The 60,948-nt window shown below is 41.2% G+C and overlaps 3 protein-coding genes and 1 long non-coding RNA gene across 7 annotated transcripts; 3 read left to right on the top strand and 1 right to left on the bottom strand.

Annotated features, from left to right (window-relative positions):
* Positions 1-253: 253 nt before the first annotated feature.
* Positions 254-1,456, top strand: GJA8 (gap junction protein alpha 8). Its single transcript, XM_013950046.2, has one exon. It carries the CDS (start codon positions 254-256, stop codon positions 1,454-1,456), a length of 1,203 nt encoding a protein of 400 aa, XP_013805500.1.
* Positions 1,457-10,568: 9,112 nt separating this feature from the next.
* GPR89B (G protein-coupled receptor 89B) lies at positions 10,569-28,972 on the top strand. 4 transcript variants are annotated; one of them, XM_067299924.1, is made up of 14 exons: positions 10,569-10,645; positions 13,839-13,898; positions 14,766-14,869; positions 16,396-16,502; positions 17,340-17,441; positions 20,605-20,725; positions 21,040-21,120; positions 24,432-24,541; positions 25,832-25,920; positions 26,300-26,392; positions 26,746-26,841; positions 27,424-27,513; positions 28,090-28,155; positions 28,314-28,972. In XM_067299924.1, the coding sequence occupies exons 1-14, from the start codon at positions 10,604-10,606 to the stop codon at positions 28,518-28,520; spliced, it is 1,368 nt and encodes a 455-aa protein (XP_067156025.1). In that variant the 5' UTR covers positions 10,569-10,603; the 3' UTR covers positions 28,521-28,972. The 4 variants fall into 4 exon arrangements, with proteins under 4 accessions (XP_067156025.1, XP_067156033.1, XP_067156040.1 ...); XM_067299932.1 differs by lacking the exon at positions 10,569-10,645 and adding an exon at positions 10,884-11,030; XM_067299939.1 differs by lacking the exon at positions 10,569-10,645 and adding an exon at positions 10,884-11,034.
* Positions 28,973-29,057: 85 nt separating this feature from the next.
* On the bottom strand, positions 29,058-40,749 carry PDZK1 (PDZ domain containing 1). The gene is made up of 9 exons (XM_013950169.2): positions 40,674-40,749; positions 36,791-37,002; positions 36,214-36,469; positions 35,130-35,266; positions 33,665-33,860; positions 33,209-33,405; positions 32,494-32,685; positions 31,330-31,629; positions 29,058-30,326 (listed from the first exon to the last, which is right to left on the bottom strand). The coding sequence occupies exons 2-9, from the start codon at positions 36,998-37,000 to the stop codon at positions 30,249-30,251; spliced, it is 1,566 nt and encodes a 521-aa protein (XP_013805623.2). The 5' UTR covers positions 37,001-37,002; positions 40,674-40,749; the 3' UTR covers positions 29,058-30,248.
* A 9,726-nt stretch (positions 40,750-50,475) lies between these two features.
* On the top strand, positions 50,476-52,379 carry LOC136991134 (uncharacterized). The gene is made up of 3 exons (XR_010883171.1): positions 50,476-50,492; positions 51,584-51,674; positions 52,362-52,379. It is a non-coding gene; the product is annotated as an uncharacterized lncRNA (long non-coding RNA).
* The last annotated feature ends 8,569 nt before the right edge of the window (positions 52,380-60,948 follow it).

The following is a 60,948-nucleotide window of genomic DNA, read 5'->3' as shown; positions in this document are numbered from 1 at the left end:
TTGCCCATTTTGAGCCAGGGAAGAAAGAATTTAGCAAGCAGTTTGTTCTGGCTTCCCAGCACTTCTCCTGCTAATAAATCACAGTGATCAGGTAAACAAGCAAGCAAACAACTTTCTGTTTTCAAAGCATATTAGGGAAATACTTATTAGTTGAAAGCAACAACAGATATCAATGAGATAACCCCAAATCTTTTTTAATTTAGCATAATTTGTGGTCATTCTCTTTCTTTTCTCTTCCCTTAGACAGTAAGAAATGGGTGACTGGAGTTTCTTGGGGAACATTTTAGAGCAGGTGAATGAGCAATCCACAGTCATCGGGAGAGTTTGGCTCACAGTGCTCTTCATTTTCCGCATCCTGATCCTGGGAACAGCTGCCGAACTAGTGTGGGGAGACGAACAGTCAGACTTTGTGTGTAACACCCAGCAACCTGGTTGTGAGAACGTCTGCTATGATGAGGCCTTCCCCATCTCCCACATCCGGCTCTGGGTCCTGCAGATCATTTTTGTATCCACACCTTCCCTAGTGTACTTTGGGCATGCGGTGCACCATGTGCGCATGGAGGAGAAGAGAAAAGAAAGAGAGGAAGCTGAGAGGCGTCAGCAAGCTGAGGTAGATGAAGAGAAGTTGCCCCTGGCTCCGAATCAAAACAAAGGCAACAACCCCGATGGGACCAAGAAGTTTCGCCTGGAAGGGACCCTCCTGAGAACCTACATCTTCCACATCATTTTCAAAACTCTCTTTGAGGTGGGGTTCATAGTAGGCCAGTACTTTCTGTATGGCTTCCGAATTCTTCCCCTCTACCGCTGTGGGCGGTGGCCCTGCCCCAATCTTGTGGACTGCTTTGTCTCCAGGCCTACAGAGAAGACCATCTTTATTATGTTCATGCTGGTGGTGGCTGCTGTGTCCCTTTTCCTCAACCTGGTGGAGATAAGTCACTTGATCCTGAAAAGGATTCGGAGAGCTCTGAGAAGGCCAGCGGAGGAGCAGCTCGGGGAGGTCCCAGAGAAGCCCCTCCATGCCATTACAGTTCCCTCCATCCCGAAGACCAAAGGCTACAAGCTGTTGGAGGAGGAGAAGCCAGTGTCCCACTACTTCCCTCTCACAGAAGTGGGAGTAGAGCCCAGTCCCCTTCCATCGGCCTTCAATGAGTTTGAGGAGAAGATCAGGATGGAGCCACTGGAAGATCTCTCCAGGGTGTTTGATGAAAGGTTACCATCATACGCACAAGCAAAGGAACTGGAAGAGGAGAAGGTAAGAGCAGAGGAGGAGGAAGAACAGGAAGAGGAGCAGCCGACACCTCAGGAAGAGCCAGGGGTGAAGAAAGCAGAGGAGGAGGTGGTAGGCGATGAAGTGGAAGGGTCTTCAGCACCTGCTGAACTTGCCACTGACATGAGACCTCTCAGCAGGCTAAGTAAAGCCAGCAGCCGGGCCAGGTCAGACGATTTGACTGTATGAGGCTGCAGGATATGGGGAGCACATGAAAAGGAAAAGGAGGAAAAGAAAAGGAGAGGTAGAGAAAGAATCAAAAGATGTTTTTAAGCAAAGTGCTAAAATGATCATTTGAATATTATTTCCTCTTGAGATTCTCAGCTGAAAAGGTACTGTCATGGTAATTGTGCCCTATTTGCCCTGTACGTCCACTTGAAAAGGAATGTTTTCCCTGTTTCCACATGCCAGCTCACTCCTCACAGTAATATCTACATTGTACATGTAACTGATGTCTTTTAAAAACTAAAGCAGCAGTGAAACCCAAATGTCACCACTGTGAACGTACTTCCTGGAAGTTTTATGTTCCATGTTTCTCTAGGGATGGGGGGAGGATTTGACTCTTGAGCCAGCTAGGGGAAGGCTAATAGACAACTGTGTCTGGTATTTCTTTTTCTGTTTTCACCTATGAGATGTTGAGCAGATCTTCCCTTCATGCTGGCATGGAATTGCAGTTATTTAATTCACAAAGCGAATTCTGTGTTTAGCATTACCACACTAAAATAATAAGCACTTTTTGCCCTCTGTATTCAGAAAATAAAGGGCAAAAATGTCCCCAGTTTGGGTCAGGTATCTTCCCTTTGTCAAAAATACTTCTGATCTTCAAGTGACATTGACAGTGGGCAAGGTTAACACTAGCTCTCTCCCAGGATTTAGCAGATGCCCACAGATGGATTATTTGTCCCAGGAGGGTCATCCAGCCCCGTGCCTGTTTCACAGCACTGGAAAGAATAAATCCAAGTGATATTTTTTACTTACAGTCATGTGACTTAAAGATCTGGAACTTGATTTACCAAAGGAAGCCTGGGAAGACTTCTCTGAGAGGAGGAACAGCCCCAGTCTCCTGAGCATGAAAGCGAATATAAGCCTTCAGGGCATGAACCTGACAGGTGCTCAGTTCCTGGCACTCCCAGAGTTGCAGGCACTCAGCAAATCTCAGGTACAGAGTCCTGAAGGCACCTGTGAACCTAAACCACAGGTCTGGATAACTATGTGACTGTTTAAACCTCTAAATAAAAACCAGGTTTTCCAAGTTTGAAAAGCCTAATATGATAATAGTCTTTTCACATCCTTTGTTTTTAATCTGACAGGCAGGAGCCATCCAGTGGTCCACTTTGCTGTTGAATGCCAAAAGTCTCTAATGCATAAAACAAGGCCTTTTAAAAGATCATTTAGATCTTTTGTACCAACAGGTCTGTACAGAAGTCTCAGAGCCTCAGCAAAGTCATTTTGGTTAAAAAAAAAGGGGGGGGGGCAGAAAAATGAGCAACCATTTTTTAAAGCATGTCTTGCAAATGTTTAAACATCTGTGAATTTCTAATTTTAGGGCTACAGCAGCATAAAAGCTTCAAATTAGCAGCTATGTCCCCTCAAAAATGAGCCTCATGCCAGAAAAGTGCAGGTATGCACTCTCATCTGCTCTGCTTTGCAGACCTCAGACCCTACCAGCTCAGCAAATTCCTTCTGCAGGGCTGCAGCCCATTCCATTGTTCCCAGGGCAGGCTCTAATCCAGGTCAGAAAAAAAATATCTTTAGCATAAGGCATAAAACTCATCCTGCCATTAGCTAGAAAAGACTCCCTGCAGTCTTCCGTTATAGCAGGGCTGACTCGAAATCCATTGAAGTCAATGGGCACCTGAGACTCTCTTCAGTAGGCTTGGACTCAACCCCTAGGTCCAGCTGTCCTAACTAAGTTCCAGCCTAGACAAACCTGAGTACAAGCAGTTCTGTCACTTATTGATCCAACCTGTTTGGTGGACCCATTTTCTGTGCCTTGTAACACAGCTACCTGTTCTAGCACAGAGGTGGCTGCACTTCACTGATGAGTTAAGTAACCTGTACATATGTAGAAAGTTTGTAGGGTGCATTGGGATTCTTCAGCACCATAGCAGTGCCATATATTTTTACACTATTAATCCTTTTGCTCCTCTTGGGTCTGTGTATTTTCCCAAGGCTGGCAACCTGAGCTAATAATCTTTGCTCCCTTAACAAAAGTAGTTAAGTTGTTAGGAGAGACATCCTCATGAAGGAAGACTGAAAGTACGTGCTCAGTTTTGAGAGGGAATGTGACAGACAACATACGCAAAGGATCATGCAGAGAGAGAATTTGGAGGCTATCAGTTATACATTCTCATAATATAGCAATGGGACAACAGCAAGCACAAATGGAAGGTGGGAAAACAACACACAAATGGACTGGCAAAACAAAACCGAGGAAAGAGAATATTTTTCAGCAGGAAGAGAATCTGCTGTGGCCAAGACTCTACTAGAATTCAAGAAAGGGCAAAGATTTAAATAAATAGCAAAATTCCCACATTTACACTAGATAGGATGCATTACTTTTTATTTTCTTCACAGAAAAGATGTAAGAAAGTTTTAATGGTCCTAAGTATAAAACAGCCCACTAGTTGAAGGGGATAAGAAACCTTTCCCTGTAGGTAAAAGATTCTGTAACTGTTCAATATCAGGTATCTTCCATCTTCTTCAGAGGATCTAACCCTGCCAGCTGTTAATACACTGGACTAGATGAATTGCTCCTCCACTTTATTTACTTGTAATTACTTGACAGGTGCTTTCACATATAAAGTGTTTAATAACCATCCATGTTCCTGACCTCTGACATGCATACCTTCATGAGGTCATCAGACCACTTAACAATGACTGCTTGTTCATCAGAGGTATGTGTTCAGAATGTGGCAGTCAGGCAATTCAGTCTTAATCATGAGAAATTTCATTCTCTTCCACTGGAGTGCCGCAGTGAAATACACTTTATGCAATCTACTTGAGGGACACTGTGTGGTTCTTTCACAGCTGCCACAGGAAAGATCATTTCTTCCTCCAGGTCATGACAGCACAATGAAATAGGCCAATGTTTTCCTCCTGCATCCAGTCAACTGCTTGTTGTTTTTTACTTTTTCCAAGCCAGTTTTCAAGTGCCCTGCCAGGTTGCTAATGACCCTAAGCCACCAAGTACGAGCCATTGAATCAGGGCAGTGCTTCTTGGTAAACCAAGCAGGGGACTAATAGTCAGGTCTTCTGTCATGTAGCCTCATCTCTGCAATGAATTCACTGTGGGCAAGTCACTCTTCCTTCTTCTTAAATTGGGAATAATTTTCTACCTCACAAAGATGATGTGAGGCTCAATATATTGTGTTAGTAGTAGAATGGGAGGTCCTTGGATGGAAGGCCCTATAGATGAGCAAAGGATTATTGTTATTTCTGGATGTGAAAGCGTGTAAATGTGTTTTCTTTCCCCCGCAGTGAGATGAATTTAATCATTTATTGGAGAAATTGCTAGTGAAGTTGTAAAACAACCTCAGAGCTGTGGATTCAGTGTATGATTCTAATTAACAAATGGTTAAGCAAAACCTGGAAATATATGTAAAGAGCAGGGAAAATTAACTTCTTGGGAAGGGGGAAGTCACTGAACAATTAAAGCCATGCCTGGATCGTGTAAAGATGTGCATACCCCTTGGCTTCCCTCTACAAATTGTTAACTGACTCTGGCTCTGCAAAGAGTATAAGATGCAAGTGTCAACCTCACCAACGGAGGTGAGAGTAGAAGAAAAAGGTAGTGTCTTAGCTTACAATAGCATGGGGGAGCTGGTGTTCTCTAGTGTCTAGAGCAGTGGACCTAGAATAATAACCTTAGATTTATTTCCAGCTCTGTTACTGACTTGCTGTGATAATCACTTTATCTCTCAGTGCCTGTTTTCTCCACCTGTACAATGGGTGTAAGAATTTCCACCTACCTCACAGGGATGTTGTGAGGCTTTATTAATTCTGTTTGTAAAGTAAGTAGGAATGATCTAATGAAAAGCACTACTGAAATGCATGGTATCCTTGTTATTTCCTGGCAGAACTTCTAACTTGGTTAATATATGACTCCTTGACCAGAAGGGCAGTAGTCTCAAAATGCAAACACTGCATTGCACAGACAACATTAACACAGAAGTGGACTTGCCTTGCATGAAGAAGTCTTTAGCCTTCCCCTGTCCTTCCTCCCACTTTAGCCTTTGCCTGGTCACATGAAGCAGAGGTGACAATGCAGTTACATGCCCCCTCGTGCCCATTCCCAGCACCCATCTGGCAGCTGCATTTGTGCTTGAGTGAGCCAGTTCATGGAGGGTGGGGAGGATAAGGTGGTGGAGCTCTAGCAATTTTAAGGACCTTGCAGGCATCTGAGGGAGGGTTGTATAAGGCCTGATATTGCTGATCGTCAGTTTTAAACCACTTGATGCAAACTCCAAGTGCATTTTTCAGAGTCCATGGAAGAAAGAGTTTACAATTGCTTATAGCACATAGAAAAAAACGCACCGTCCATGAATCCACAAACAAAAATGATCTTGTTATACTGAGTATTTCCAGTAAGTGATATAGAAACTAACAATCTCTTAGTGCTGAAATGCAATGATGTACAGATTTGTACTCCCATAGCAGGGGAGAGGTTTGAGGGACCTCTGGTCTCCAGGTTTGTGTGGGCATGAAATCTACTTGCTGAGGGAGGAAAGTCCAGTCTCTCCTGCCACTGAGTAACTCACTGACTGAGCAGTTTTGTATTTAAAGAGCAGCCGGTGTCACACAATGCTGAAAAAAGTGGTAGTTTGCTGTTCTGTATAGAAAGTGGCTTTTCAGTCTGACAACTGAGAGTAATCCCAGCCTAGGCGTGGTTTTGTTTAGCAAAGACAAGAGCATCCATGAGAAATAGACCATAAGCCTGAGGCAGTTCTGATAAAACAATATATGGTGCCAGATTTCCTGAGGGCAAGGGTCAGATAAGCAGACCAAAATCAGGGGAGTTGTCCAAGTACTGGAATCAATTTTCTTCCCAAATAGGAGGACAGTACCATTTCTTAGGCTCTGTGTGTGCTACACCTTTTAACATGGTTCAGGAAAGGCTTTTTGCCAACACCAAATGTGATTATACAGTTGAGTAGTAACCATAGCAAATAAATGTGTGTTGACTTGCCAAGATATAGCCTGGCACACAGTTCTTCCCCTGCAACCAGTTTGGCATACTCCTATTTGAGTATAGCATGCAAGGCTCATGCCTGTGTCAACAATTCAAGCTATTCTCCCGGCAGTTTGATGTGCAAAGAAAAACCTGACTAGGAGTTCCAGGGAAGATGGAAACTTTACAGAGGTACGTAGCAAAGGATGAGAGGCAATGATCATATTGAGCAGCATGGGAAATTCTGACTAGATATAAGGAAAAAAAGTTCACAGGGAGAGTGGTTCACAGTGAAGCAGCTGCCTAGAGGCATGGTGGGATCTCCATCATTGGAGGTCCTTGAAGCCTGATTGGGCAAGGCCCTGGTCTGACTTTGAAATTCACCCTGCATTGAGCTGGGCTTGGACCAGATGGTCCCTTTAAGCCCCAACTGTCCTATGGGAGGTTGAACGCTCAGTGCAGCCACTGCATTGTGAAATAACTGGTGTGGGGCACTTTCTGCTTCTCTGGGGTGCTCTGGTAAAGCTTATTTAGACTGTCTCAGCAGGACACACCACCAACTAACCAGGCATCGCAGTACAGGCCAATATACAAACACAGTTAACCTATGTTTGATAGCTAGAAAAGCTGTTTGTGGCAAGAACTGTGTGTTGTGCAAATGGTTTAGAAAGAGCATTACAAATTAAAAAATATGGTCATGGTTGTTAATAGAGGATATCAGAGCAATGTAAGGGCTTAAGCCTTTACAGCTCCTATTAATTTTTGTGTCAAGTGTGCTTTTAAATCCATCTGAAAGTGCAGAGGACTGCATTTTAATGTTCTCTCTCAAAAAAAATACCCCTATATTTTAAAGCTTGCTGATCTGTACTGAAACAGAACTGGAAAGAAACGGTGATCACAGAGCTCCTGACAGAATGTTTTGAGAAGACAAAGACTGTGTTGGCTTTCACCTTGCTAGATCCAGTCTGGTACAATCAAAGCAAAACAAATCATTTATTGGTTTCTCTAGGGGAACGGTTATATTGCTTGGAAAAATCATGGAGCAGGTTACCAAATCTTTTAAGTCAGCCCAGCATAGAATTTATGGAGACACATGAAACGGACAAGTTGGCTGTGAACTCTTTTCCTATAGTGTTTCTCCAAAGTTCAGTGGATAGCTGGATTGAAGGGTCACCAGATTAATGAGAGCCAGTTACAAATGAGCATACAGGAGAATACTGGATTACAGGTGGCTGCTGAGCAGGTTCCCTGCAGGAAGACATCAGGAAAATGCAGGTAACATCTCAGGACACCAGCTGATGGCAGGCTGCAGTCAAAGGCTGAAGCTAAGAAGTCCGTGAGCTCATCAGTTGAGTACCTGATTACAAGGGTAAGGCAAGCTAACCTGAGCCATGGATTAAACCTTGACTTTTACCAAATTCAGTATTTCTGGGTTTTAAGAAGGTCAGCAACTTTAAAATAATTTAAATTTAATTTTTATGCACTGGATCATGGGTTTAATTGGCAGAATCGAGGAGCAGAACTAGCATGAGCAAGGCTTTTTTTTTTTTTTCAAATCCTCCAGCCTAAGTATATGAAGAGTTACCCAGACAAAGATGTTCAGGTACGTTTGCACAATACACATATTTATATGCTAGTCCAAAGCAAAGCCATAAACAACCCCATAAAGGAATTCATCTATTGCTACTGACAGCCATGCTCCAGAATTCACACCAAATAAATTCAAAGGAAATTCAGAAATCAGAATGATGTCAAGTTACTCCCAGCTTCAGAGCTCCTGTTTATGAAAAGCTTTGGAGAAAAAAGCAAAGAAAATGGGTGGCCAGCTGCCAGCTAAACCTATTTGTCATGAATATGCCCTGTAGCACCTTCTGGTAACCTACACTATCTCTAAATATTCTCTTGGCTGACTCACTGTTTTAATTCAATATGCTCCACCTTTCCGTTTTACTTGGAAGACTTTAATTTAGCTTAATTTTACAAAAAATAGCCACATTTGCCCTTTAATATGTGGAAGAATAAAATATGTAACTAAGAGGAAACCTGCTAAGATACTGAACAGCCTTTCTTCCTCCTGTGCTCTGCCTCTCTGTTCCGGTCACCTTCATCTATATTCTGTTTAGTGAAACTATAAGCCTTTCAAAACTGAAAAGTTGCCTTTATATCTTTGAAGTGCCATGCACCCTTGTCCCTACACACACTGGCGACTCTCTAAGGAGTAACAACATGGAATAAATTTCCCATATTCTTTTTAAACTTTTTATCTTCCCTGAAGGAGAAGTCGGGCGTAGGGGGGTAGGTGGAGGATTGAATCTGAGTTCTTTCCATAAGAATTGTCTTCGTCCCTGTGTGTTTCTCCCAAGGCTCAGGGATTAGTCATTTACAGCTAATCATAGGCATGTTTCAAGCCTATTAATAAACAGATGCAAGGCAGAAAGTTTAAAGAGCTGTGACCAAACTCTGCCCTGTTTTTGCCCCTTGTGTTGAAGTGAGCAGAGTTGCCAAGGTGTAAACAAGAGCAGAATTTGGCTTTGTATAGTTCAACTTTTAAACAATTTCCTGGTAATTTCTGCTGTAAAAATACAAGCAATCAACCAATCTCACCCTGCAAACTACCTAAACAGAACCCCCCCACACAAAATCCCTCCAAACTCAACCATCTCCTCACTTTAGGAAAAATCAGTTTCTAAGTAGAAGTAGATAACAGAAAGAACAGGGAAGCTCTGATCTCAACTCTACATTAATAGACAGCAATAGCAAAAGTTGTAAAAAAGGCCTCAGATCAGATAAAGTAATTTGCTCCCTCAGTTCATTTCCCCATGAGAGCTGAATGTTTTTTTTTTCTCTTTGCAATGCTATAGACAAGGAAACAAATGTCAAAACAAGAAGATTGACAACAAGACTGAAAGCCAAACAATCAAAGAGACTGTGGGACTAATCTGGTGACTTCACACAACCAAACATAGAATCATTTTCCTAGTGAAATGAATTGTAATGAATAAAGGTTCCTGATTTTCAATCAGCAAGTGCTTTGTGCTTTGTTAACACCCTGACTAACCCCACTTTATTCATTCTCTTCCCATGTTATTATTCCAAATATAGACAGTCTTGAGAGGCAAAGATTAGGAGTGTTTTCAAGAGAAAAACCAAATACAGACACTATTAAGTTCAAATGAGTGCATGATCGTGACATGAAGAATTGGATCTTACTCTGATAAGCATCAGGAAATTCCCTGTTTGAACTTTTACTTCCCTTTTGGCCCTGTTCCTTGACACGTTATTGTTGCCCAGCCGCAGGGCCTCCCCAGCCTGGCTCTGTGACGCAGAGGGAGGCTGGAAAGGGCCCCATGTGGCAGGTCGCTCGTGGCAGCTGCACAGACCCTTCTGCCCTATGTGGCAAAGCGTGTCCGGGGCAGTTGCAGTGTGCCTGACCCTGACTCCTCTGCTGTGTGACTTTTGCAGAGGCGTCAAAGCACTGGAAAAATGGCCAAACGCTGTTTGCACCTTCAGCTGGTCAGCTCCTTCCCCCCCGGCTGGTAGTGGCTCCCTTTCCCTTGGCCTCTTTCTTGTTTACACACTTTCTATGATCAGATATGCACCATCTGTCATGAGTTTTGACAGTGGTCAGGAAAATGATTCAGGTTTTCTCCAGTGCCCCCAACGCAGCACACTGCCCACAGCAATAAATCCCAGTGATGGGGCCTTCCCCTGTATTTTGCCTTTGGCATTTAACCCCTTCTCTACAATCTACTGCGAGACAGTGGGAAGAGAGTAGAGCAAATCCGCAACAGCCTCCTGATCAGCAGAGTTCACTCCTCTGAGGAAAAACATGGGTGCAACAGAACAAAACGCCACTCTGTGTTTTCACCACAAAGGTTAAATATGACATGGAGAGGGAAAGCGAAGAGGTGCACGGGGGCGGGGGGCACCTGCTGCCCTTTGGGGAAACCACGCTGCTCGGCCCCTTTTGCGACAGAGCTCTTCGCGACCACGATCCCCTCCGCCGGCCCCAAGGCGGTTATTGCCAACGGCCGCAAGGCGGTTACACGCCCCGCCCCCGCCCCGGGCAGCGGGCCGCGCGACTGCCCCGCCCCCCACCGCGTGCCGCCCCCCGTGGGCGCCTGCGCCGCGCAGAGCCGGAAGTGGTGCGGGTTAGCGGCACCGCCATGAGCTTCCTCATCGACTCCAGCATCATGGTCACCTCCCAGGTACCCTCCCCCTCCCCCCCCGTGCCGAGCCTGCGTGGGTCTGTCGGGGGGGAGGACAGGCGGGTCTCGCCCCGGGCCCGGGCCCGGCCCGGTGCGCCGCGCCGCGCCGCCCGGAGCTGGCCGGCAGGGCCGCGGGGCAGGCCGCGCAGCTCTGCGGCGCCGGGCGGGGCCCGCGGGCGCGCATGCGCACAAGGCGGCGGGGCAGGGCCGGCGCCCACTCGCGGTCCCCTGCGCCGCGCTGCTCCGGCGTTGCGGCCCGGCTTGGCCCGCTGAGCGGGGGGAACGGCTCCACGCCCGGACGAGTTCCCCCTTCCCTGCCCAGCAGGACGGCGGGAAAAAGCTCACCGCTGAGGAAGGGGGTGCAGCGTCGCTGCCGTTGAGGAGTGTTGGTATTGCCCATCCTTTTCTGTCACATGAGCCCATGTTCCGAGAGGAGATAAACTGTGTGCTCCTTTGGACCGCTCTCTTAGGCGTCACACTGCCCGTTGCCCTCATGCACGGCTCAAGCTAGCATACAATGTTTAAACAGGTTCAGATCAATCACTATGCTTGTAGGGAGTATTTTGGGGTTTTTTTTGGTGATAGTGCATCATTTCTATAAACTTAAATTATCTTTGTAGGAAGGGGCAGGAAAATTGATCTTGTTATTCTTTTGTTTCTTGGGGGGTTTTTTTTGTTTGTTTCTGGTGCTTGTTAAGAAGGCTAATCATTTATGGCTTCTACTTCTGGCATGCTACTCAGGAGTTTGCTTCTTTTACAAGTTTGGAAGACTTTCACAATCTGCTCTAGGGAATCTTAGAAGAAAAACACTGCTATTTGATCTTAAATGCATCTTCTCTGATCCCTCTGTGGTTCAGAAAATCCTTCACCTCCTTTCTGCTGCCATCAAAGTCATCTTTCAACTAGTCTTTGTTTTAGGCACACAATTCAATTAAGATTCCATTAAACCCTTTTGTATCATCCTGCCCTTATTGTAGACAAAGTAGGTTGTGGTCTTACCATACTTGAAACTGTCTTATTCTTTTGTGGGTGGAAACACCCCCTCCTTCTTCATTAACATCCTTTGCTCATAATTTATCCTGTCATTATGTTTTCTTTGACCTTCCCCACCTCCTTGCTACCCCACTCAGTAAGCATCTGGATACCCTTCCTTCCTGTCTGCCTCTTGGGCAACTGAGGTGGTCTGGCTGTTTGCTACTGCCAAGAGTGGAAGGTCCGCTCTCTCTTCACTTGTGCTTTACTGCATAGTCACACTCCCTCCTTTGTGCCATCTTCAGTATTTATTTTTTTGCCAGTTAAGTGAGTTGAACTGGATCACAAAGGGATCTGATAAGCTTCAGAGCTGGTGTGAAATCTGTGCTGTGTAACCAGGAGGAATGAGCTGAGGAAATGGGACTTTTCCCCTGGTAACAGCATTTTCTTGTCTTGCACAGACTTTGGCTTGCACAAACGTATAGTTTCCCTGGTGGTTTTCAGGACATCTTTTGGATGTTTCTTAGAGGTGCAATTTCCTTCTACTTGTTAATGATTTGGTTTTTGCTTCTAACATGAGATTTTTCCCTCAGCTGCTTGATTTGAGTGTAGCTTTGATACTGGTAGTGATTCTTCTGGAACAAAAGCTTTCCCATTGTTTCCTTTGCATTACAGGATCTAATTTCTCTAATTGCTTTTCTTTCATTCATGGTGACAGCTTTGCATCTTCCAGTTATCTTCAAAAGTATCAAGTTGGATCTATAAATTGCTGTATATAATTGTCAAACACGCAGGGTTTTTTTAGCTTAACATATCACATTCACCTGCTGTGTCTTAGGGAATGAACTCTTAAGATAATGTTTTTCCATGCTTTTGTACAGTGCCTAATAGAAGGGAGCTCTAATATTCATATATAATTTCCTCTCTTATTGTACTTGGGTGTCTCATAGTGTCTTTCTTTACTTTTTTCTTTATTTCTTTTGAAAAGTTTGTCTCTCCTTTTTCCTCCTTCCCACTCCACTGTTAGATCTGAATTTACTTTGTGTAAATATCACTTGCTTATTGTACTACTTTGACTTATGGCCAGTAGATAGGATAATGTCTTACTTTTTTCTCTTCTTTTTGCTGTTGATTACTCTGAAGTCTGAAGTCCTCCCTGAACAAGTTTTTCCAGCTGTAATCTATCACTAGCCTTCATTTAGATTTCAGTTCTGCTTTCAAGGCAAACATATTTGATCTTGCTTCCCCAGCCTTCCAGATATTCCTAGTCTGTAAATCATCTTCTGTTACCTCTGCCACTGCTGAGATCCACAGTTCCTGGTCATGCACAGTGGAATCACCCACAATGATTCTCTTATTGCCAGATGCTCTGGCATTTTCCATGTGCTCTGAAAGAAATACTGTCCCATGCTTTTTGAAATACAATAAATTGTCTTGTGCTTTTTGACATATAGTGATTTTTTTTCTTTGCTTTTATCAAAGAGACCTTTAAAGTCTTTTTTTTAAGATATCTTCTAAATTCTCTTTTTCCTGGGGTTCTTTTAAATCATTACACCTCTTTTTCAGTCTTCTGAGGAATAGTCATGGCTATCTGTGGAAGGCTTGACAGTCAAATGTCCTTTTCCTAGCTGCAGATGGGTAACTACAGTTTTGATCACACTTCTTAATTTGTGTTTGTTTTGTTTAAATCACTGATGAAATGGATATGTTATGTCACAGTGTAACCAGGTTCAGTGTTAAGACCTCTCTGGAAAAATCAAATGCTCCTTCAGTCTTAAAGAAATAGCAGATATTTTTTAACATCTGCTCATCCCTAGAAGATTTGTACATTGGGGGCATTCAGGTATTTACTCTGCGTATTTTACTGTGTTTCCCATAAAATGGTAAGCTTTGGCTCCCTATATTTGAGGAGGGAACAAGAAATAACAGTGCAAAGGATTCCAGCAGGCCAGGAACCTAAATTCTGAGAAGTTGAGAATACAGAAATAGGATCTCTTGATTGGATCTTTGATAAGGCCAGAGGCTTCCATGCCCAGTACACTTGAATATTTTAAATATTCTTCTCTCAATGGTATTACGGCAAGTTTGAACTCCTGTGGAGGTTGGGTACTTTGGCCCAGCTCTGTTCCTTCTGTTTCTTTCATCTACAGTCAGTAGTAAAGCAGCTTCATATTTTGCAAATTGCTGGGTGCATATGCTAACTGCTTCACCTCTTCTGCAGGTGCTCTTCTTTGGATTTGGGTGGCTGTTCTTCATGCGCCAGCTCTTCAAGGATTATGAGGTGAGAAGGGGCCTTTCATTACAATTCCTTATCTTAAAGATTACTCCGATTATTGCAGTATTTTTAAAATTGCTTCTGGACATTTTCCTTTCCTTAAGTTCCCTTATCTTATTTCTAATTGTCTTTATAGTTACTTACTTTTTCATTTCCTCTCGTGCTTCCATTTAAGACTCCTAGTTATCTGGGAGAATTGAGTCTTCTGGGGCCACAATGAAAGTTTCTCTGTAGGCTACTGTTAAATAAAAATCGAGTGGAGGAGGAGAGGGGTAATAGGAAACTGTTCTTTCCTTTTGCTTGAATAAGCTTGCTGTATATAACTATAAAATTTCTTAGACAAAGTTTAATGGTTGAGTTTAAACTTGGAGAGCTGTGTTTATTCTGGCTGAATTGCTTGTGGGGATCAGATGGAATAAAAGTGCCATGTTCCCTTACCTCAAAAGGGATGTGAGAGAAGATAGTCTAGGCCAGAGATGATTTAAGTGCAAATCAAATTCAGACCCAAAGTTTTCTGACACAGACCTTGTTTTTAATTCTGTGGCTAAGATCATAGAGCTTTGTTAGCAGCGGTCCATCGTTAGTCAGGTTGCTGTACTGCGTTGCATGCTTGACATATCTGTGTAAGACATGTGTTAAATATGATGATAGCTGCAATCAGTGTAATGCTGAGCAACTTCTGAGTTTGCCCTCTGTTTTCTAACAGGCTGTTGATTTACTTCCCATTTTGATAAAGGACAAGGTGCCTTGAAGCAAGAGACCCAACTGTGTGCCAGTGTACCTTGTGATTTGTTGTCTTTACCTGGGGGTTATCTGGGCACTGTTCTGTGAATGGAAGTGACTGCTGTCTCTGGTTTGTCTGCTTCACTGCAGGTGCGACAGTATGTTGTGCAGGTGATCTTCTCTGTGACTTTTGCCTTCTCTTGTACCATGTTTGAACTCATAATCTTCGAGATTTTGGGGGTGCTGAATAGCAGGTGAGTGTGAGAACTCAGTAAAGGATTAGCCTGCCTTGTGTTCTGCAACAGCTTCAGCCCAACTTCCAAATGAATAGGTTAATCTTTGGGCATGGAAATCATGTGGGAAAACTGTCAATGGCTCAGTGATGATGTTCGAGCAGCAGGATTCGTTTATTTAACAGAACATGAGACTGGAAGCTGTAAGCTTCTGATTTTCCATGCAGTTGCTGTTAATGTGGTCTAGGTCCTTAGGCCAAGGCTTTAGCCTTTGACTTTCTCCATTCATGAAATCAAAAGGTGATTTCCCTTATTGGAGTATGGTGAAGCTTTTGATCATGCTGAAGAGCACTTTTCAGATGTTGAGGACTATAAGCACTAGTTTTTCTGTAGTGGTCAAAGCAGAGAATAAGATGTGAAGGTAATTGTGGAGTAAAAACTGTACTTCTGTAATAATACAGTATTTGTGAATCAAAGGCATATTCTCCCTTGACATGGGGTGAGGGTTTCTGCATAAAGAGGATGTTAAAAGCTGTCTACTTCAGAGATCAGTAGGAAAGAGAAGATAGAACAGAACCATGCAGAGGTTAGCTGGATTTCCTATTTATCTTCTCTCATCATACTGGAATAAGAGAGCAGTCAAAGGAATTGAAAGGCAAGAAGTTGAAAACTGATAAAAGGTAATGTTAGTTCTGACAGTATGTTACTAATCTGTAGAGCTTGCAGCCAGAGAGATCACTGAGGAGAATGTCTTTGTATGATTCGCTAAAGGACTGGACATCAATGTAAATTAAAATGTCTACCTCTGACTTACCTAGGAAGACGTGATAGGGATCTTCAGAAGTTTTTTTGCCCCAAGGCATAAACAGATTACAAATTGGTATTGTGAACAGGACTTTTTTTTTTTTTTTTTCCCCCCATTAAAGCCAGCTGAAAAGTCAATTCAGCCATGATGAATCTGTTCTGAATTTGATCAGTCTCTTCTGGTCAGAGGAGTGTTGACCAGTATTTCAAAAATTTGGAATGTTTTGATAAATATATATATATTTTTTAAACTCTTGCTCTTCAATGTCTTACACTGATATAATTCACTTTGAAGTGAAACATGTTGAGTTGGGAATGCTTAAATTCTTTCTGTCTTTTCAATTTGAGTTAACCTTTTTTGACTCAGCCACTGAATTACAAAATTAATTATTGTTGATCGCTAATTTTGATTTACTGTTCAACTAGATGAATAGTACATCGAATGAATCATCTGTTGCAGCCAGCATTAGTTACTAGAAAATATAGTATTTTATAAAATAGCCTACTATGACTTTTTTGGGTAGTCATTACTTTTGAAATACACATTCTTGAGCTCTGTGGTTTTTTTTTTTTTTTTTTTTTTTAAACAAAACAAAAACCCAGAATATTTTATATGCTGGTGTGAGGCCAGTATTATCCAATGCTTGATGTAATTGAAAGTGTTGCACTGAGATGTGATCACATTTAAGAGAAATTTGTTGTATTATGATTGTATGCTGAGCAGTATTTTGACTTTGTTTTAGCTCTCGATATTTTCACTGGAAGCTGAATCTCTGTGTCATTTTGCTCATCCTGGTCTTCATGGTACCTTTCTACATTGGCTACTTTGTTGTGAGCAATATCAGATTACGTGAGTACTTGCTTTATTGCAGGGGGGCTGCTAACTTAAGACTATACGTAAAAGTGAAAAGTAACTTTTTTAAGAGATGTTTTTCACCATCCCCTTATCTACCTCCTGTCTCTGGCTTTGTTCTGACTGGACAACTCCTCTTTGGAACTTAATGCTTTAACTGGTTATTGAGCAGTTAGGAGATACTCTACCTGATGTCAACATATGTCACTTCTCTGGGTTTGAACAAATATGGGTGCTTTTGAGTAATGTTACTGGAATTTGTTCCTTGCATTCTTAAGCTTGTAGCCAAACCTTGGAACCCTTGGCAAGGCTGTGTCGTTCTGCTAGGGGACAGAACAAATGAGGCAGAGAAGCTCAATAAACTACCCGTGCTCTTTTGCTGACTACTGTCTGGATGAGGCCTCCTGTATGTGCTAATGCATGCTCACCTTTGAGCTACTGATATTCATTTCTCCTTTGTATTAAGCTTAGGTGTTGAGGTTGGGCATATTAAACATTTAGTTTTGACAAGAAGATGAAATTTCCAATGTTATGTCCGGGATCACACAAGAAGGATGCAGCTAAGCAACTCCCTCTTCATAGTGCAGCCCTCTTCATACTGTCTTGTCATACTTTTGTTTATCAAGGTGATGTAGCACTGCATTATCTCTTAAAAAGGTGGTGTCTATCAAATAGTGGGTTCCATAAGAAGTGAGGTGGTACCTGTAGCTCTGTCAGTTGACACCTGTTTTGACCACCTGTACTCAAAGCAGCCTTGGGACCAATGTAGTGATTTTGCACCCTCAAGAAAACTCTGAAGGAAGAACTTTAAAATACTTTTCTTCTCTCCATTAGTGCACAGACAGAAACTGCTTTTTGCTTGTCTTCTGTGGCTGACATTCATGTATTTCTTCTGGAAGTTGGGGGATCCATTTCCTATACTCAGCCCAAAACATGGTGAGTTTCATTCCCTCCTGAAAGTACACTTGTTAGCTTGCTGTTTTCTTGGAGTTGTTGTCTCAGGCCTACAGTTGGGACTGTGGAAAGTAGTTGTTTGCTTGCAACTGAGAGTCTGCTCTGAAATCTGGAAACTGAAAGTCGTAAGGCAAACAGAAATGGCTGGATATACCCAAATTATTTGCGTTAGCTCTCTTCCCATACCACAGGAAAACTTTAAGGAACTGAATCTAGGATATGTAAGAGTGCAACGTACTTCTTGTGGAGGTGAAGGGAAGTCATCAAAATGTATGATGTTTTGTGATTAAAAGTTGTCCACAATTTTTATTCACTAAGCATTGCTTCTGTTCTTGTGAAGACTAAAGCAAACTTGCATAAGAAGAGAATTGACAACCAATCCTTTATCTGATTTTTGTCTATCAGATTCTTACCTTCTTTTGTGACCAAAATTATATCAGCTAACCATAGATTGTTGTCCAGTTGACAAAACATGCCAGGGGGCCAAACACCAGAGCTATTTAGCCTGTGGCCAGCATTGTGCCTGGCAGTGCATATTAACTTGGGTACAGTTTCAGGCACTGCCAGAGTCCAGAGGCAATACAATTGCTTGGCACTAGAATGTAGTTGATAAGTACTGCTGGACCCAAGCCATTTATAAGCAGAATTAGCTTGGGCATCTCTGCATCACACTCTTGGACCCAAGAATATTTATAATGTAAAGATACTTGTGTGGTCCTGGATTAGTTTGGATCAAACAGAGCTTGGTAGCATGTGCATAACTGTACTGAGTCCTTTGGGACTTAAGTATGTCTTATAACACTGTAGAATTGAACTATGTGTCACCTGCGTTTCCTATGTAACTTATGTTGCCATTATCTCCTGCACTGGAGAATTGTTTGTGTATTGTTCTCAGCTGGGGAAATTCAGTTTTTCAACTCGGTTTTTACTCAAATTGGTGAAAATGTCTGTCTGTGCTGATAACTAACTGAAGCTTTCTGAGAGGCTACTTTGTTCTGTACTCATATATATGAGAAAAATTGAAGCATACCAAGTGCTGTAGGATCTGCTCGCACTCTCATCTGTGATCCTGAAACTTTTCTGAGAGACCAGAGTGTGTGTGTGTTTTGTAATTGTCACTTGCCAGTGAAATACAGTAGCTAGTAAATAGTGCAAATCCCTCTGCTCAGTGTTTCATTGCCAAGAAGCTGCAAAAGGAGCTTGAGTTGGCAGAATATAATACCCCAATTGGAATTTAGCCATGGAGCTTAGGTAATCCTCTTCAGATCTCTGAAAAAGTATTGTAGAAACTGAGTAATGACTGCAAATTTCCAGGACTTCTGACAGTGATTTATTGTGTTTTTTTGGTTTTTAACTTCTGCTTTGCAAGATGGTATCTCCATTTGTAGTCATACAGTGCCTTATCATACCAGATTTAGACATTGTTAGAGCAAAATACTCTCAGCTTTTTTTCCCCCTGGTGTACTGGGTTACTGCTGTCCTACATGTACTGACAAGGCTAGTGCAGGGCTTTGCCACATAGTGGTGGCCTGATTCGGTAGTGTAGGATCCTGTTGTGGAGGGAGACGCTACAGGAAGCCGTGCTTAATGAGCCCTTCATACTGCAGTACGTTACCTGTGATTCTGTGGTGTCTCTCCCGGTGTGTCCCATCCTGCTGATCTCGATGTACAGTGCTGTGCTGCAGCTGGGGCATGTGCTGACTAGTTGGACTGCTTTTAGTATGTGCCCTGGGTGTCTGTCGCCCTGTGTCAGGAGGGTGCTTTGCTTGCGGATGGTGGTGGCACTGTGCTGCAGCTGGGGAATGCAACTTCTATCAAGGCTCCAAGTCTGGAGCCCTAGGTGACCTGCAGTCTGTTTAGCATGACTTTGTAGACCTGAGTTTGGGAGCCCTTAGTAGGGAGAAGGGAATCCTTTACTGAAAAACTTACTAGTTTTCTAGTATAACTCTTACCCTTCATCTGAGTTAATAAAACATTCGTTTCATGTGTCTGATTACAAGAGTAGGGATGCTGTGAGTGTTATGGGGGAGCATTGCTTTAAACAGTGGAATGACATGTCATTTTGAAAGCATCTCTGTTTTAACTGCTGCTGTCTGGCCTTTTGCCCCACACACTGTCAGTATATTGTAGCACATTCTGTAGCTGGTGTAAATCTCTATGCAGCTGCACATGACTGGGTGTCTCAGTCTCCCTTTGTGAAGTCTTTTTGCCTTGTTTTCATCATTTATTCCCCTCCTCTGAAGCATGAAATGTGGCTTGGCGCTTGGCCGTCTCAACTTTGCAGTCATTTAAGCTACGAATGTGCTGTGTGTGGCAGCTGCTCTGTAACTAGCTCCCTAAAAAATGAGTGATGTTTAGCAGCACATGGCACTGTATTCTGAGAAGATAGGCTGAGGTCTGGATTAAATGGCTGGGAAGGATAAATGCGACTTCAGTCCTTGGAACTGATTACAGCATAGGCTTGGTGTTTGTGCTCTATTATGTGAATATATGTTCTTAGAGTTCACTTGATGCTCATATACAATACCTGATTGGTAGGCACCCCAGAAGTCTGTGTTTATCTACAAGATGAGTTGAACATCTGGGAGTAGCAAAAACTTCCTATGTTGTTGTAACACTATTGTCCTGTGAGCACTAATTGAATCTAGTCTGGAGGGGTCACTCCAAATGTTGATGGGATAGGGCTTCCTCTCTATGGCCCAGACAGCTTTGGGCCAGTTTGCCAAGAGTAACTTGTCTGGTAACTCTAATTCTGATTATTGCAGAAGTGGCTTTATGAAAGATATCCTGATTTATAGTGACTGGTAGATGGTCTGCGTTCCTTCCTCAGCAAAGTCCAACCACTAATCTTAGAATGAGAAAGCAAGTGTTAGCCCCCTCCAAATCTCTCTTGGGCTGCTTCTTAGCTTGAGCTTCCCATCCCTGTTTTTAAGCATGATAACATGCTTTCTGTGGGAGGCATTCCACCTCTTTCTTTTCATAGTCTTTGCCAATACTTACTTCTTATTGCTTGTAGTCATTGGAGTGTTCAGGCAGTCAGTTTCATTAAGCAGCTGTGTGAGTAGGTTGCTTTGTGAAGGCACCAAAGCGTGGAGCAGAACAAAGAGAGCAACCAGTTACTGATGCTGTGTTTTTCCTCTCTCAGGAATCCTGTCTATAGAACAGCTCATCAGCCGTGTGGGTGTGATTGGGGTGACACTCATGGCTTTGCTGTCAGGATTTGGGGCTGTCAACTGTCCGTATACTTATATGTCCTACTTTCTCAGGTAATTGCAGCCTTGTGAAATATTTTGTCCACCTTTTTGATATCTATTAATCTGCTTTTTCAGTTGCATTGATTCAAGTATTTTTCATAAAAGTTGTCATTTTCCCATCCATAAGGATTTGGTGGTGACTTTGTTTTTCCTGTGCTCCTAGTATGCAGACCCTTGCTATTGGTCTGTCTACATGCTAGGACTGTTTTCATTGTGGAAGCATATTCTCCTCATACAGGCTCCTCTTTTCCTCTTTGTTTGATGGGCATTTGCAGCTTTCCCCTGAAATGGGATAGCAGGCCTAACGGGGTGTCTTCACTTTGCAGGAACGTGACAGATGCAGATATTCTGGCTTTGGAGCGCCGCCTCCTTCAAACTATGGACATGATTGTTAGCAAGAAAAAAAGGTGAGAAGGCAGTAGTAGCATGAAATGATTTATTTTGAGGGTTGCAGTCAGTAGGGTTTAAGGTGGTCTGGGAATTATCAAGATTTTTAGCTGTCAGGCCTACATATTCCAGTGAAACAGGTGGCTGAATTGGGCTAGAGCTGTGGTGTTTTATTCTGGCAATTGCTCATGGCCTGATATACAACTTTGGTTTCTTTACAGACCTGTGCCCTAAGTAGCACCCTTTCGTACTGCAGTGGCACTGGTTAGACTTCCAAGAGAAATTGTAACTCTCTGATGGCAGCTTGACTGACTAGTCAGTAAAACGACCTCCATTCTCTCCAGATGAATAGATAGATGTTCCTTACTTAAACCACCACAGTTAGCTCTCTTACTGTCAGTTTCAGTACAGCAGCTGGTTCATACATACTGAACTCTTCTTGTGCTCTGTGGATCTTTTGTTTCCTGGTCCAAACTGAAGAAGGCCAGTGAGCTGGCATGGAAACACTTATATCCTTGCTAATAGCAAGTTTTACATTAGTTAACATTCCTAGTGTGAATGTAGTGCAGTGCACATCCCTGCCATGAAAGCTCTGCATTTGTTGGTTTAGCTTATTCCATGTATCCTAAGCAAAAAAACTGCTCTCAGAAACAATCTAATTGCATTTACACTGAAAGGATTTTTGTGTTCTGTTACAAATTACATATTTCGTGCCTTACCAGTTGTACAGAATAAATGTAATTACCATAGTTTCTTCGAAGGTTTGTCTCTTACACTGAATTCTCACAGCAAACCCCAAAACTTTATTTTTGTCACACCAGTGTTTTAATAGGAGCTTTTAATATAGTACAAGAGAGCTTTTAGGTAGTCTAACCTTGCTGAATAAGTCACAAGCATGCATATCTGCTAATCAGTGCTAACATATGAATGTGTCATTAAAGCATATAATCTTTCTTCCTCTTTGAAATGTGAATGTGTTAAGTGGTGAGCAAATGTTAATTCTGTATTTGTGGTGAGGTATGGGATGTTAAGAAGTGAGAGAATTTATTTAAGCAGAGAGGTTTAATATAGTATGATCAGCAGCATACGAAAATATTGGCTCTGGAGTCAAAAAGTTGTTGTATAGTGCTGCTTCTGGTTCTGTGTGCTCTTATGTTTTGTACAGCATTTATGGACATCTTGTCTCTGGTAGGGTCTTATTAGGATAGAAGTAAGGGTGTCTGGGACTTGCACCTGACTAGCACTTGCCTGCCTTCCCATGGCCAGGAACCTTCTGAACATAACCACTTTATAACCATTAGGAGGAGCCACCCAAAGTGTGTTAATCGCCTGGGAATTATACTGAAGTTCATGTATCTGTATTAAGAAGAAAAAAAAAAACAACCTGTGTAGTCTCAGAAATATCCAAGAAATAGTAGAAGCTCAGGTTCTGTAGATTTTACTCTCTTGTTGCTCTGATAAGGAGCAATGGCTTGCGTAATTGGAATATTTGCTTGTATAGAGCAGAGCTTAAAAAGTTAGATTTGTATCAGTCCAGATGCAATCCAAATTATTTGGCAGGACAAGTGGGAGCAGCAGTATTTTATTGTGCAGGGTAAACACTGAGGTTCTATAAATTGTCAGCTACTAGTTGGCCACCTTTTCAGTACTGCTGATGATAACTCAGCTCTTTCAATGCACACGAGGATTATAAGGTAATAGATTGTAAACCTTTTTGTTTCCTTTGCTGATCTTGACGTTTTTCTCATATAAACCTTTGTTCATACCGGGTTTCTTGTCAGTAGGAGATAGCGGTTGAAAATTGTTTTCCCTGATACTTTTTGCACATGAATTATCTGTAATATGTGTTCTCCTTCCTGAGCGTATTCACATAAGACCTTATGAAAATTCACCTTTAAGGTGGACAGGTTCTTTATACTCACCTTTGCAGACGTTAGACAACTAAGCCTCAAGTTTGAAAGCCCTAGATTTTGTGACACCATTGCTTTATTTTGTTTTATATTTAAATAGGGTCAACTCAGCCCATCTGAAGGAGATTTATCTACACAGTCAAGCTATGTAGTTTTGCTTTTGGATCCTTTCTTTGAGGTCTTCAGAGCTCCTAACTATATGTGAGTGTAGATATCCCAGTCACTTCTCAAAAGAACAGATTTGCCTTTGTATCCTAGACTACATATAACCTTGCACTTCACCTTGACATAGCTGCATTTTACTGCAATGTTGTGGATCATTTGGGAAGGAGTGTGTAAATCAGGTAGTGTGAAGAAAAGCAAGGGTAAAAATGCAGTTCTTTTATTTGGCAGCTATCAGGAAGAATTAAATCATTTTAAGAACTCTGCTATTTCTAATCTGTGATCATATGTGCTCTTCTGTGTGCTATGTGGGGTGCCTCAAGGGTGCTTCTCTTGCTAGGTGCAAAGGAGGATGATTTTTTTTTATTTTTTATTACACTGCTTATCAGCAACCTTGAAGAGGGCAGAGTGCCAAGTGTAGCAATACTGGCTGCAGCTACAAAAAAGGCTCTAAATACAGGCGAATTGTGCATTGCATTGACAATCCTATGACTAGTTTTCAGCTTAGGAGTGGATAATTGGTTCACAGATTTTAATGGGGAGAAATGCGAGGTAATAAGGCCAGAAGCCAGCGCTGCTCATAGGGATTATGCTACAGCACACATGAGAGTGTGAGGGATGATATGCAGCTGCTGCTGTTGTACTGGAACGAGTGCTGGGAGTCGTGTTCAGATTGCCTGAAGCATCCAGTGGTTCAGTCCAATAACAGATTTATGTGTTTCTGCCTTATGAGAGCTTGTCACACAGCCCAGTAATGAGTGACAGACAGCGTATCAGAGAGTGCTGCTGCATACCACCCGGTGCTCGCAGTTCTGTGGAGGAGGCGGATGTGCAGTGATAAAGAGGTGTTCAAGGCGAGGGAGGGGCATGAGGAGTTTTCTGATTCCTGAATTTGAGATAGCAAAGTCATGTGTTTGAGGAAAGGAGAGTGACTAATGATATGCTTGAGAAAGCCATTTGAATATTTATTTTTAATTGGATTTAACTCCCTTTAAAGGATACTGAATAGAACTTTTAGGAAGTATCTCGCTGAAGCTTTTAGTAGCTTGCTTGATTAGATCTGGGCTGTCCTCCAGAGCTAGTCAGGACAACGTTGTGAAGCACGATCAGTGCTTGGAAAAAAACCAAAAACCAAAAAACGGAGAGGGGGTGTCTGTCTGTAATGTATTTAGTTTAACAGTGCCTTTTAAGGAACTGGGGTTTTTGTTTGTTAGTAAAAATATTTTATTCTTAAAGACTTGTGTTTTCTGTTCTTTCAGGATAGCAGTGGCTCACAGGACAATGTTTCAAAGAGGAGAAGTGCACAACAAACCCACTGGCTTCTGGGGAATGATAAAAAGTGTTACAACATCTGTTGCAGGCAGTGAAAGTATCCTTCATCTGCATGTTGGCACCTGCCTTGGGAGGTGGCCCCAGCTTTCTTCTGTGTTGAAAGGAAAAGCATTAGGGAGGTCAGTTATGAAGCATTTGTGTTTTAACATGTTTCAGAAGTCTGAGCAAAAGGTTGTAATGTCTCCCAGGAAGTTAGCCCTCTAGTACTGTACTGTCTGAGCTTTTGTCCGGGAGTTGGACACAGATTTTTCTGAGACGTTCAAGAGTCATGTGCCCCTGCCCTTCCCTATAAATGTGCTTTTGCATGACCATAATTGAGATTTACAGCAGGTTGCAGGACAGATGGGCACGCTTGCTGTATTGTAATGCAAAAGACTATACCGTCACGTGGTTGAAGTGGGAGACAGCTTTCTATTCTGATGTATCCTCTGGTCATATGACTGACCTGCATGCATGTTTCGGTGCTAACTTGAAATACACTCTTCCAGGAGGAGGAGGCTATGGGATACTTAAGCAAGACAGCAACACTGGCTGAGTTGCTGGAACAATTTACCTAGGCTATAGCTTGCTTTTGGGCTGTGTTGGAAAGCCATGAGAAAAAGAAGGGAAGCAACTTGTAAACTGACTAAATTATTCTCATGTTGTAGCTTGGCCACTTGTGCGACAGCACAAAAAGGTGCATACAAACAGTGAACAGACCTTGTTCTGCCCATGTGAATGGGATAGAAGGAATCTGTGGGGTATTAAGAAAGTCTGTATTTCTGTATCTTACAGTTCCCTATCAACAATTGCTGCCAGACCACCTAAAGTGTGCAGTTTGCATATTTAAGGCTGAGGACTCTTCTTCCCCTCCTTCTTTCTCACTAGCTGTTAAATCCCAAATTTGGTTATTTGACTAGGTTCTTCATAATAATCAGTAATCTCTTGGAGTAGTTACCCAGCTGTTTAAGTTATGAAGATGGTGTGAGAGTGACACATGATGCAAAGCAGTCACAAGGGACACTGATAAAAGCAGAGCAGTTACTCTCTGAGAGCTCTGGTTCCATTCTGCAATGTGTCCCTCAGGCAGAGGAATAAAGAGCTTGCTGAATGATGCTGTCTAAAGACTATGTTGCCTGCATTCTTAAAATGGAATACTGTGAAATATGCATATCCTCAAGATTTCTTCAGTATAAATGAGGAGCTCTAAGACCGGATCAGAAGACTGATTCAAATCAAAAAAGCGGTCAAACCACTAAATATGGCCCTTGGGGGGAAGTCAGAGGATGTTTCATTTATAATTAAGAACTTGTGACGTATTGTAGCTTTGACTATGCTGGTTTGCCAGATCTGTCCCTTATTCAGCAAGAAGTGGATGCCTTAGAAGAGCTGAGTCGGCAGCTTTTTCTGGAAACCGCTGACCTGCATGCAACAAAGGTACAAAGCAAAGTAACTGCCCAGATGGGTTTTAGAGGCCAGAGTAGTTTGGAAGGGGATGTATGTAACAGGACATTGACAAGCTGTTCAGTAGGCAAATATGGAAATGTTATGATGCAGTGGAGTGAGAATTTTTTTTAAATTTGGGATCTAGATGGCAGTTTCCTTCCAGTTCAGATGTATGCTGGGGCAAGCCCCATGTCCCTAAGGCCATTCAGAAACCTTTGAATTAAAAGAATTGCAGAAGGATAAAGTTGTGGTTACTACTATTGATGATCCTTTAAAATGTATGATTTTGTGTTTTGGGTGAACCTGGAAATAATATATTCTTTTTGTATGTATGTGTTCTATTTCCCCCCCCCCCCCTTTTTATCTCCAGGAGAGAATTGAGTACTCCAAAACTTTCCAGGGAAAATACTTCAACTTTTTGGGTTATTTTTTCTCCATCTATTGTGTCTGGAAAATCTTCATGGTATGTAAATGTCTGTCTTTGTTGTATGTGGACATAGGTAGATGTCACATCTTGCTTAGATTGTGCTGCACATGCAGTGCATCAAGTAACATTCTAGTTTTCTTAAAATTCTGCTTCTGGAAATTCTGAATAAAACACATTTGGGTAGAATAAATCTCTGCATCTGTCTTTCTGTATAGAGCCTTAGGCAAGCAGTTCTTATTTGTGTACGTTTTGCAACCTCTTAGATTATCCAAAACCCCCTTTTCCTTATTGAAACAAAGCAAAGTCATGTGTGTGTCTCATTTGTAGCAGTGATGTATACTTTCTGGGTTTTTTGTTTTGTTTTGTTTGAATGTAAATCTATCTTGCAGGCAACCATCAATATTGTATTTGACCGTGTTGGGAAGACTGATCCAGTCACGAGAGGGATTGAGATCACTGTGAATTACCTGGGAATACAGTTTGATGTGAGAATTTATTAATTCCTGTACTCCTTTCAGTAATTTCTATCTTATCTAAATAATTGCATATCCCAGATTAGGAGGGAATGATAGAGCTCTGAGAATGCATCTTTGCCTTCCAACTGATTGAGGAGGAAGAGAAAATACATCGTGAACTTTGCTTTCACACTGCTTTTGTGCTGGGAGGGTAATATGATCTAGCCAAAGAGGCAATGATTTGTTTGTTTGTTTTGGGCAGATGGTAACATGTTAGTGAACTTGCTTAGATTACTACATTTATCTACAGAGTAATTACATTTGCCTGTACCCCTAGATGTTCTGTTATTTACTTTTTTTTTAATATATATATATACTATATCCCTGTGAATACAGGGTTGTGATCGGTATAAGTTACTTTTTTTTTCTTGTGTGTTTAAAGTAGTTACTAATGTATTTGTTAAAAAAAAAAAAAAGCCTGCTATGTAAACCTGCCTACAATGGATATCTGTACAGTAATAAATACAAAGACCCTAAGAACTGTCAGGTATACAATGTGGGGTAAATGAGGCTAATCTTAGAGATTTAACTGTATTCTTCTTGTTGATACAGGTCAAATTCTGGTCTCAGCACATTTCCTTTATCCTTGTTGGAATAATCATTGTCACCTCTATCAGAGGCTTGTTAATCACCCTTACAAAGGTATGGTTAGCCAGGACTTTTGTGTGGTTGTGGGCTGGGAGAACTGTTAGTGATTTTTAACTTAAAACAAGGCAAATACCATATAAACTTTCAATATACATTTATGTTTTTAATATCTGAATATAAATTCTTGCAGAGGGAGGAAAGGAGGAAAATATCTTCTGCACTATATTTTCCCCACTTAGTTTCTATTGTTAATGTTCTTGGGAAGAGTAGTGGATGTTAGATGGGATGTTAAATGTAAGCAAAGGGGCAAATTGATGCTGTAGCCAGGGTGTTTTAGTAAGGTTGATGAGATGATTAGAAGAATTTAGATTGCCTCATTTCAACTACTGGTTCTTTATGTAGAACTGGAAAGTCATTAACTCTCAACAGATATGCGACTCATTGTGTTGACCTGTCTTTTGGTACCTTAGCTTAAACGTTTTTATATATATACATAGATATTGATACAGATATATATGTTTATTTTTAATCAAAAAGTATTGACAGACACGTTCCTTTCAGGCTCTCCTAGGGCACATTGGACTTCTCTGACTGCTTATTTCCAGTACTCTTTTTTTTTTCTCTTTTTAGTTCTTCTATGCCATTTCCAGCAGCAAGTCCTCCAATGTTATTGTTCTGCTCTTAGCACAGATAATGGTGAGTGCCCAAGACCATGGTCACGCCTATGTACACTTATGTATACACATATTTGTGTGCATATACACATACAGATAATAAAGTCTTTGTACACTGATCCTTCTTATCTCCATAGCTAATTTTGAAACAATTGTTATCTTCTGTTTTTTAATTTACAGGGTATGTACTTTGTCTCATCAGTGCTCCTGATCCGGATGAGTATGCCTCTAGAGTATCGCACTATTATTACAGAAGTCCTGGGAGAGCTCCAGTTCAACTTCTATCATCGTTGGTTTGATGTGATATTCCTAGTTAGCGCACTCTCCAGTATCCTCTTCCTCTACTTGGCACACAAACAAGCCCCAGAGAAGCACATGGCCCTCTAAATAAGGACTGCAGTCACCCACTGCTCTCTTGTCCTCCCTACTGGACTGTTGCAACTCCTGTGGGCTGCAAAACTTGTAAAGAGCCAAGACAGTTCTGTGTGTTCCAGCAGTGTGACTGGCTCTTTGAACTTCCACACACGTCTTCAGCAAGCTCTGTGGCTCACTTTGTTAAGGTGCCACAACTTGAAGGAAAAGGGATGCAAGTGTTGAATGGGAGATAGTTTGTTACCAAGGAATAAGGTCACTCCTTGGTGCAGCAGTATCTTGGGGGACTGGAACATGCATAGTAGGTTGTCAGAGGTGAAACCTGTACATTTAGAAGAATGTCTTTATAGAAGGCACTAAGGAAATGTGATTTCCTTTTGAAAAGCAACTTGTAAGTGGGATTCAGAGGGTGGTGATTCTACAGCTGAATGCTTGAGTCTGTGGAATTAAATAAGCTTTTTGTAATATCTCATGAGCATCACAATTATTTCGTGTCAACCCCAAAGGTTTGGCTGGAAGCGAGCTAGAAAATGGCTAGGATTTACTGCCTGGCAGGAGGGAAATGAAGAGAAGTTGAAGGGAGACGTGCATCACTAGTATCTAGTGTTCTTATGAGCTGGAGCTCAACCTTCGGTTGCTGAGTCTCAACTTGTTTCCTCTCCCTGTATAAATGGAATTGAGGCTTTGAATTACTGTTTGCTGGAGTTCAGTGTAAAGTCAGATCACAACTATTCCTTGTTTACTTTATATGCTGTAAATTCAGTATTCCCCACAACCTGTGTGTTCTTCTACAGTAGCCTGTATCCCCTTCTTGACATAATTCAAGGCATAAAAGTAAATTTTACTCATGTGACTTGAACTTGTAACTTCCCATAGCCACTCTCCCCAGCTTTCTTTGTTTTAGAATTGTTCTGGAACATAAATCATAGGTGGCAAGGGTAGGACCTGGGAAAAAGAAATAGCCATGCTCAACGATTTATTTCAGCATTGTTTTTGGTGTACAGCAAGGAGGCAAAGCATACAGTAGCAGTATTACAGAACCATTTATGTCGCATTCAAGACAATGTGGTTGGCTTGGAGTCAGACAAAGCATGACTCTGAATTACATACACTATTCTAACTACCATGATCCACAGCTATAAACAGAGAGAATAGTGCTTAAAGGTTTTGAGTTGTGAATTATGAAGTTAGCATAATGTTTGAAAAATCTTCTGCAGTGTTAGTAAGGGAAAGGAGTGTAATGCACGTAGTCCATTGGCTTATGACATATCACAGCAGTTGTACTGCAGTAAATACAGCACATAAGTCACCACAGAGATTGAATTGATGAGCTTTGATTAGGAGAACCCCTTCTCCTGGGAGGTGGAGAGAGATCAGTTGTTCTGTATTTAAGAGCTTGTCTTTAAAAGGCTAAAACACTTATGGATTTATGAAACATGGTTCCTCCCTCTGCGGCAGCATATTTAAGTATATACCTCTAGTCACTTAAGCCTTTACAGAAATAAGTGACTAACTGCTCACTTTACGAGGCAGAAAGCCAATGAAGTACAATTGCAGTGTGTTAAATGACTACAAGTTACATTGAAATGTTTATTTCAGGCAGTTGCATTTCAGCAAGAGATTGTACTCCCTTACAGGTATGGTAATCCTAGAAATAGTCTAGTTCTGGGATGGGTAGTAGCAAAGAATGATTGAAGTAAAGGGAGTTGGGAGACTTATTTGTTCTTGGCATAGTTTGTCTTCTCACAACTGCGTGTCATCGCTGTTGTCACCGTCTGCTCTTGTTGAGGCACGTGATTGTGAAGAGGAGGATGAGCTTGCCTGCAGAGGAGTAACAAATACATTATGATTATTTTTAGTTTGTAAACTTGCTTGGTAGTCTGCAGTGTTATGAAGGTCTGCTGTTTTAATCGGTACTAATGATGTACCTATTTGCATGGGAGAATGAGCCAGCAAATGTGATTTTTTGTTGTTGTAGTTTTTTTTTATTTGATTAAGTTTACTGTAGAGATAAAATTGTATGATAAGGGCTTTCTGTTTTTGTTTAATTCCGGAATCTGCTGAATTTGCATGCAAAAGAGGGGCTAACTTCAGCTCTGCAAAACTCAGCTTGATAACTAAAAAACTTTTGAGAAAACTTGCAGCTGGACATCTGCACATGGTATAATGAAAAATGAATAGGGACAATATTAGTCATATTCTTCCCTAAATGTCTCTTCTGAATAAGCAAAAAAAAAAATTTAAGGCTGACCACACAGAGGGGTCAAAATGACTGGTTCACGAAGAAATATCTTGTTTCTTTTCTGACTTCTATCATGCTTCAAATTCTTTCTACTGACATAATATGAACAAAATACTTCAAATCAGCACATTTGTTAGAACATGTTGTCATACCCTATCAATTGCTCTTCCTTCTACAAAATAATCTGTTTCAAAGTATTTCACCTGGTTTCCCCCAAAGCATTTCATGCTCTTTGGTGTACTTAAGCACTGTTTCTCTGCACTTTCAGAAGTGTCTTGCCTGTTTTCCATCTTCATTAAGAATTATCATATTTGGATTACTGCGGTGCACAAAATCTTTTATGTTCATCCTTTCTGTGATTTAATCTTGCATTAAAGATACCCACCTGTATTATGTGTGGGGAAAGGAAGAATTGTTTGTGGTAATTGGACTCCAGCTTCCCTATTAATAACATAAACTGATTTTGTGAAAACCATTCTCAAGCTAAAGGTCCTAGCTCAGGTATACCTACTAGCTGAAAATAAGTTCTTTTCATATCCCCTGGATGATCCCTCAACATCTGGTCAATGTAGTATTACTCACTCTTTCTCTTGGCTCTGGTGAGGTTCTCTCTGGCTCTGCTGGTGGGTTTTCTGTGTGAGCAGGAGGTGCAAAAGCATTGTAGGATGGATCTGCTGTAGAGGCTGTAATGTGAGTCTTCTGATGCTGAAAGTATTCATAAGCATCTTTGCTGCACACCAGTAGTGTTAGTTCGTCACCACTATCCTGCACTCTTGTCACCACTTTTTCATAGGGTTCATTCATCACATTCACCCCGTTTACTTCCACCAAAAAGTCATTATCTTTTAGACCAGCTGTGTCAGCTGGCCCACTGTTTTGTACCTGAAAAGGCAAGTTCAAACTGTGATATTAGCACAAAACTTGAGAAGACACATTAACAACCAGTGTTTATCTATGATGTTGTGTTACTGCTTTTGTTACAAGACAGCAAAGTAAACATGGGAGAGGGGAGATATCATGGGACAGAAAGAAATGAATTGGGAGAGGCAACAGGTTTAGATGAAATTAATATGAGACCCATCAAATTTAGCTTTAAAATGCATCTTGTTAGGCTTTCATTTTAGAAGTGTGGCATGGTGGAATCATGAAGACAGGTGGAAAACCAATTTTATTATTATTTGCAGATCCCTGTCTGGTAACTTAACGTTAAGTTTATTACATTTCACAAATTCCTTAGTAATGAGTGGAAACGTTCCTCCCCCCCCCCAAAAAACAAACAAACAAAAAAAACAACTAAAGGCACAGTCATAATTTGAGGTAATAGAAGTTTGACTCTTGCCAGCTGTGTAATTTGGAGAAGGAAGGGGGAGATAAATCTTTTACATTTTTAGGGTATTCTACAGCTCAGAAAAATCTCTTTAAATTACTAATGTTAGCATGCCAGCCTTATGAATAAAAGTAAAAAATGAGGCAAAAGTTGAATTATCCTCACATTTTGACATCTAACAGAATGAGGAATGGTTTTTTTGGTGCTCATTTTTTTAATCTCCCAAACAATATTTTACCTGGTCCTACAGTGTCGGTCTGGCTTTAACAATTACAACTCTGTTATCTAAGAACATTGGAGAACAGACTTATCTTTTTTTGTGGTTTAACTTGAATATATTTACAGAACAGAAGGAAGAGGGGGAGGCTGTCTGACTTGACTGCCCAAGCTTTCCCTTGTTTCTTGTCCTGTGTTAGTACCTCACTGATGAACAGTCCAGGTTTGTTCTTGATCATATTCAAATTGAAGCCAAATCCGCTAGGCCCTTTCACCATCTTGCAGATTCTTGGCTTGTTCACTTTCTGCCCAGTGTGCAACTCCACTCTTTCCTCCATTTTAGCTGGAGATGGGTCTTGTACTTTGTGGTAGTATGAACAGGGGGAAATTTGAGCCTGAAAAAAACAGTAACAAAGAAAAGCTTGTTAATATAAAAAAAAAAATCTGTTATGAAATCTGTATTAGGCTTTCAGGTTAAACATGTTTTGTTTGAAACCTTTTTATGACTCAGAATTAATCTGCAGTGAAGAATCCTTCACCTCAGCCAGAAATTAAAAGGCAAAAACTACGATGTTGATCTATGTGAGAAGGGAGTTTTGTTACCCATTTCCCTCATAAGTGGTTACGCAACCTCATAACTCTCATTTTGCTGTCTTAAACTTGTCTTTGCTCTGATGTGTTCAAATTTAGAATTGTTTCAGTAGTGACTGTGAAAATTGGGAACAGGTCAAAAACTTGGGATGTTTAGTGACTTGCTATAGAAATACAAGGAGAGTTGCTGAAATATGGACATATTTTAGATATTTCCTGCAAGTTGAAGAAGTGTCTCTGTCAGAGCAGATTGGCCATTTCATTGATGCCTATATCTCTTTTCAGTGATGAATTATCAATTCCTAGCAGTAGCCTGCATTTTCTTACCAGTTTATACATGGTGTCAGTCTCCTTATCCACTACCAACAGTGTGAGTTTTTCCTCCGATTGCTTAATCTTTTCCACTACTTGTTCATGGTCCAGAGCCTCCACTTGTTCACCATTGACAGCCACTAAGGTATCATTGTCTTTGAGACCTGCCTTGGCTGCTGGGCTCCCAGAATCAACATCCTTGATTACATGATCTAAGATCAGAAGAAGGGGGAAAAAATAGTTTGAGTATGTTTGGGAAGTTTAAAGACATTTCTGATGGTAAAGGCAAATTTTCCAAGCTGCGCCTCAGGTCGAGACCGTTTCCCTGATGTAGCACTGCTTGCAACAGGACTATAAATAATTTCTCCAAGATTAGCAATAAGAAGCCAGACTGGGAGAATAAGGTCTGCAAAGCTTATACAGGAAGAAACTGTACAGCATATGTGGTGGCCTTGTTGGTTTTGTTCTTACCACCAGTATTTCGCTCCATTCGTAGATAAAAGCCATAACCACTTGTTCCTTTCTGGAGCTCAACAAGTCGTGGTTTGAGGGGAAGCAGTTTTAGGCTGGCACTCTCTTTGCTCAGTAACATCTTCTGGCTTCTGTAATACTGGTCCGTTTCTTCATCGGAAAGTAGAAACATAACATGATTTCCAGACTTCTTTACCTGCATTAGTACATTTACAGTCTCAGATGTGGCCCCTTCAACATCAAGCGGAATCGTAGATGATTTCAGTAACTGGTGCACTGATATACAATTGTGTAGAGGCTGTTCATAAAGGAACCACAAGGTCTAGGCCAGTCTACTAAAGAATTGATTTCAGTTAGGAACTTGGAGCATGCCCAGACCGTGCCAAGATCTTGAGCGTGTGAGATCCTCCATATAGCTGAGGGAATTTCCTGTACTACTTACTGTTTTCCTGGTCTCTAGAGAATTAGCTGTAGTGTTGTGCCACAGTCATGAAGGTGGCATGCAGTGAGTGGCAGTAAAATCGAATGAGTAATCAGTAAGTAGTGCTGCTCTGATCTAGATCTAGAGCTCTACAATATAAACATATGACATCTGTATCACCATTTTGGATTACAGTAACAACAATTGAATGGATAACTTGGCATTGCCATACCATTAACTTCCTGTCACTCTTGGTCCTCTTCCATCTCCCTGTATTACTGACTTCTGCTTTTTTTTGGTCTGTTCAGCCTCTGCTTCTAAGCTTCTAGTCTAATGCTGATCTTACCCGCTATCACTCTGCAGCTGATGTTACAGCAACTCAACAAAACACAGATGTTGCATAGTTCTGTAGTTATTAGCATACATTGAGTTGTGTTGCTGTAGTGCTGGAGTATGTACTGCTGGCCTCAGGGCACTTTGAAATCTTTTCAACTCCAACTGCATTTTAGCAGTGCTGATAGTGGGAAAGCTGAAGCCTCACTAACAATGTTCTTTGAAGCTGAGGCCAGGTAGTGAAGTTACTTGCATAGTAATTTTCATTAATCTTGGATTTCTTAACAGGAAGAAGGAACTACTGTTTGGAAACATTAATCCTCCCTGTTCCAAGCTAACTGCATCATTGGAAAGTTCCCCCCTCTTCCTGCACTGAAAGCCACATTTGATGACTTGCCCTCTTTCCATTAAGAACATTTCTAGGACTTCTAGGAACAGGGCTTGATGTTTTTTTAATAGGATTCATGACAACCTTATAGTTGTGGTATTTAAATTTCTTTGGCCTGTCTTGATGGCAGTATTCATTCAGAGACAGTTCAAGAGGCTGCATGACAATAGAGCCATAGTAGCAGGGTACTCTGCAGTATTGATGATACACAGAGACTTCCAAGACTTACTGTGAAGCGTTCAAACCAGCCAGGCCTGCCCCCTCGGTAACCCTAATAGGTTTTTGTGAAAGTGGGCCAGACAGAAGGTGACTTGTACAAATACCTTTTCCACCACCTCCTCGTGTGTGTCATTTTCCACGTTTTTTCCATTGATTTCAATCAGGCGATCATTATTTTGGGCACCAGCCTTTGCAGCTGCTCCTTGTGATGATACCTCTACTATGAACAACCCCTTCTGACCTAAAACAGATGGGAAAACTCATTACGCAGGGTAAGTCAACAAAACATGCCTAGATTTTGATGGCTAAGGAAATTCAGCCCTGATGTCCTTAGAGACTCTGGATCTCTGTTTATGCACAGATTACAGTGGCACCACAAACCTTCCACATAAACACATGCCCGTGTGCCTTATCCTGCCCTGGAAAAATCACTCCTGTGGGGGAAGAGGCATTTTTTGCACTATCTGCAGCTCAAACAATCATTTATTTCTCTACTGAGAGTGCTTAAGGGACTGATTAAGACAGCTGAAAGGGATTTTGGTGGGATGGGGGAAGGGGCAGTTTGAAGTGGGGAGCTGCTTTTGTTGCTGTTATGTGCATTTCAGAACTTCCCGTTGTTTGGAAGGCTTCCATGTTTGGCCTTTGAGTTATATTGCATTCTGAAATACCCTCTTTAGAGCTGATGCTTTCTGGAAGATGTCCATATTCTTTTGAATAGCACTGGAGGAAAGGTATGTGTGGAAGACTTTGAAGATTTCTTGCTTTCTAAATGAAATAATTTGCAAATCAAAACAAGCATGTGGTTTTCCTTTTTCAGCTGTCTTTAGAACCTTGTGTACTGGTTCCCAAGGTAATTTGGAGGAACGGAGCAGGCCTTGATGCAGTGGTTGGAGTATATATCTGGTATACAAGAAGTGGGGCTGCAGAAGTGGTCTTAAACAGCAAGCAGAAAATAGCTTATTCTCTTTATCCAGTTTTCTGCCTTTTTTTTTCCCTCCACCACATAAGAAATGTGGCCCTCAGAAAAATGGAAGCTGCATATGCTGTACAGAAATGGATGGTAGAGAGCTGAACCCATCTTGCCTCCTTTCACTTCCCTTCTGTTAGCAAGGGCACTTAAAGTTAACTGTATTGTCTCTGTACCTGCTGTCATATCTTTACCATCTTCCCTCCTGCCCAAGCTCTCACCTTCTGTGGTTTTCAAGGAGAAGCCATAGCCATTCCTTTCCTTCACCAGATAGCAGAGCCGGGGCTGTGGAGCTGCATTGATCACTCCATTGGCCCTGAGTGGTGGGGACTGCTGCTGCTCCTGCTGCTGTTCTGTTGATGCCTTTTGACCCAACTCTTCCAAGTTCACTCCCTCCTTTCTTGCCTTTTGATAGGAAGCTTCATCCAGAACAAAGAATACAACAGAATTCCCACTCTTCTTGATTATCTCCACCACCTGTAGTGGACAAGGTCAAATTGCAAGCAGGCACTAGAGTGATTGACTTACTGCAACCCTTCCTGGGGAGGGCTTTTATCAGCTTGGGCACTGCCTACTCTTGTTGGTGTCTCATCCCTCTACTTAGGCACTTTGAAGGCACATCAAAGGCATTTCATGCCCGTGGTGGATAATGAATGATGCAGGGAGATAACCAGAGCAGTTGACTCACCTCTTGGATTTCCTAGCTATAGCTGCCATAAAAAAAAGGAAAGGAAAGCTTCCCATAGTGACAGTGGGTTATGGGGGCTGGTATGGATCCCAGACTAAACTGAGATGTACCTGTGTGTGTTCCTCCTTGTCTACAAATACACCGTTAACCCTGAGGACTCTGTCTCCATCCTTCAAGCCAGCCTTGTCAGCTGGACTGTCCTTTTCCACGTTCCGGATGAGATGTCCTGCTGTGTCTTTCTCAATACGCAGGTAGAATCCGTAGCTCTTTTGGGGTTTTTTGGTCACTTTACATTCTCGGGGCTGGAGAGCAGAAGTCATCTCTACCAAGCAGGATGGAAAAAACACATGTGAACAAAAATAGTGAACTGCCCTAAATATGCTCTCTCTAAATATATATTGAGATGGTTTGCCCCAAAATTCTTGGGGTTTTGTTTCCCAGGAAATCCAGCTTTGCAAAGTTGAAGCTAGTTAACTAGGTTAAGGTGAAGAATACAGTCCCCCTTTTTTCCCTCCTCCTCTTCACTTTCCTTGGCTTCCTGTCTCAAAGGAAGTTAGTGTCTTAGCAAGATGCAGAACTGGAGGAGGAAGTTGTCTGCCTATGATAAGATGGTGAAAACTGAGGTGAGGATCTAAAACCAGATTTAAGTATTACAGGAAAAAAACCAATAACATCACAAAAATGTTGGAGCACTGCAAGAAGATATGTGACAAAATTGGATTTACAGAAGAGGAGGTGAGATCAAGGAAGGACCTCACTGTTCTAACCAGGCTTTCCTGTTCTTAGTTACTTTAACTAAACAAAATTAAGTTTCAGGAAAAGACATTGTAGCTGGAGTGTTATCATTAATGAGTGTGAGATTTGCTTTGGAGGGGGACTTTAAAGCAACTAAGAAAGCCCATATCTCCATTTACAAAGCTCTTTTTTTTTTCTTTTTTTTTTTTCTTTCTTTCTACCTGGGTTTGTTATCTCCACATCTCAGTTCTCATACAAAATGAGGCACCTGCTTTATTTCCCTGTCCTTTAGAAGTTAATCACTGGTAAGTCGAAGTTCTTGGAGCTGTCCATGTTTTCCTCTGCCTCAGAATCCTAATTAAAACACCTTTTGATTCTGTTCTAGAGAGGAGCTTACAGAGGTAGCATGTGTTACACTCAGATACACTGTATATGCAACTTGAATAAGATACGAGTGCAGGTATTATGAGGTATAACGGGTCTGGAACATTCAGGCATACACCTACTGACAGTGTAAATGTGCCATCAGGTAACCACTTGAAGGAGGGGTAATTTAACCAAGCCTGTTTGGTCTATGTAAAATGAAAAGAGGAGCTGACACAGTATGCTTATGTAGCAATTCTCATGTGAATACTCAAATGACCATAAAGCCTCAGTTTGCTGCCTATCTGGCTGCAAAACTTTGCTTCCAACCCTGATGTCCTCAACAATGCAATGAGATGTAATCAATAAGAAAAATGCGACATAGTGTCTACGGGAAGGGAACAAAACAATCCGGTTTAGAAATGACAGGCTGCTGAAGTGACTGCGGTAGTTTGACTCAAATGACTTGTCAATGAGTTCATGACAACTGTAGTAGAATTTCTAGTCAGTATCTCCAGGGTTTTGTGTTACTTCCCCGGAGAATTTGAGACCAGCTGGTTGGAGAATGTACTTGATGTTGGGAATTGCTACTAGACAATGACCTTGGTCCCCTGGAGGTTACAGAGCAAATCATTGTGGAAGCCACATCAAGCACATGATGGACAAGAAAATGATTGGGATCAGCTGGTATGGATTTACATTTTTATGATGCCTGATGAAGAGATGACTGGCTCTGTGGACAGGAGGAGAGCAGTGGATACTGTTCACATTAACTTTTGCAATGCCTTTAAGACTGTCTTTCATACAGTCCTTGTAGCCAATTTTGGTTAGATATGAACTGAATGAGCGCATTATTAGGTGAGTGGAAAATGCTGGACCACCAAGCTCGGAGGGTTTTGATCAGTGCTGAACCAGCTGGTGGCTGGTTACTAGTGGCATTCTTTAAGGTTAGTACTGGGGCTGATACTGTTTAACATCTTTATTGATGATGTGGACAGTGAGACAGAATACATCCTCAACAAGTTTGTGGATGATACCAATTGCAGGAAGTGGTCAATAGGCTGGAGGGTAAGGTTGCTATTCAGAGGGACCTCAATAGGCTGGAGATATGGGCTGAGAGGAACCTCATGAAGTTCAACAAGGAAAAGTGGAAAAAACCATGCATCTGGACCCTGTGCAACAATACAGTCCAGGTGCTAGCTGGCCAGAAGGCAGCTTTGCAGGAAAGGACATGAGTGCACAAGCTGAACATGAGTCTGTGGTGTGCATTTGCAGGCAGGTCAACTGTATACTGGGCAGTATTGTTAAGAATGTAGCCAGCAGGAAGTGATTGTTCTCTATTTGGTTTTTGTGAGACCACATGTGAGTAATGTGTCCCATTTTGGGCTCTCCAGTTCAAGACATTGACATATTAGAACAAGTCTAGTGGAATGGTAGGGGGCTGGAAACATGGTGTTTGAGGAGAGGCTGAGAGCTGGGTTTATTCAGTCTTGAGAACAGAAGGTAAAGGGAAGGTCTTATTGTTGTCTTCAAATAGCTAACTGGAATGAATGGAGAAGACAGAGCCAGACTTTTTTCAGAAATTTACAGTGATAGGGCGAGAGGCAACGGACACAGGTTGCAGCAAGGGAAATTCCAATTAGACATAAGGACAGCTTTTCATTGTGATGACCGTCAGATATTGGAAGAGGTACCTAGAGAAGCTGTGGGACCTCCATCCCTGAGATGCTTACCTAGATGAGGCCCTGAGCAACCTGATCTGGGCTGGCCCCGTTTTGCATGAGGCATTGGACCAGATGGCCTCCAGAGGTCCCTTCCAACCTAAGATATTCTATGCTTTTGTGATCTAATGGAACTTTGTTTTGGGTGGTGCACGTCAGTAGGGGGAATATCACGTATCATGTGCTGAAAGTAAGCCATAGTCATGCTCAGGGAACAACTCCAAAGTTAGCTGTCTCAGCAACTCCTGCCAAAGACCCATGCTGATAAACGAGGTGAAGGAGGACAACCTTCTCTGGTTGGAAAGTTCAGGTAATTAGTAAACTCAATGATCTGTGTTTTATTAGATAGATTTTCTTCTGCCTATCTCTACCAACTGCAGTCTGTCAAAAGGCCAAAGTTGTGTTGCAGAAAATTAGCCTCTAATCACAGCCAAATAAATGCTAATAACGTTCATCTGCCTGTATGTGAAACTTTCCGCACAGCTCTGATTTTGCTTCTCTTTCTGTCACCTATGTGACTAATGTATGTAGGAACAGGCCTTTTTTGAGAAGTAGCAGGTGCTCAAATCCCTCCATGATCTTGATAACAGCCTACTGCAGAACCACCTCTTTGGCTACCCATGGTACAGACTGTTTGCTGTCAAAGCCAGAAGTGCATTGCTGAGGTTATTCAAGCAGCATACTGAAAAGTATGCATGTGTGGTGGGGAGTTGGAACAGGTGCCACTGAAGTGGGAAGAGAATTTCAGCATGCAGAAATAGGAAGCCTACAGGTCACGATTCACTCACTCCCCTTGGTCAGGTTCTTCTGTGTGCTTTTTTTGAGTCCCTGTGTGTTTGCATCAGGACAAATACCATGTAGAGATGGGCTGCCCTATTATTTGGACCTTGTTTGAAACACAGCTCAAAGCAGTTTTTCCTGACAAACATTGGGAATTTATGCTAATTCCTGAAGTTTACCTGCAAAAACAGTGTACAGAAAGTCTAAGAAACAGTAGGCTCTTAAGGGAAAGATTACTTCTTCATATTTAGAACATGGGAGAAGCTTATAGAGGGCTGCTTACTATTTCTCCTTTCACTCCATGAAAACTTTACATGTGAAATTATCAGGATCATAAAAAGGAGGAGTTTTCTAGGGGAAGAGGGATTAGGGAAAAATCAAAGGAATTTCCTACCTGTGTGTCTGTGTGGAGCAGCCTTCGCAGGAATTTTCTTTTGCTGTCCCTCTTGTGGCAGTACCTATAGGTAGGGCTGGACTTTGATTGGGCAAAGGTTGATTTAAAAGATGATTTATTTAACCAAGTTTCACTGAATATGTTCATCTTCTTGATAAGCTGCCTTGTCCTTGCCTGCAGAGGTACAAACCACATGCCCTTCTCAGTAGCTTTGAATTCTGCTCTGCTGATGATTAGACACAAAAGCAGTCAAGGAGCTGATTTGAGCCAAGCCTGATCTTTGCTCGGGGCAAGAATCTTCTCCAGCTATAAGAAACATCTCTTAAAGGGAGCAGGTCTGTGGCATATCTTATCCACTTGACATAAGCATCTGCAAGATATGCTGACAGACATAAACTGAACTGATGGTGTTTCTGATGTGGGGGGAAGTCTCCAAACTGGAGATCTTGGTATACCAATATGTGTAGTGATTTGACAGTATGAAGTTCCCTGTTCCAAAGTCTCATTCAACTTCAGAAAATTTTAAAGGGTCTGATTGCCCTCATTAACTTGCTATGGAATTGGATTATTAGAAATAATACCCATGTTTGCCATGGCTGTCTGTTCTACCTCTTTAATTGAAAGGAAAGGTAGTAGAAATATGTATAATCTAAATGTTGTTCTGCAACAGAACAGTCATCAGTGTTATAAATGCCTTACTGTAATCCACTTACCCCTAAATGGATTTGCAAGCCTGTTGTGACTAGGAATTGCCCCTCTTTGTGTAACATTCAATCTAGGAGTCCAGAAAAGTGAGCCCCAGTGTTGTAAGCACTAGACAAATGTAGTCAGACCCTGCCTAAGGTGGCTTGCAGTCCTTCAGACAAGTGAGACAAAGATTGGATGACAAGGGACACAGAGAAGGCAAATCACCATGGCTCACAGTTTTGCAGCTGAGCACAGTAAGGATTGGAAAACATACACATATGTATGCGTGAGTGTGTATATGTATAATAGATATATGTATTTGCATGTATAATTGTGTGTGTGTGTATGTGTGTATATGTGTGTATGTATATATATGTGTGTGTATGTGTGTGTGTGTATATATATATATATCAGGTCAGTATATAAGGAAACAGCACAGCATTTGAAGCAAGGCATCAAGATGTATTTTTTGATTGTAGTATCACTGTGATAGTCACCTGAGCCCAGTTTGGGTCCAGACAAGATTTTTCAAGAATAAGGTGCTACACAGATGTAAAATGTTTGTGAAATGCAGAAACATTCTATGTTTATAGAAGAGAAGACATGGGTCATGTTCCAGCTGGAAAACAGGTGGAGGCTGTGCAACAGTTCCAAAAAGTTTGGAAAAGAAAGTTGAGGGAGGAAGGTCTAGGAATCAGCAGAATATTTGGAAACTTCCGACATGATAAATCATTAAAGTTGGTAAATGAGAACAGGGAGGGAAGGTTCTTTATGAGCAGAGGCTGATGGTTAACACTAGAGCCATGAAAGGAGGTTGGTTGCGATGCTGATGATGAGGTGCATGGAGGAAGTATTGCCATATCTGCTTGAGAACAAGACTCTGCATGTCTTAGGGCTGTTTTCATGTCTGCAGTGTTGAGATACAAATTGTATGGAAGGTGTGCTGATGTATCCAGTCCTAGCAAGCCCTTGAGGGACCTCTCCTGTCCTCCCCCCAGTAAAAATGAAATTAAGAATGGAACAGAATAAAGGCAATTTAAAGTATCTCCTTTTCTGGTTCTTGAGTCTTTTGGACTGTTCTCTCAAACATGTTGGTATGACTATAAAAATGAGGAACCTAAGCCCCCCCCCCCAAAAAAAATCTGACCTCTAACATTTTATGGCCTACAGATCTCTAGGAAAACCTCCAAATTCACAGGACTTTGATATTGCCATAGTGACTTAGGTGGTGCGGTTCTGTTAGCACAGGGACTAAATTTATGGGGACCATTCTCCCCAAAGTATGTCCCTCTTTTATAGCCCAGTTGTGGTAATGTAAGGACCCTTGTATTTTCCTGTGTGCTAACATTTACAAAATTCTTTCAGTCGTTCTTTTTGCTAGACCTTTCTGATGTTTAGTTAGAAGAAATTCTGTCATACTTATTATCTGTGTTACCAAGGAGCCATCTGTTTCAGATATTTGTTTTAGATTTATACCAGAGAGAAACATTTTCTAGTAGTTGTAAGTGGTCACATGGTTTCCTCAGCATGTTGGTAACTAGAGAGAGGAGCCTGTGTTCTTAATTTTGGAGCTTGCCAGAGTCCCTGGCTTTAATAAAGTCACAAGTTTTGATAAGTCTTAGCCCCTAAATAAATGCTACTTGTCAAGGTCCCACTCTTTGCCAGGAAGTGTGCAGTCCAGGTGTCAAGCTTGCTTTTTGGCCCTGTTTTGGACACAGACATAACTGGAGCATGTGGATCTCTAATGCCCATTGGTGCCGAAATGATGGCTAATATCTGTTACTGACATCTGAAGAATTTATACATGTTTGAGTTTAAAAAAAAAAAAAAAAAAAAAAAAAAAAAAAAGGTAACTAGTCTCTGGATTACTTTTACTTTCTTTGGTAAGCTGTTTGTGTGTGTCCGTGTGTGTCTTCTATCTTCTATTGGCAATGGTGACAAAACAGGTTTTGTTGCCATTTCACTGGCTGAGAGGAGTAGAAAACACAGCTCTTAATGAAAGATTTGTGAAGCAGATCTTTGAAGTTTATAATACAAGCTTAAAGCTATAAAGCTTTGTTGAATAAAGGATACCTTTGTTTTTAACAAAACTTTACAAGGGTCTAAACTTAAATTTTCATGAATACAGTTCACCTGTTCAGTTCTGAAAATAAGCTGGCTTCTCAAATGATGCACATCACTGCCAGCATTGTTCTGTTGACAAAAGGTTTATGTGCATGCTTTACTGTAGAAATATTCCCCCTTTAATCCTTATAATTGTGACTATACTAATCACAGCTGAACTCTCTTGCCTGGGAAGCATGGGTCTGGATGCCCGTTAAAAAACATATAAGGAGGCATTTCTAAATAACGTTTGTTTACCTGCCTTGATTACTGCATACTCATTGACCATCAGCTCATTTTGTCTCTTTTCAGTGCTATCCTTTTTTTGAATTCATAAGACACAAACTAATTAATGACAATTAATTTTCAAATGCAGCCTATTAGGAGAGTGAGGGCTCTTATTAATGTCCTCTCCTGACTCTTGCTGGGACAAATTGGAAAGTTGTCCCCATCTCCCTGCAGAAAACTATGCCCTTGTAGCTGAGAGTGACAGAATGGTGGTATGCCTGGTCTAAGCCACCACAACCCAAAGTATTAACAGGAGGCACCATCACTTTCAATTTATGTTAGTATGCATGACTGCGAACTGTGATGTCTGAAGGCTCTGGTTCATAACCTCTGTCAGGTAGAGGCATGGTGACTGAAGAAGTTACTGTCCTCACCTGAGGCGGCAGCAGCCTTTTCAGATGCCCCAGTTAAATCTGACAGGAATGGTGAATCAGAGCCTTGGACTGTTTTAAGGACTCCCTCAGTACAGTACTATGAAGATGTCTTGTATTTGTTCTTGTATCCAGGCTGCTAAAAATCAGTATAACCTTTTCACTTTGCCCTTTATTCTGCCAGTGATGTTTTTGCACTTTGGCAACTATTGGGTAAAACAGCACGCGCTTTGATGATAGGAATACTTGGTTCACTGAGATCCTGCTTAATCATGAGGCAAAGTTCACTTCATCTACCAAATGAATATTCATCAGTCATCCTGTACGTAGCCAAGTGGTATTTAAATCTCTCTTTTTCTGATGACCAGATGCTCTTGATATGGTAAAAAGTCAGGGAAATGAAGGAGAAGCAAACAGAACTGGTATTGCAGGTCTAGGGAGGAGAAAGAGAGAATATCCCTCCTTTTAGCTTTTTGGACTTCTGTCCTCCTAAATCATGTTCTGTTCCTAATCAGCCAGTGTTTACAGCAATGAAAAGTACTCTGCTATCCAGTGAAACTTTTATGGCCAAGGGAAACCACCCCTTTCTTCTTGGTAGACCTGTCGGCAGGGAATTACAGTGGTAGTCCTCTTCCCTCAGGCTTTGCTTTTTGTGTTTTAAATAGTGAATTGTCTTCCCTAATGTCCTTTTCACTTGAGAACATAAACTGTAAACAAGTGCTTTCTTCTTTAGTTTTCCAGTAAGGATTCTGTATTGATTATGAATTGGGCTTTTGAATGCTGAATATTTAATGGACTTAATTGTCATGTGTGTCTGTGCTGCTTCTTTTGCTGCCATGTCAGGCTGAAATCAATGTTAAAAACTGGAATTTTGTACTCAAGCAAAAATCTGAAGACCTTAAAAAAGAAAAAGAAAAAAGAGGAATTATGTGAGCTGAGTAGGTTCCTCAGTGGAGGAATGTGTTTTGTCCTAATAAATGGGTGTATACCTGTGTATATATATTCATGAGCATGCACAGAAATCAGCCTGTCTGCAAAACAATTTGGATAACAACAACAGAAGTTGACTGGATTAAAGCTGCTCAAGTGGCAATGCCTTTGGAATTCTCTTCTTCCCTCAGGCACTGATAATATGTGGGAAGATGTTTCTTTGCAGATCCTTACATTGGGCATTTTCAGGACATAAATTTCTTCAGTTCTGCATTTTAATTGCTGTATCAGTCAAAAGTTTTTGTACATGCGAGATGCTGAGACATTTGTAACATTGTGTGTGTGTGTATATATATATTTTAAATCTACCAGTCTGCTTTTCCAAATCCATTCAGCACATTGTGCTTTCTGTTTCCTAGGATATGTAAGTTTATAAAACTGCTTTTTCTGATCTATGAATGAGCAGATAGGTTACTTAGATCTCAGTTGCGTGTACATTTCTTGCCCTTTGGAGATAGATTACTGAATTTGACAGTAGTGTGTGTTAGTTTTTCTAAGCTTTTCAAGTTTTTGTGTTTAAAAAACCCCCCCAAAACCCTACTCCACTGTTTTCTTCAAGGAGCCTGAGGAACAGATGCTTATACAATCACTACCGAAAGCACATACTCCTCCTCCAAAAGTACAGCTTTGTGGGAGAGGAAGTATACAGACCTAAGACTTTGACAACAAGTCTGAATCTCTTTACCTTCCCATCTCCAATTCCCCTCCTCATTCCCCTCCCCCCTTCCCCCAAAATCTGTAATCAGTCCAGGAAATATCCCTGGTTTCTGTATCGCCTCTTTATTATCGAGTATTTTATTTCACTTTGTCAATGGAGATGCTATAATGACTTTCCTTTGCCCTAAGCTCAGTGTCAATGGATGGTGGGGCAGGAGGTGGGTAATGTGCATTAACCTCAGCAAATATAAATGCTTCACTGAAGCCAGGAGATCCATTTTGACTTTTTTTTCATATGCCAAGGATCTAACTTTTGCTTCAGATTTCCTGCTGGGTGCATGTAATCTTGCTACCAGAAGGACTTGAACTGAAATAGCATTCATTAACCCCTCTCTCTCTGCGATCAGTGGTCGTAATGGTAAGTCTGAGTGTAGCCTTGAAGCCTAAATGCAGGCTGCCTGTAGAAGTTTCCACCTCCTTGGTCAGCTTATATTTGCCTTTGTATTGAGTGAAGTATTGTGTGCTGCTCTGATGTGGCTTATATGATGCCTATAGAAATGTATGGGGGTGGATAATGGCTGCTCTTTATTAGTTATTGTCATTTCTGTGGCTTTCAAAGGCTTGTGTCTGCCACAAAAAGGAAAAAAAAATTATTACTATGCTAGGCTTTGCATGAATGCAGTCCTTTTCCTGGGTAAACCTTGAGAACAATTACTTATAAGCATTGTGAGGAATATAAATCTAGATATTAGTTGAACCCAAGATTATTTTAATATGAGAAAAAGTTTATTTACTACAAAAATAAATTAATGAAGTATAAAGGCCAGCAGAGTAAGTTATAAGCTTTTATAGTTCTTTCAATTTCTTTGCCTCCTCCAGACAAGCAACTGATCCTACCAGAAATCCATGCTTAAGTACTAAGAACAGAATAAATCTCCTTAAAATGCATACACGGAAGTAACATTGACTTGGTTGTAAGAGCAAGTTTTGGTGATGGCAGAGCCTATGTCCCTGATCTCAGCTGGAAGATGGCACTCAAACTTTCTAAAATACCCGCCTAACTTTTTGTCTTTTTGTGGAAGATCATGTAAGTGACATGGCAACATCTGGGCCTACTTAACTTATCCTGACATGTTGAATTGGGTTCTGAAGTGGAGCTGGCAGGACATGCTTCTCAAGAAGTAAAGGCTGTGGAAAAGGAAACAAAAAATTCTGTTAGCCACAGGCATAGCTGAAGTTACATGAATTTGTTTCCTCAGGCAAGCCATCCACAGTAGAAAGAATTCAAAGATTTAGGTGATTAGGGAAGCTAGCCTGTGGCCAGATGAAACCTCTGTGTGTGTGTGCCAGTAAGCTCCACAATGAGTCCGTCTGATAAATAGCAAGATCCCAAGAAGATAAGCAGTGACTCAAGCTCTACTCTCTTGTCTTTTTGTTTTGCTTTTTTTTTGGAAGCTACACCGTTGTTTCTTGCTTTTCATTTATAAGTGCACATGAGGGAGTCCCAACAGAGCCCTTTAATGATTTTCTAAAGTTAAACCACAACTTGTCACTGATCAAGTCAGATTCTCTGATGTTAATGGTGGTGTTTAAATCTGCCCTTATGTGATTTAACTGTCACACCTTCTTTTAGTCCCATGGAAATGCTGTGTCCCTTTGAAGAGGATGATGGAATAAGAACCCTCCTAACTGTGTGTTTAGTGACAGCAAGGTGTAAAGCAAAGATAGCTAATGGACACTTAAATCTGGTAGGCATTTACATTCTTAAGTAAGTGCTGCTATTCATTATCTGTGTGCTTTTGTAGCTAGATCACTAGATAGGGAATTGCAGCTGAAGGATGTTGTCATTGTCTTAAATTCTCCTAGGGCAGCACTTACAGTAATTCCTCCTAGTGTTAACTTTGTTAGTGGTGATAATGTGTTATATTAGTTTGGGAGTTTGATCATTTGACTATGTTAGTCTATTGATTCACTGTAATACTGCAAAGTTCCATATTTAATTAGCTTAGATAAATGTGGATTGTTGCTTTTGCAAGGTTTTCTTGCTTTTATGTCTATTTGATTGACATTATACTTTTTATTATTTTGATTAAAAAAAGAAAGAAAAATTAAGTTGCAGCTTTTGACAAATTGGTATATGGACCTTTTCTCTTTATAGTTACAGAATACATATATCTTGAGGCATGAAACTTGTAAGCCCTCTGAGTTCCCTTCAAAATTAGTTATAAAATGCTTCACAACATGATTAATAATAATAATAGTAACAATCACTATGGCAAAAAGCTTTGTGTTTCAATTCAGTATAGAACTCTTGGGTTTTGTTTTTTTTTATTCTAGATATAAAAGTAAAAATGATAACCCATTTGTCATTTGTACACACCAACATATTATGAAAGTGATACTCTACTGAAAGAAATCCAACAAACTAGGTCTTAAACTGAGGTACATGGGGAGGTTGAGAAAGATGTTGGCATAAACTTGGAAACTGGAGCAGAATGGCTTGCAAATTTGCAATTCAGCTTTTCTTTGGCTTTCTAGGATTGTGACAATTGTTCCATATTTGCAAGAGAAAAGAGAAGATCTTTTTAACTTGTAATAGGAAGCAAAACTGACTCTCAGAGGAACACAGGCAGTGTTCCCATTGTGAGGCTGCACAGCATATGATTGAGTTTTATGAAACGGAGGGAGCACAGCCTGCTTCTCAGGCCTCAGAGGAAGTAGCTTGGCTTTTTAATGACTCTCAGGCTTACTCAGCCTAAATGTTTTGTGTTGATATAGAATGGATTAAAACTTTTAATTTCCCCCCTTTGGTAGATTAGTTTTATGCACACACTTTTTTTTTTTAACATGGGCAGATTTAAGATAGTATGTTAGTTATATGAACATACTACTGCAATCTGTGCATGCACATTCCTTTATAATTTAGTATTACAGGGAAATCTGTGATAAGTAGGCAGGCACCCATGTTTTAATAAAACTCTAGAGGAGATAAGACCAAAAAAAAAAAAAATCTTATGCATGGCTGTTATTAGCCCCAGATTTGGGATTACAGTTAGGAGAGGGAAGTCTTTTTGATAGCTTGGGCTTCATTGTGGTGGCTTCTCGATCTTAACTGGTTTGTAGACCAACACGTCCCGAAGGCCGACCTGCTGCATGCTTGGGGTGAAGGCAAGTATATAGGATAGGGTACAGCCAGGGCTATTGGAAGTCCAGAGGGTCTGGCACAATTTTATCTGGTTTTATCTGTTGATTTAATATAAACACATGCAGGGGTTGAAACCATCCTATTTTTTATTTTCCTGAGGAGGTTTGCTGAGCAGGAAATTTATAGAATATATGAGGACACTGAAAAATATACTGTCTGATCTTGTGATCTAAGTTTTTCCCAAACCTGTTATATCCCTGACTTGCAGACTTGTCATGAAAATGTTAACTCCTGTATTGAATCTGATAGATTTACTAATCCTAAAACATCTAAAGAGATTTCCCTTGCCTTAAAACAAACAGGCACACATTCAGATTTACTCAGCAAGTAGAACTTTGCTGTTTACTTTTTTTTTTTAAATTTTTCTTAAGATTAAAATAGTGGAATTTTTCTTTTTTAAACCTTGTCTAAAATAATGTGGTGGGAATAATAGAGGGTGTTCCATTGCACTCTCAATATTTTCCTATTTTACTCAGTTCATCTGACTGTTGAGAAAGTAGATGCAACCCAAGATGCTGGCTGCAAGGTAGTCTGGGCCTTTCTCAAATAAAAAGGCCGTTCCCCATCCTATTTCTGAGGTGAACCCTCAGAGCCCATTCAGTCTTGGTTGCTCATGAATATGTACCCTCAGGTTCACCTGTGAAGGCAGGGCAATTGTGAATGCTCTCCACTGACTGCCTTGGTACTAAATGGACTTCGGAGAACATGTTACTTCCCCCAGAGGAGAGGTGATGGCTTTGGGATTGCTCTGAGATGTGAGAGAAAGTGGAAGGAGAAGAGAAAAATCTTGCTCTGCTCTCTGAATTGTGCATGCTTTGTGAATGGGTAATATTTGCTCAAGCCAGCATCTTTCACCGTCGTGATGCTTTCTTAAACTAAGGAAGTTTGGAAGGAAATCCAAAAGCTAATGGCCTTGTTGCACAGAGAATTTACACTTCCAGTAAACATGTCTGGACACTGAACTACCTTCTGCTAAAACCAGGAATTTTTATTGCTCTAATGAGTTACGGAGGCTGTGAAGTGAACTGGCAGCTCTGATTATTCCCCCTACATTAGCCACTGTACACATTTCAAAAAGCTGTTAAAAGTGCAACTCATACTTCCTGCCTGTGCTCTGGAACTCAAACCTATTCTGAATGCTTGAATTATTTTTTATTTTTTACTTAAGGTTATGATGGTGGAATTTTCTGAAAATTACTGGGTCATCTGACAGGGTAAACTGGACTGAGACAATAAAATCCCGTAGTCCTGGGTAACTGACCCATAACAGAAAGCTTGATGCAAAAAAAGTGTGTGTGAGGACCCTTTCTAAAAGCAGGCAATAAAGGGCTGAAAGAAAAGAATCAGTGAAGACATTCAGCTTTTTGCAAATACAGCCTGTGTGGGCATTTCTCTGTGGTGTAGAAAAGTGTAGATAAATACTTGCTTGTCATTTTCACACCCACCATTTTTCTGCCCTTTACTACAGACAGGAAGATCGTGTTATACCAAAACGAACCGATTCAACTAGGATCACAGGTACTAGGCAACATGAAACAGCCAGGAGTCCTGTCTTGGCTTTCTTCCATGTCTAAGGTGATACGAGAAGGGGGGGGGGGGGGGAAGCAAAACCAAATTAAAAAAACAAAGCTTTAGATTTTGAATACTTTTCTAACCTCAGAATCTTTCAAAGGATAATTTTTTAGAGAAAGAGCACTTACCCATTTAGTAAATGGAGGTCAAGAAAACTACCCTATTTTTTTCTCCTTCCCAGCAGTGGGGAAACTCTGCTTAAGTGTCTGGCACTTAAAGAATTTTCTAAAAGGATAGCTATGCTCTTCTAGGGAAAAGGAAAGCCTATGTTCTGAGGTAAAGAAAGAAATTCTCCTGCCTCTTAACACTAGTCTGAAACAGGAGGATGTTGTGGTAAGCATTATTTATTTTTTTTCTTCAAAATTTCTCTATTTTTTGTGTCTGATGCCCACATCAAAATTTTCCTACTCGGAGTACAAATACAATAACATATAAGTAATAAGAATTGAAATGTGTTTTCATCAATGAAAAGAGAATAGTCAGTACTGTAGTTCTGTACATTCATTATAAGTCTGGAGACTGTTTGCTGGGAGCCTGTCTCTTCCTGCCTATGCTAGCAAAATAATTTGATGCAGATGCAGTTATGAAGGACTTTGGGCAACTTTTAGAAATTATTGGCTGATGTTAAAATCACTGTAGACTGGAGCAATAATTATGTGACTCTGACCTAATTCTAACTTTCAGCTGTTTTAGTCTCCTCAGAGCCTGAATAGACCTGTTGCCTGTAGAGATAGTATGTGTGGGAAGGTGTTCTGGTTTGTGGTATCTGTCATCTTGAGTGGGTTTTTTTGGTCGTTTTTAAAGCAGATATGCGCTTTACTGTCTCTTTGTGCTAGTTAAATGCAGAGTGGTTGCTTTACATTATTTCCAAGCTCATTGCTTCAGAGGGAGGTCTTTGCACTTTTGATTGCAGTAAGTGCTAAGACAGGCTTGCAGTACCGAGCTATGTGATACTAGCTCTCTTCTGTACCATAAGAAGAAAGCACCAATAACTGCCTGTGACTTCTTACTTTTTTTTTTTTTTTTTTTAAATGCAGATGACTATGATCCCAGGGTTCCTGACTAGAGCTAGAGGAAGCAGCCCCATTCTGGTTTTCCAAATGATGGTGCTGGCAATGCTGTTATCAGGTAAGGAGGAGCCCTGCAAAGGAAAAGCATGCTGCTGGCATTTTTTAATCCTATATAGGAGTTACTTGGTTTGGCTGAGAGATGCTGTCTGTGTTGTGGGAAAGAAAGAATATTTATTGCAATCTGCTTCCAGTGGGGCATGCTGTGCAGGATGTTTTTTTCATCTTTTTGTTTCATCCACTGCTGAATTTTGCTCAGGGAGCCGTAAGGTGAAATCTGATCCCAAAAGAAGCAATATTTAGAGCTAAGCAATAATTTTATATTATCTTCCCCTGGAACAGTTCAACATTTGACAAAAACAAAAAATTTCAGGTTAAAGAGAAACAAACAAGAAAAGAAAATCAAATGTCCCTCTCCCCAATGTCTTTTTTTTTTTCTTGAAGAAAGGATGTTTTTTCATCTTCCATTTTTGTGAAAACACCAATTTCTGCAGAGAATACTCTATTAGCTCAATGCCTTTGCTGCAAGACCTGGGATAGGATATAATGGTTTTTCTCCTCAAACATTAGGAAAAAAATGTTATTTTCACTGTGGTACCTGTTATCCTGGGCTCTGTGTATGTACCTGGAGCATAAGACAGTCCCTGCTTTCAGTGTCCATAAACAAATGGAAAAGTATGGTGAGGGGAGGGGGAGATGGCCTGGCACAAAGGTCAGTTCAGTTAATGTCTGCTCTTTTAAATCACAGAATATGGTATACCAGAAATAATTTATGCATCTGGCATGAAATATGTGGAAGAAGGGGGGACCCTGACTTTGAATTGCACCATGAGGCATCGACAGGATCAGTCTTCACAGCTGGAGGCCCACTGGTATAAAAAAGCGAGGAACCAAAATGATGAGATGGGGTTTGGAAAAGAGCTGGAATGCCTGCAACTATCGCACAGCTCAGACCCCAGCACCAGCGTTGTGTCATTTCTGCTCCTCAAAATCCAGAGCGTCAACCAATCCGACAGTGGCCGATACCAGTGCAGGGCCAAAATAGTGAATGATCCCCTAACAGCTATGGGCCACTTTATTAGAGTGAATGTAACAGGTAAGCTTTGTATGTCTACGGTCTTTCTTGCAGAGATAGCTGTGAAAGTGCATGGTTGTCTCTGAAGTGAAATTTCTGCATGATTAAAAACTGTGTTCATGAAGGTGTATCCTCTTCTCCTAGGGTGTGAAACCAAAAATGGTTGTTGCCACACTGTGACAGAGGAATAAGTTTCATACTCCTCTGTCTCTTCATCTATGCATGCTGAGATGTGACATGTGAAAAATGTTGGGGTTTGTTTTAGATTGGCTGTGGATCTCTCCGAGCTAATGGGGAATATTTTCTCCTGTGATTCCAACTCTTAGTACTGTTGCCAGTACTGAAAGGAACTGGGTGGAAAAAGCCATATGGGGGAATGTGCACTAGTCTCTATCTCTCAGGCTAGACACAAGTCTACCCTGGTTCACTTAGCAGCTATTCTTGATTTTTACCCACAGCTAACTTCACAGGTGGTAAAGTTATGTTCTCTGAAATGGAGATCTGTATATTTTCTTAAATGGAGACCTCTGTGTATGCAAATATTCTATCACCCCTCAAACACCTTGCAATATTTGTAGACCTCAGAGAGGACTGGTGCTTAGAGGGAATAGGGCTCTTGATGTGGCAGCCAGCATGGTGAATTATTTTGTTTTTATGGAGGTGAATTTGTTTTCCTGTTTCATTACTTAAGTTAGAAAAATAATGTGCAGAAAGACTGGAAGGGCTGAAACCCATAGTGCTCATGTGCAATCATTTCTGCAGAGTTCATAAATGGTGATATGGTATGGTGTCCTCTGGTCTTATCAAATGACTCCAATTTCAAATCTCCAGCAGGAGGGAATATCTCTTCATCTTAACTAGCCAAGGTTCTCCACCAGTGATGGTGGCGGTGAACTAACACAGCTTCGTGGGTTTATTCTGGGCTATTTTGATCAAGGGCAGCTGGTAGCAACCAACTCATTTTCCTTCCAAGCTATTCTCCCAGCTTTGTTAAGATGTGGGGATTATATTCAACTTCTGCCTCCTTCAATTTTTGTCCAGCATATTTTGTCTAAGAAAATTAATTAAATGCGTTCTCTTTAGTCACCTTTGAGATATTAAGGTTTAGGGTAAGGAAAGGTACAGTTCTGCAGACTTTTATTTGCATGTTGATCACTGTCATATCAGGTACGAGCATTGTCAGTACCACAGAGAGGACAGAGGGCAATTTTCAATCAAACAAAGCTCTGAGTGTGGATTCTCAGCTGAAGATGATGTGGGCAGTGCTCATGGTATTCTGGATAATTGTATATGTCAAAGGTAAGAAGACATGCATAGATCTTTTCCTAAGATAAAGCCTATAATTTGTTTCCTACAAAATCGCATGTCATACAAATGATTTCTGGCAGAACCCTGATATTTAATGATCTCTTCTTCCACACTGTAATCATTCCATTGAGGTGGGTGGGCTAGAGCTCCCTAGGCAGGAAGGTAGAATGGTCCCAACTAACTAGCAGGAGGGTTGTTTTTGAGAGATTTTGCAGAAGGTGCAGCTGAGCTGGATTCAGGCCAACATCCACAGAAGCCACCTGTCATAGTGTCCAGTTCTTGGTCATGCCAAAGCAGAATGCACTGAATGAGCACATAACTGTTGTTTTGTGGACTTCAGATGATGCCTGTGTAGCCTTTTGGCAATATGTGGTTGGGTGCTAATGTGACATAAGGTAGCCTGCAAATTAGACACTGACCCTCAGCTCAGGCAGTTGATTTAGACAGGTGATAGTCTTTCTTATTGGCCAGATGACCCTTCAATACATCATCTGAGAAGCAGTCTTGCATTAGTCACTTTTTGGATAAGCCTGTGTTTTATTAATTTGGATTAGTACATTTTGCTCCCTAACAGCCTTAGGGCTTTTCTATTGTTTTGTTGTGTGTGTGTGTGTGTTTTCCCGCTGCCCCCCGCCCCCCCCCCCAAGGACTTGGGCCAGGAAGACTCAGTTTGTGATGTCTGAGCTGCTTCCCTTAACAACAAGATAACATTCCTGAGATGCTGTAAGAACAACTTCATCTTATTGTACATGATGAAGGCCTGGGATTCACATCGTGTTTCATGGCACTCTTCAAGGAAAATGCTCAGGGACTTTTTTCTGGACTTCCTGTGTATCAGTTCATTAGGGTTTTTCCCTTTGCCTGTTAACCCCATCTATATCCTACAGACAGAAGGATTCTTTCTTCATGTCTTTTCTAGTCCTAGAATTGAAATCGTCTTGCATCTCATATCAGTTCTTACATGTCTTGCCTTCATTCACACAACAGATTTCTCAGTGTTATGCTCTTTGAAATGAAGAGATGGTTTCTTTGCAACTGTACTTTCTGGGCCCTGCCTCCCATGCAGGGAGGCTTTTCCTTTCTGCTACAATTTGCTATGCAAAGAAAGATTTTCTCTAGCGCTTCTCTCCTGTGTTCTTCTCTCTTCTGAAATGTTTTCTGACATCTTTCTGTTCTATTCTCTGTGCTCTTTAAGTTGTACTGAGAAAGCTTGAGGGCCTTATTCAATCCTAAGCAATATGAGGAAGACTTCTGCCATATGAGGTAGACTTGTGCAAAACGGGTTTGGCAGCTTTTCTCATTTTCAGATGGATTCCAGTTGTCCTTGTCTTTACCAGATCATTTGGAAAATTCAAAAAGTAAGCTCCTCTAACAAGCTTCCAAGACATAATAAATTCTCAGGTTAGGCCCAGAGCTGTGTTTCTGTGTGCGTAAAGAGATGGATAGAGGATCATGTTTCCTTTTTAAAACTTCAGTTCAAGTCACTCTCTGAGGTGGATTTAAATATTGTCCATGTGTAGACTGCGAGCTCTTTAGAGCAGGGAGCACCCCTCTTTCTCTTTGGAAGACCCATTTTATACCATGCAGGTTAGAACAGAGAGTGCACAGGAAGCAGAAATGAAGTCATTTTCAAACTAAATGGTCTGCAAACAGAAACCAAAAATACACATATTATTTTACTCTAATTGTGGGATGTTTTTAAAGGCTGTTTTATTTTGCCTACAGTCTTTTGAACAATGTTCCCTTCTGCAAATATTTAGGTAAATTTGCCTTTTGTGTAAGGGATAGATTCTTAGGTCTTAAACTTTGCTACCAAATGACAATAGAAAGGTGGTTACATCTGTATCTGTCGGTATGTTTGGGAATTCTTTCCACTGTTACTGAAATTTCTGATAAGCACTTCTGATCTATGTCATGTTTTCATACTTGGGCATTTACATTTTGAATGTAAAAGTTGATAAGCATCTTCTCAATAAATAAGTCAAATGATTATTTATCTCCTTATCACTTTGCCAGGTATCTGATTGTTTATCAGCTCTGAAGGGCTACACTTATGTTTTGTGAGCCTTTTCATCAAAGGTAGCCTGATACTGGATTCTTGTTGAAATAAATTAGTGTGTTACATCTGACAGAACCAGGCGCTTAAAGGGCACCCTTGATGTTGAGAACCAGCAACAAGCAGTACAGATATATCGCTAGCTGTGAGGGGACAGGAAGAGCGTTGTATGATCCTGTGTTTTGGGCTCCACTGAGTCGATCCAGACTGCAGATATTTTTAGCCCTATCCTTCAGCAGGCAGCATGCTATACAATTACACAGCGACATGATGCTTCTCCTGCCGGTTGGTGTAGCTATGTTTCCACCTCCTGGCAAATATAAGGAACAACTGAAAAGAGACTAATGAGCATTACGTTTTGATTTTTGCAGTGCATGAGAAGTAGAAATTTTAAAGATGCACTTCTTAAGCTTAGGGAGATTTTTAACTCTTCAAATCTCTGTTTTCTATGCTATTTATAAGACATATACTTTTACAAACAAATCGCTTTGTAACTACTGTGAAAGTGAGTGGTTGAAGTGAGAAGAGTCTTAAATACAAGGTGCTTGCAGCAAGATTACAAGTAATATTATATATTGAGGGAGGGACCATGAGTCCATTTCCAAGATAAGTGGGAAGGGATGTGAATACGTCAGTGAAGCTGCAGTTGGTATGACTTCTCAGTCTCTAAAATATCTGTATGTTCTGCCTATTATGGACAACAGTTGTTATGGATGTACATACTGTTATGGAGAACAAACAGTCAAGACTGTAGGTGTTCTGTCAGGTAAGTGCCCTTCAGCACTAAAAAAGTTTTAATTTTCCCAGATCGAAACTCTTGTCAAATCAGGACAGTATCTCCCTCTCTTTGACCACAGTGCAGCCCTACAGGATTGGGTTTTCTTTGAGTAGCTGATCAGAAACCTACAGTGCCCTTTTCCCTTTTTCCCTTGTCAGGTCAATGCCATCTGCCCATTTCATGGGAAAGACACCAAAGGTCCTTTCACTAGACATCTCAGAAGTGCCCTGAGTGGAGAGAAAGAGTCAAGTCAATTTTGAGTAGGTAGTGAAATACCTCTAAAGAAATATAGAACGCTAGTCTAAAATTTCCAATTGAAAATGTTTTTTTCAGTGGAAAACTGATTCTCAGGGTAGCTGTCCAAGTGTGCATTCAGCTAGGGTCCCTTATGGGCATAATCAGATTGCTGTTCCTTGTGCCCACATTAAATGGATTAAAGCTAGCTTTTATAAGTCCACACATGCTGCTGCCATATCTCCAGTTTAGTAGTGCACATATGTAGGCTTAGTTGAGTAAAAGCGCTGAACTCCAAAATATTGAATCTGGACTTTGAATGATATTTTTTCTCCATTGTTCAATTGCAGTGACTCCCATGTAAACTGCAGTCAGGGTCCACAACTTGCTGCCTTTTACATAAAATGTTCCCTCATTCAGGAAAGGATTTTTGGAAGCCTTCATAGTTCAAAGGTGCCTCCAGTATGTCCCTTTGAATGCATTTTTGAATCCCTTTAGCTTGAGGCTATTTATCAATGCAGCAGTGGAAAAACTAGCCCTGATGATAAAATGTGCAGAAACAGTGTGCTGCCCAGAGCTGGCATGATAGTGACTTTGCAAATGGCCCAGGAACTTTTTTTGCTGCATAGGAGATCTCTGAGGTACATGGCTGTTGGTCCTCCAAGCAAGGATCCAAGGAGGAAAAGAGGTGAGGAAAACTGGTGAGGCAGCACTGCTGGCACCATTTGGATCTCCCATCTTCATTTTGATGCTAACCCCTGGCCTTCCAGCAGCTCTGCAAGACTTGACTCTTCTTATTACCGACCCTGCACCCTCTCAGCATGTCCCAGCAAAGCGGATATGCCTCTTACTATTTTTGTAGCTACTTTTGTGACTGTATTTTAGCTCCACTTCACCACAGTGGTTTAAAAATGTAGGGCTATTTATCTTTGCAGTGCGACTAAAGAGCTGGTCAGATGGATGTTGCTGCAGCAGCAGGAAAAGGTACAGTGAGGAGAGCAGGAAGCATGGGGGGACCATAGGGCTGTAGCTACTTGACTTGGGGCCCCAGGGCTGGAGGGACCCCCACACCCAAGGAAGAAGGGTGGCGCTAAGCTGGGGCCACCCTTTGGGGCTGAGACCCTGCTGAGATTTGGCCTAATGGCTGCCTGCCGGTGTGGGGAAGATCAGCACTAAGGGACTGCTGCGCCCAGCTGCGCAAGCTGGAGTCCTTGGGAGATGCACCCCTGGCAGCAGTTCTACTGAAAAGGATCTACTTTAATAACAAATTCATATGGGAAATGGTATTTTATCAGTCACACAACTTCAGAAGCTGAGCATTCTTAGGTACTTTGTCAGTCAAATGCAACAGCTCTAAAAGTGTGTATGCATGTTTGTGAGTCTACAAATATATGTATATTATATATGTATACATGTATATGTACACTCACACATGCATTTTTTTTTTTTTTAAATACATATATATAGCAATATGCTCTCCCACCCTGGAGTGTGCATTGCTCTGCAGCCCTATCTCTGGGAGCTACTCCTATGGACTGTATTATAAGCCACTATGGGAAGATGAGAAAGCAGAGAACTTTTACCACCAGTACGCAGAATCCCATGACAGCATCAACATTAGCGGGAAACTGACTTGACTTCATGTCATATTTCCACCTGCAGATCGCTGGGCTGAAAAAAGGGCAGCTGGTTTAGGCAATAAAAACTTAAATAAAGACATTCCTATAGGACTGGGCTTAACCTGGCCACTCTCCACTTTTGCATGATACTTGCTTGCATTGAGCATAAAACTGCCAGAAGTGCTGCTAACCAGCTGCAGCACAGAAAAGAAATGGGGCAAGCAGTTTGACTGGAAGCCGCTGTGAAGAATTTTTCTAAAGCCTGTAAGTGACACAGTGCTAGAGGTGTTAAGCTGGCTCATAAAACAGTTAGTTTATGACAGTAAAGAAACCTGCATAGTGGAGGAAGAAGCAGATAAAGCAGAAGCATCCCCTTTGGTTTAGTACACTGCATGAAAAGATTGAAAGCACTGATAAAGGTCATACTTACACTGGTGTGATGACTTTAGTTTGCATTTGAGAGCTAGAGTGTTTAACTTTTTCCAGTATAGATATTTGTTTCTATTTCAGGCATGTTTTGTTGTACCACTTGTTTGTTCCACTCTGTGTAAAAAGCACAGAAACAAAAACCACAAAAAGAAACCTACTGAACCTTCTCCTTTATCAGATGACAACAGTATGGATTTGGTATTTGGAAATACTGATCTAGCTGCTTCATAAATCCAGAAGAGGAGACAAGATTTCCCCTTGAAAATTAAGGTGTGCAAAAATCCATGCCTCCTGTATGTGAGGAGTCCAAAGAGGACCATGCATTTGGCTCCTTGAGGCTGGAGTAGCTGACTCCTGGCTGAGTTTCTGTGGGGGGTTCCTGGGACTTTTTGCAGGATGCTCACAGCTCTTCATGGCAGAAGAAAGCTGTTGCCTTCAGAGAAGAGCTTCCCTGAGGTGAAGCAGAAGGAGGAGAAGCAGTAAATAGCTAAAGGAGAGAAGCCTGGTAGGCCTGTGACTCCACCCCTGATTGGCACTGCCTAAGCCAAGGTGAGTGATGCTACATGTAAATTTGGCTGAAGATGCATGTTTGTGAGTCTACAAATATATGTATATTATATATGTGTACATATATATAATATATAATGAAGGAGCACCTGGAGTTTCACTTCTGCTACACATCAGTTCTGCTCTTATTCCTGTTCTTTTTAAAGTGGGGGTTATTTGAGATTTGTGGGTACTTAATATGCAGCTCAGTTCAGAATGTATGGTACAACTGGGTCATGTTTGGCTGTGGAGTGGGAGACCAATACCCAGAAGAACCTCAGGCTGAAAGATGGGAAGGAAACTTTCATCCAGGAAGTCTGAGATTTATGCCAACTCTTATGGAAGCCTCTTGGGAGTTAAGCATCCCCCTAGAAACCCTTTTTTCCCCTGTTCATTGTTAAATATCTGCATGGGAGACTTCTTGGGGGTTGGATTATCTGCAGTTCTGAAAGCAGTAATTGTGCATTGGTACACAGGTTCTTCCTGGGAAAATCAGAAACAAGGTGTAGTAAGTCCACAAGAGGCAGGAATTACAGTAGCTGATATCATGGTCATCTCTGTTATAGGTAAAATTGGTTACTATAGTACTGAAGTCAAGAGTGAGAGATCCCTGAGGAATAGGTTAATGACCTACAAGCTGTAAGGGGATTCTATAGGGCCAGAAGTAGAAGTTGCTGAGCACTGTCATACTGGTCCAGTGACTGTGTAATTAGTGGAGAAATTAGCTGGAATTAAAAAAAAGAAATCTTTTTTTTCTTGGTCTCTGGAAATGGCAATATAATTGCCTCTGGACGTTTTGAAGTGTCAGGACTTAAAGGCTTCATTATCAGCAGTGCTTTGCACCAGTGTGTTTGCTGACATCAGTGGGAACCACACATGGTTTGTATCTGGGAAAATCAGGCTGGTAGATACATGGACTGTTTTTCTTTTCTTTTCTTTTCTTTTCTTTTCTTTTCTTTTCTTTTCTTTTCTTTTCTTTTCTTTTCCCCATCACAAAGCAAAATGTAAAGCAAACACACTCTCTCCCTTTCTAAGAGGAAGAGAACAGGCCTAACAGAGGGTGTTGTCAGAGCAATTTTCCTAATCTCGTTCATCCTTTGCTCCTACTTTTCATTCCCAACACTGGGTAACAGTGCTTTCTGAAGAGGCTGGCTACAGGGCAGCTACAGATGCAAGGTGCACAGCATAGCTCACATAATAGCTTCATGGGATTGAGGTATTTTCTGGATGGGCTGGTGTTAAGAAGGGAAATGTTTCTGACAGGAGAGGAGATGCCCACCTCCTTTCTTG

The sequence above is a fragment of the Apteryx mantelli genome, chromosome 1, assembly GCF_036417845.1.
Source record: "Apteryx mantelli isolate bAptMan1 chromosome 1, bAptMan1.hap1, whole genome shotgun sequence".
NCBI classification, from domain to species: Eukaryota; Metazoa; Chordata; class Aves; order Apterygiformes; family Apterygidae; genus Apteryx; species Apteryx mantelli.
This window is presented reverse-complemented; position numbering and strand designations above follow the sequence as displayed.

Coding starts and splice junctions, on each gene's coding strand:
- GJA8 (XM_013950046.2), top strand. CDS start 254: ATGGGTGACTGGAGTTTCTTGGGGAACATTTTAGAGCAGGTGAATGAG.
- GPR89B (XM_067299924.1), top strand. CDS start 10,604: ATGAGCTTCCTCATCGACTCCAGCATCATGGTCACCTCCCAG. Junction 16,503..17,339: donor TGTGAGCAATATCAGATTAC/GTGAGTACTTGC, acceptor TCTCTCCATTAG/TGCACAGACAGAAACTGCTT. Junction 26,393..26,745: donor GTGTCTGGAAAATCTTCATG/GTATGTAAATGT, acceptor TCTATCTTGCAG/GCAACCATCAATATTGTATT.
- PDZK1 (XM_013950169.2), bottom strand. CDS start 37,000: ATGACTTCTGCTCTCCAGCCCCGAGAATGTAAAGTGACCAAAAAACCC. Junction 35,267..36,213: donor CTCCTTGAAAACCACAGAAG/GTGAGAGCTTGG, acceptor CATCTGTTTTAG/GTCAGAAGGGGTTGTTCATA. Junction 30,327..31,329: donor CACCAGAGCCAAGAGAAAGA/GTGAGTAATACT, acceptor ACTCCTCTGCAG/GCAAGCTCATCCTCCTCTTC.